A 72,089-nucleotide genomic window follows, 5' to 3' on the forward strand; every position below is an offset into this window, starting at 1 on the left:
AAAAAAACATGAAATAGACAAAACACAAATGGTAGGTAAACCCTTTTAAATAAACCAATTGGCCTAATGCCTTTTATTAAATCAAATGAACTCTACCTAATGTAAAGTTCCTTAATTACCTTCCCATAGAAAACACACATGACACGTGTCAAAAATCACAATGTCTGGCCACTGGGTGAAAAAATGGGTTACAAAGTCAAGGGATTAAAAAAACCCAAATGCTCAAATGCTTAGAATTCTTGTCAAAATCCCTATTACCTTACTTCAAACAAAAATAGGCTATCTATCACTATTCCTCAATAGCAAACACAGATAACCTTAATCAAAATTACAGTGGGCACACACACACACACACACACACACACACACACACACACACACACACACAAAACAAAAAGGTGCAGGCCTGATCGTGGTGATGGTGTGACGATGGATGACTGAATCCTCTGTCCTTTTTGAAGTGCAAACGCAAAAAGTACTCACAGTTCTTTGTCAGATCTGTAGTTTGTGAGGTGATGATGTATATTTAACATGTATAATATATATTTTTAAAACTCAAATCTTTGCTTCTGGGGATTCTACAAACAATTTTCTGAAAAGAAATATTATGTGCTATATCAGTGGCGCTTAAAACCTTTTTCATGTCAAGGACCACCCAAAATTATATGTATTTAACCGCCGACCCCATTTCAAAATATTTTGTTCCAGGGACCCCCCAGAAGCAAAGATTTGATTAAAAAATGTTCCCTTTAAAAATATATATATATTCAAATGTTTGCACAATGTTCAAGATTTTTCAAAAATAGCAGATCTACAAGTGCACTCGGTGCCACGCTATGAGCTTGTATATCTGCTATTTCTGAATAGCCAAAGTATAAAATATGGATAATGAAGTGGTTACACATATGCGTTCCCGGTCTGAATGGGTTAAAAGGTGCGTGTGGCTCTTTCTCATCCTCTCGTCCACTTGGTTTTGTCCTCAGGTGTCAGATACAGACCGTACAGCCTGCCACCTCACAGCTACCACATCACGCCTGCTTCCCAGGAAGGACGGAACGAACAATACCACTCCTCCTCCTATGTGACCAGGAACCGGCGAACCAAGAGACAACGATTCAAGATGCAAGATGGCATACCGTCTCTGTTGGGTGGAAATCTCAATATGTCCAAAACTTAGGGGTGTGCCGATACACTAATTTCACGAAACGATACGATACGATATTGGGCTCACAACTTCGATACGATTTCGATACGATACGATACGCACTTTTTTATTATGAAAATATATGGGGGAGAAAAAAAGCAAATGCAAACAAATAATTCCGTTTTTTGCATTATTCAGACATGCAAACTTGTAGCTTTACAGCTACAATAGCCGTTTTGAATCCAAATAGGGCAATAGTGTGACACCTGACCCGAAAAAAACCAACGTGTTGTCACCCTTTTCACCTCGGGGCTGTTTGCATATTTATTTTCAAAACGATACATATCGTCACGAAAACGTATCGCGATATATCGCGGGACGATATATCGGCACACCCCTACCAAAACTGTTCAAATTCAAAAGCATCAAAAGTAGCAGATCTACAAGCTCGAAACGCGTCGCTTCGCGCCGCGTTTCGAGCTTGTAGATCTGCTACTTTAGATGCTTTTCTGTGACACTGTAGTATAATGAAGTAGGGAAGTAATTTCCGAAAAAAACAACAACACATAGTTAAAATATGTTCTTAATTCTTACTTTGCCTTCCACTAGAGGTATCATTTCAGAAGAAACTTAATGAGATATTTCACTTTCAAACATGTTTGGGGACATTTTAACGTGTACTCTGGCTTTTGTGAACACCCCAGACAGACAAGTTGCTTGATTCAGTATTTAGTATTTTTTTCCCCAGACAAACACCCTTCCTATACAAACCTATTGTAACTTCAAACTTAATTTGAACCATGATAGCATCACAAAGACCTGTCTGTCCGTCTATTTACATTTTTACATTTTATTTAAAAATCATTAAAAATAAATGAAAAAAGTAGGCTAATTGAAAAGCCACGTCCCCTCAGGCATTAGAAGGCCAATGTCAGTCACCAGAAACAAGGACGGGTGTTTTTGATTATTCTACAACATAAAAGCTGTCTGGTCTGCTCACAAAAGCCAGAGTAGACGTTAAAATTACCCCAAACATGTTTGAAAGTAAAATATCCCTTCAAACCACATTTCCAGAATAGCAAAAATAGTGGACGTACAAGCTCTAACAATTTGAGTACTTTCATTTGTTACTGCAAGTACATTTAGATGCCAAGTACAATTAATACAGGACTTTTACTTCCTTACTTACTTTTTATATAGTGGTAATTGGTAGTTTTACTTAGGTAAAACAAAATCCTCCATTTGTGAAGGGTCATTTTGGTAAAACATTTCGTCAAATGACATATTAAAAAAAACACACACGCACACGCACACGCACACACACACACACACACACACACACACACACACACACACACACACACACACACACACACACATACACACACACACACACACACACAGTTACATTGAATTACATTACAATGAATAGAAACATCAGTATTAGCGTCTATAGCCGGTGTTTGTAGAACATTCTCCTTGCTATTAAATGGTTGATAATCATTAATTAATGAATAGTGGGGCATTCTGAAAACCTGTGCCTTTTCTCTTTATTAATTGTTTTACTTTAGAAAATCTACCTCTACTTCTATCAGGTGTATCATACTTGAGACAAGAATGTAATCATTGTCTTTGCAACAATTGTGTTTGTAATTAAGACACAGGCTGCTGTAATATTTTTTATACTGTTTGTCTTTTTGTCTCCTGAGCTCACACCAAACCAAATTCCAATTAAGGTCTCATCGAAATGCAGTGGGGAAAGTAACTAAATACAAGTACAATATTTAGGTACTTTTTTCCAACTGCTGTGCCACGCTGGGATTACTGTATCATCTCTTTTTTGGATGTTTTTATATATTTTATTGAAACATGTTTCTCAGTCTGTGAGCCTTTTCTGTTCTATTGTGGTCGCACTATCTTAAGTAAGCCATGAGTCTAGAGGGCAAACTTTTATATTTTATTGGATTTGTCTTTTTTTTTTACATTTCTTTCATTGTCTGAGGAAAAGGTTGCTTGGTTTTTTGATTGATTGATTGAATACTTTATTAGTCAGAAAGGTAAACAGCACATATAGGTTAAAAAACACATTGTGGTCTCTTAATAAAGAAAATAGAATAAAAAAGTTAAACTAAAACTTAGATAACTTACTGTATCGTATTGTCTCCTTTGTTATTATACATTCCTTATCACAGAATGTAAATAGATAATTTTTTAAATAGAATTCATATAAAAAAGGAGAACATTTGAGCGATTGGAAGGGTTTTCAATTGTGATGTTCATCTGTTACAGACTTCTAATGCGCTCTGTGAGGCTATTTCTTTGTATTGGGTGAAATGTACTCATCTGTCGAGTAAATAAGTAATTGTCTACAAAGTTACAGGCGTGCGGAGACCACTGGAGGTCCAGGTGCTCAAAGGTTACAAAAGGTCACATTAAGGGCCCGGTTTTTGGGGGGAACCTTCTTTTTTTTTGTAGTACAGGACAGTTGATCTCTCTGGTAAATGGTAAATGGTAAATGGTGCATTTATATAGCGCTTCTATCCGAAGCGCTTTACATTGATTGTGCCATTAACCCATTCACACACACATTCATACACAGATGGCGGCGGAAACCATGCAAGGCACCAACCTGCTCATCGGGAGCAATTAGGGGTTCAGCGTCTTGCTCAAGGACACTTCGACACTAACTCTAGGGGAGCGCCCCAGCCCGGGATCGAACTGGGAACCTTGCAGTTTTCCAGTTCACTCTACCCGGCCACTCTACCCCTGAGCCACTGCCGCCCCTCTGCACCGGGCAGGCGGGAGTCGGGCGGGAGTCGGGCGGGAGTCGGGCTCCTGACTGATGGGGATCTGATTTCCGCTTCCTGTCACTCTTTGCAAGTACAACCTCTTTTCAGAATCTACTAGAATTAGCCTCTCACAAAGCTTTTTATTTATTTATTTTATTTTTAGTGTAAAAAAATGTTCACCCAAACAATTGACTGTTTGTTAGTATTTTCTGGTTTTTAATATTATTAATTTTATTTTGGGCACTACTGTCACAAATATTATTGTTATCCTTTGCCTACTGGTGGAGTAGCAGGGAAGGGGGAGAGAGACTTTTTTTATGTATACAAAAAAAGATATGCAAATGTATTCCTAAATGTCTTTTTTGATGGGCATCCTCTGTAATGAAACTACACGTGCTCAATAAACTTAACATAAAAAAAGAAATGTTGTACATAATGGAATAATGTTCCACAATAACTTGGCCCATGCCATGTCATTCCTGCTATCACCCCCTTAATCTCCTCTGCCTCCTGTATCTCTACCACAAACAACCTAACATGTAAGTAAGATGAGGGCAAACCAATGCAAGGAGCCAGTTTACTTAATAATCACATTGATTGGAAATAGGGGAAAGCTATTAGCCTGACTCTGTACAAACCAAGCTAACAAAAGCTCATGGAATGAACACACCTCAGTTTTGTGGCTAATCTTATCTGCACAGAACGTGAAGTGTAAAAGCAACAATGTATTTATGAGGGAGTGAACTCACCATGCTTGCTGAGTGCCTGTCTCTCCTTGTTTGCAATGCAGCTGCAAGATTAATTATTATAGTGAATTTAATGTATTATTATTTGTCAAATGTTCTTCTTGATAAGGGCCATGTGTTGGGCAGGCCATTACAAACAAAATACAAAATAAAAATGCACTTTGGGCATCAGAGGCAAAGGGCCACCCAAAGAAACCTGTCAGTCTGTCTGTCTGTCTGTCTCTCTCTCTCTCTCTCCCCCTCTTTCTCTGCAGTTGAATGGTTTGTGATGCTTAATGAAGTATTAATGACTTAATTAACTTGGGAGACTAGTTTATTTAATTCTTTCAATTTCAGGTTACAGTTTAATCAGAAATTTAAAAAAAAAAGTTTTCACACGCAATAATTTTAACTGGGATATAACAATACAAGAATAGAATAAAAATATTTAATATTAAACATACAAGCTGAAAAAACATTAGGTGTTTATAGTTCAAGAGACACAGTACCAAGAGGATAATATATAGAGTCACACACTTTTAGAATGATCTAAGCCAGGGGTCTTCAACAGGGGGTCCGGAACCCCTAGGGGGTCCTCAGAGTTACTACAAGGGGGCAGACAAATCTTTGAGTGATAGGAACTTTAAAAAAAATGTATTAACCACTTCAACCATCAAGTATAGCATCCCTATTCTGAGGGGAACATTGCCCGAAAATAGCAGATCGGAAGAGATTGGTGTAGAGGGCCAAAAAGAGCATACCAAGTACAGAGCCAAAGGTCAAGTTTACAAAGCATTGAGGGTTTAAGTGGTTAAATGTCTGAAAATATGTAGTCGGAAGGTCCCTGCTTCATCTCCCTCTCAGCTAAGGGGTCCTTGGCCTGAAAAACGTTGATCTAAGACCCCTGATCTAAGCCATGGCAAACTATATTTCATAGCACATTTTATACACCGGAAACAAATCACAAGATACTGTACATCATTTCTTAACTGTTGGACGGAAACCTTGTACCTTATGTCCAGAACCGTTCTTTTTTAAATATTATTTAAAAAAAACTTTAGAAAATAGTGAAAATAATAATAATCATTAAGACCATTTACAATCTGGGTATTTACCAGACATTCTCTATCCAGAACGACTGCCAATAAGCAATTAATTTCCCCACATACAATTCTGTGTGTTGTCACTGCTGTTGTGTCCGACTGACTCACCTGCCAGTGAGGAGCCCCCAGCGGGAGGACGCAGCACCTCTGTCCCACCCAACACTCTCCGCCCCCAGCCTGTAGCAGTACACGCTTTGACAAAGATCACCTCCATCCCCACCCGCTTTCCCTCCCCCGAAACCACCTGTGTTCGTATAGACGCTCGACATACTCCATGGGGGTTTAAACGACGTCGCTGGAACATTGATGTGTGAGACCTGGATTTTAAATTCTTGTTTTATCTCTAAAGAGACGTTTTGAGTGGTATGGCTGATTAGTGGGTCTTGTAACATTGTAAAAACATCAGTAGCACTCCAGGTAATGTCTGTTATAACCAACGTTATGACATTTAAATGCACGATCGTGTGCTTATCATTATTGATATCTTTACAGGCACAGGTGATGCTAATAAGAACCCAGAAGTCCTTGCATGAAGTGGAATTGGAAATTTTTCCTCGTGTAAAGAAAAGAAAATATTGCAGACATGTGAGACACTCATGGTATTAGCCTTGGACCAAGACTGTCATAATAAGACTATTTGGCAAAAATGGATGAACATTCTTCAAAAAATAGCAGATGCACAAGCTCACAGCACTTTATACGAGGTGTTGTGAGCTTGTAGATTGGCTATTTTCATAAATGACACTCACCAAGGTATATAGCCTACTAAGCCTAGGGTTTAATAGATATACCGTACATTTGCACAGCTGACAGATGTCATTCAGATGCTGACTTCCACATCAGCTGCATAACTTAGCTTGCATCAAATATCCATATTAGCAATGTATAACATATTATACTACACTACATTATAAAGGATCATTATAATGCATCATGAATAATACCATAGCATACGTATATACTTTTATATATCAAATTCAAATTGCTACTGTATTACACTATAATTAATGGATCATTAAATGATATTCATTATCCCATAAATACCACATTCTATTATATTATTATTGTAAGTTATGACATAGCATGCCGTTTGCCATCTTAGCCCCAATAAAATGAATCATTATATTACATTGTATTGGGAGTATACAAAAATATACCGAGCAATGTTACAGCACCATTTAGACATATATATGTCTGTATATGTTTAGGTGCGTATATGTGGGTGTAGATTTGTGAAGGTATATGTGTATTTGTATATGTAGGTATATGTGTACATAATTATGTAAGTATAACTTTTCTTCAAATGGTAATGTAAGATCATAACCAGAGGTAGACTAGGGCCCAACACGCTCAATGCTTCTCCCTGTCCCTTTTTCGGACACTTGGACAATGCTGTAGTAGCAGCATGTGAATCACTGGCAAATGTATTACACTTTTATGTCCAAAATCTGAAAATAAAAACAAACTGAACTGAACTGACCATAGCTGCTGATGACGATGTTTTCGAAAAAGTCAAATAATGGCCGATATATCTGTATATATATATATATATATATCTAAACAGTGTAGCTCAGTGCACACTGAGGGACTTTGACTTTCTTTCTGTAGAAAACTGTTCAAAAAAATATATATACCAATAACAATAGCTGGGCTTCTCTCCAGTTTGAATTCTCTGGAGGTTCTTTAAAGTGTCAGATCAGTTCAAAACCATTCCACACTGTTCATTCAAGTGTGCATTCTTTGAATGTGTCTCTTTAAGGAACCGTGACGTCTGAAAAATGTCTTACACCGGTCACAGCAGTAGTAGTTTTCTGTATGGATTTTCTGGTGAGAAGCTCGACCATGTGAACTGCTAAACTTTTTCTCACACTGGTTACAGTGGTAGGGTTTTTCTCCTGTATGAATCCTCTGATGATCTTTGAGATCTGTTCTCCTAGCGAACTCTTTCCCACACAGGTCACAGTGGTAGGGCTTCTCTCCTGTATGAATTCTCTGGTGACTTTTGAGATGACCTCTATGGCTGAACTTCATCCCACACAGGTCACAGTGGTAGGGCTTCTCTCCTGTATGAATTCTCTGGTGACGTTTGAGATGACCACTATGGCCGAACTTCATCCCACACAGGTCACAGTGGTAGGGCTTCTCTCCTGTATGAATTCTCTGGTGACTTTTGAGATGACCTCTATGGCTGAACTTCATCCCACACAGGTCACAGTGGTAGGGCTTCTCTCCTGTATGAATTCTCTGGTGAATTTTGAGATGACCTCTTTGGCTGAACATTTTTCCACACAGGTCACAGTGGTAGGGCTTCTCTCCCGTATGAATTCTCTTGGGACGTTTGAGACGACTGCTTTTCCTGAACTTCTTCCCACCCGGGTCACAGTGGATATGTTTCTTCACATGTATTTGTGCAGGAAAGGCATCTGGGATAGAGAATGAGCGATAAAGAAACCATAAATGATTAGAAATAGTATGCAAGCTGTGTTGTAATACCAACTGAATAACAACTGATGAATTCTTCTGATTGATAGGGCTCCAGTCTATTTCATGCACTATTTAACCAGTTAATACAGCCTAGCGTCCCTGTTGGGCAGAAACCTCCATGTTTCAACGTAGTTTTTTTGTAAATTAATGCCCTACTTCGTCACTCTACAGTGTCACACGAAAGTAGCAAAAATTGCAGATCTACAAGCTCACAACGCATCATGATGATGTGACGTGTTTGAGCTTGTAGATCTGCTATTTTTGCTACTTTTGAACATTCTTAAGTAGGTTTAATTGAGGATTTTGACATGTGTTGTACTATAAATAAATCACAATAGATTACACATTTGCTCTTTTCTTTATGATGGCTACTGCCTGATGTCTGCATTGTGTTGCATTTTGTCTATTGTTTTTTCTGTTATAATTGTAAATATTATTTTGTTCCTGCATGTGTCAGCAGACACTTTGGGTTTTGTAGTACACTTAATTGTAGGACTTCAACTCCCATGAGCTTTGTCACTGAAATGTTTGTCACTGGTGTGACACATTCATCAATCAAGTGATGACGCCATGAACCTTTATATACTGTCATTATTCTCTGATTGCTTTATGCCTGAAGGACTATGACCGAAAGCTTGCTGTATGTATATGTATATATATATATATATATTATATATATATATTAGGTGTTTTTTCACTATTATGAAAATGTTTTAAGTGAAAGAGTGTGTCTTATCGGTTTCGTAAATATCTAATATCCAAGTAACAGTTTTGGACATACAAGGTTTCCACCCGGCAACAATTATATTATTTGTTATACACACAGCAACTGCCAGGCCCAGAATAGCCATTGGGCAATGATGCTGTTCTAACTAGTAATCTCTCTCTCTCTCTCTCTCTCTTTCTCACACACACACACACACACACACACAAATCTGCTAAAAACAAAGGGGAAAACCCTTTTTACAGAATGGGTTCCCAGATTGCGCGCGCGTGCACACACACCAATACTCCCTTCACATTCCTTCTCTCCTGTATGAATTCTCTGGTGAGAGGCCATTCTCACTGCAGTCACACTGGTGTGTTTTATCCTCGTTTCATTTGACTCGTGGCCACTGTAAATATTCATTTATTTCAGCTTTTTAAACTGCAATGCAAGTAAGAAACAACTCAATTCTGTGGTCTGCACGGCCAACCCTTGATGCGGAGTGCCAAGCAGGGAGGCATCGGGCACCATTTTGACAGTCTTTGGTATGACCCTGGCGGGGGGGATTGAACCCCAACCTCCCAGTCTCAGAGCAAACACTCTAACCACAAGGCAGCTGAGCTGGCTGCAGCTCTTATCTACAGTTATCTACAGATTTACTGCAGCCAGAAGGAAGCACCGTGACGGCCCACAAGGTTGGGAATTGCTGTTGTAGCCTATTGAAAATGAAAGAAAACTTGAAAGTGGCAAAAACAGCACATACCTGTTCTGTGTAACTTTATTTCGGGGTTCAGCATTGCTTCCAGCAGCCTGCGTCCATGACCATGGTACAGCAGACCGGTTCTTCTCCTGACACCACCGAGAAGCTTCTGGAGACCATCGCTTCTGGAGACCAGCTCATCTTCAGTCCATTTGGATAGTCGGTATTTGAGGCACGGTTCTACCAGTTGGGACCTGAATTTACTCGGCATTTTATCTAGTTCAGTACGGTAATGACGTGACAATTTTTTCGTACTACACTCACTCCCACTTGGCTAAGACCTTCTGGACGCCACAGAGAAGCAGACTGTCAACCTCTGCTCCAGCCTCGCCCCTCACCAGCCCACATGGTCACCTACAGCGCCACACGCACCCACATGATTGGCAGAGGAGACAGATAGACAGGCTTACCCACAAACCAGAGCGCACAACCCCCCCCCCCCCCCCCCCCCCACCTTCATGGATGAACAGTCTCATCACGAACAACAGTCCAACAGTTTGATTCATTCCAAGGCCAAACACAGCCTGATGTAGCGACATGAAGAATGTGAGTCAAAAGCCTCCCACCATTTCCACTTTTGTGGTGTGTCGATAAGAAATAGAAGTTTGATTCATCAAATTATATCTTTAACACAGGACAGGGATTAAATGTGTTGAACTCTTGGGCCCAGCTGGGGATATGTTCTTACAATCCTTTTGGTCATTTCAAAAAGGTATAGCAGTGGTTCTCAAATGTGTACATTTCAAGGCTCCCCATAACTCTGAGAGCTTACAAATGGAACCGAATGGACCTGTAAGGGTCCATTTGGTTCCATTTGTACCCTCTCCGAGTTACAGCCCTGTAAGTGTCTGATACCCCCTTCTTCCCACTCTACTAGTGTGAATAGAAGTATGTAGGGCAAAGTAAACACAAATACACACACACTGTAGCTGAGTTTTACATGAAACTTTATTCTTAACAGATTTGATACAACAACAGAATAGGAAAAAAAGCTAATCAACAAACACCGTACAGTTAGAAAATTCATCCATTAGAAACAAACATTTTGTCAGGATTTGTACAAATAACATGCATTCACGCGCGTACACACACACACACACACACACACATACACACGCACACACACACTAACAGGTCAGACATGGCAGGTATCCCAGGATGCACTGGGGTAAGGTCACCAGCCGAACATATAGGTCATGGCCTTGGAGACCACGCTGTCTTCTTTCCGTGGCGTCTGTCTGTCGGTCAGCACCTGGTGGCGGAAGGTAACCAAGTACATTTAGAAAATAGCAGATCGACAAGCTCAGAGCGCATCACGGCGCAACAAGTTCTGAGCTTGTAGATCACGTTTTGAAAGAATGTGTGAGAAATGGGATATTCTGAATAATGAGTACAGGCTTTTAATGTGAAACAGTTGTATTGCTACTTTTACTTCAGTTCAGTAAAAAAAAACGTTATAATATCTGAGTACTTCTTCCACCACTGGTGGTTGTGTGCGTGTGATGTGGTTCTCAAGGTGGGGTCCTTAGGGGGAGGTTCAGGGGGGTCCCCAGCCAAATTAATTAATAATATAGCATCACAATCAGTTTAACCACTTTAAACCCATTATACAAGGTCACAGCGCGTCACTTCATGCTGAGCTGCGAGCTTGTACATCTGTTATTTTTGAGAAAAACTTGAAAGTGTGAATAGTTTTCCCTTCTGGGGGACCCTCGCACGAAACATTTTCACATGGGGTTCCGCGGCCAAATACATATCATTTTGGGGCTCCTTGACACGAAAACGCTTGAGAACTACACTGCCCTGCCAAGGTAAAGTGCAGTAACTACGTTTTTGGACACACCGACTTATTTGTGTATCCCAAAGGTCAAATTAGCCTTTGTGATTTGGGGGGATAAACAATTACCTCAAGAACAGATGTAAAATTAGTGTAATATCACTTATATGCCTATATCTCATTTGGCTGACCAGTTGAATCACTTTTAAACCCATTTTTCAGTGATTTTTTTTTTCGTAGTTACTGCACTTTACCTTGGCAGGGCAGTACTGATTTCGAAGGCATTCGTAGAATCGGCCTCAGGTCAATATGGGGGGGAGGGGGGGGATGGCCGATGTGGATTACCTGGTAGTCATCGCTGGAGGCTTTGTAAGCAGCACTGAGCGGTCTCATGGAGGAGCGAGGAGTCGAGGGCAGAATGTGAGCAGGAGAGAGGAGAGCCGAGGGAGTGGGGCTGCAGATGGAGGAGTTCACTGCTTCTGAAGACTCCATCACACTCTAGAAATACACAAACACACACGTTTGTATTAATACACTTGTGCGGACTACAGCAATTCAAAACAGCGATGTTTATTATTTATTTAATATTTTCTAATATTCGATTTAATTATCTCAAGCCCGATTAATGCTCCGTCGTCGTGCGATGGTGTTGCACGCCGAGAATGGCAGAAAATAGCAGAACTACAATATCTGCTATTCTCTGCAGGCCAATCATTAACCTAAAACAACACAAACTAATAAACTAAACTAAAACTAAACCCTTGCAAAAAAATATATATATATAATAATCTAGTAAACCCACTTTAAAAAAATATTCAAACTAAACTTTAAATTGAAAACAGGTCTTGAGCTCATCCAGACACTGATTAAATGAATGTAGCATGGTGTCAAAAGCTATAGTAATTTCTTCTCTTACAATTTCACGCATTGCAATAGAATTTCAGCAGTAAAGGTTTTACACCAGCGCGAGTGTGAGCCATGCCGAGCAGGGGTATGATGGTGGTCAGGTGGAAGCAATTCAGATTGCCTCGTTTCAGGAAGAAAAAAAAGGCCTTAGTAGATTAGTGACTAAAGCCCATCTAAATACTTGAGGAATTAGATACGCGGGGAGCAGGAGAGAAGCAGCCAAGCGTGTCACAGCATGCTACCGGAAGTGGAAGAATGCACAGGTACAAATTCAATAAAAATGAAAAGGAATGGAAAAAAATGCTTAACTATAATAAGCTTGGACACTCACCTTGTCGATGCAGGGCTTCACTCCCACCATGAGCCAGTCTCCAAACACTTTCCCATCTTTAGACAGAGCCTTCCTGGCCTGCAGCACCGACTGGTACTGCAGATGCATCCAGTTACCTGGACTGGACATCTGCACACACACACATACAAGAGACATACACATACAGATTTTATGTTCAACATTTAACAAAAATACCAGATCTATAATCTCTAGATCTAATATCCTCTTTAAGGATTTTAACGATTTCGATTCGGTTCCTATGTTTAAAAAAAATAAAATTTTATGAACAAAAATGTAATCGTACTACATACAGTATTGCATACATATTATTGTAGTGGTTCTCAAAGTGGGGTCCAGGGACCATCTGGGTTACTTGAGGGGAGGTTCCAAATGGACCCTTATACAGCTCTGTAGCTCTGAGAGTGTACAAATGGAACCAAATGGACCCTTACGGGTCCATTTGGTTCCATTTGTACACTCTCACAGTTATGGTGGTGCTTGAAATTAAAAAGTTTGAGAAACACTGGTATAATTGTATAATTGTATAAGATAATTGTACAGCAGACGTGAAGTCCACATACCAGCTCTGACAGTGTGATAAAACCGGTTCCGGACACTAACCCTAATAATCTCACCACACTCACACAAGTGCTGATCTTGTAGATCTGCTGTTTTTCGATGAATGCTCTTCTGATTCTGATGTGCCCAGACTAGGGAGAACACCTAGGGTTGTTGTTGGGCCCCAGAATAGGGATGCTAGGGTTGATGTGGTAAAGGAATGCTGAACACATTAAGATAAGGACTGAGGCCCGTGGACCATAATTCTCTCTCATAACCTTGACTGTCTGGATGAAGTGTGAGTTCATGAGATCACAATGCAATGAACAAAGGTTCTGTTGTTGAACACGGTTTAAACTCCTTAAAAAAAAGGTCCTGCACGGGATTTTGTGTGTGTGTTAAAATAAGTGTTAAATGGCTCTATATTGTGATAGTAATCATTGCTATGGAGTGTTTTGTCAGTACCGGGTCTCTCCAGTTTATTTTAGACCTGAGGGCGATTCTAAAAACACCTTCTAAACCATGACCTAAGTTTTCATCAACTCTTTATTCCAAAAATGTAAATAAATGTTAGCCAACAGCTAATGTGACACAGACGCTGTACCGGATTGAAAAAAGGTAAAACAACGTATAGGTTTAATAGGTCTAAATGGGTTAATAGACAGAAAATACATTTTCAGGTCGGGATACCAGCTTCTTCCGACCAGGAGAGAGAACTCATACAGGATAAAAAAACCTGATTGGCCAACCCGACCCGTCGGCCTAACCCATTAAGACCTGGAACTGTGTCATTTTTAGATTTGAGCTAAAAAGCATTATTTTACACTTTGGGCTATTCAAAAATAGCAGATATACAAGCTCATAGCTACGAGCTTGTAGATCTGCTATTTTTGAAAAATCGTGAAAATGTGTGCAAATCTTTGAATATATATATATTTTTAAAGCGAACATTTTTAACTAAAATCTTTGCTTCTGGGGGGTCCCTGGAACAAAATATTTTGATGGGGGTCTGCGGCCAAATACATATCATTTTGCGGGTCCTTGACATGAAAAAGATTGAGCACCACTGATATAGAAACACACGTTTTTCAGAATACTGTTGAGATTTAGGAGACATGTAGAATTGGCTTCAGGTCTCAATGGCTTAACCGATTGGCCAAGGTTCGCGCCACGCAGCGTGTGCAACAATGGAACAGAAAGTACGAGAGCTGGGCGCTCGGGTGGTGCAATGGTTAAGTGCCAGCCCACCACCGCGGAGGTTGTGGGTTCCAAAATCCACCGTCTGCGCCGCGGTGCGTCCGGCTGTGTCGAGAGTCTATACGAACACAATTGGCTGGAGTTCGGGGGGAGGGATGCCGGGCAGGGAGGGTGATAATTGTCATTGCACGTACTCCTACGGGCTGGGGGCGGCGCCTGTCACCGGGGAGTGTTGGGGCGGGAGGAGTAGGACGAAGGCTCTACGTCTACGTCGTTACTTTACACCACTCGTTTCATGTGAAGAAAAGCGTGTTTGGTGTGTTTCTTACCGTGTGTTTGAGAACGTTTCCATACTGAGCAAACTGCAGCAAGATGTAGGAGGCAGACGCTGGCGGGAACCTAATGCACATGCACACGCACAATCATTTTAATTACATTGTTTCCAATTGAAAAGTTCCATAATTAAAACTTATTTGAAAGAGTACAATACTATAGCACTAGTAGTGGTAATAGTACAAAAAGCAGTGATATAGTAGCAGACTCAGAGAGTAATATATTATTATCATTATCTGTGGTAGTAGTATTTGTACCCAAACACAGTAACCCAGGTCTGGTCCAGATGGTCGTCGGACGACAGCGCCTCCCCCTGGCTGTAGAAGGGATCGACCTGAGCTGGAGACAGTATTGCCTGTCTGCATGAACTACTGGACACTACACACACACACACACACACACACACACACACACACAGGAGAAAAAAATAGCTGATTAACAAAGTTCACCCATTAGAAACAAACATTTTGTCATGACTGGTACAAATAGGGATATGTTTTGGGGGTTAAAATGAAAGGTTTTGTTAAAATGTTAAAGCTCTGTATTGTGAATGATAGTATTCATAGCTTCAGTTTATCAACTTGTATCAACATTTTATAGTGTTCCAATGTTGTCTGCTCATTTCTTTTGCTTTCATGACTTCTTATTCCACTTGTTTTTCACTTGTGTCCTGTAAGGGTTCCCCTTGTGTTTACTAAAGAGCTGGAGAGACAGGGAGACCCCTGTTACTGAGCAAATACTCTATAGCAATGAATACTATGGTAATATAGCAGCCTGAAATCCAGACGGTGGCGCTTGTTCGTTTTTTTCTTTTCACTTCTCCGTCTGGCTATTATCCTGCTTGAGCCTGTTTGTCACCCGCTTATTACACGGCTACGTAAAAAAATAATGTATAAATTGATCCAAAAGTAACAACAAAACAAAGGATTTCATTGTTTACGGTAATGAAAGCAGTCCATTAATTTATGCCAGGTGCCTCCAAATGCAACGTGTCGCCTATAGCTTCAAAAGTTTTCTAAAACATTCTTGAGAGTTATGTTTAGCTGTAAATGACATTGTGCATTTGTTTACATGTCTGCCATGTTGGATACGGCACAAAATCAGGCAGCGCCGGCAGGAGTCTTTTTGATTAGTCAGCGGTCTGTTATTGAGCTCAGTGACAGCGGTCATTACTCAAAAAAAGAACACACCGCTGAATTCAGTGATTGACCAATCAGAATCAAGCATTCAACCAAGCCGTGTAATAATCAGGGTTGAGTCAGCGCCCACACTGTTCATTACCCTAAGGGTTCCCAAACTTTTCTGTGCCGCGACCCCCCAAAATAATCATATTTGAACAAAATAATTTGGGAACCCCCCCCCCCCCTGAGGGTCCCGGCCCCCAGTTTGGGAAACACTGCATTGACCCCACTGTTTCTCAACGTCGGGTCTGGGGACCACCAGTGGTCCAAATAAGACACTTTGAGAGTTATAGACTCAAAAAGCTACAAAATGGAACCAAATAAACACTTGGGGAGTTTATAGTGCAGACTGAGGGTCCCATAGATTAAAAATAAATGGTATCAAATGGGGGCCCGTGGCCTAACGTACATCAAACTGAGGGTCCTTGAAATAAAAAAAAAGGTTGAGAATCACTGCTTTATGGTTATGTAGTGTTCAGTGGTGAAGCTACACTATACAGGCTGTCTGTTTATGGTCATGTCCTACTGTGGTGACGGCTGCACCAGGAGAAGTAGTACTATAATGTAGTGCCGGTATTATAAGTACTTCTACTAGTAGGATTAGTAATAGAGTAGTATTACCTGTTCCTGGAGTTGATCCCAACAAAGGAGACTGGAAGACTGAGAAAGGCTGGAGAGACAGATAAGACAGTTTAAAATGTTGGTCTACCTCCATGAAAAAAAAAAAAAAAAAAAAAAATGGAAACAAGGCCTCATCTCCCTCCCACCCCCTGTGATCTTTGGGGCCCCGGACCTCAGGTTGATAAATACTGCTCTAAACCATGTCTGTCTGTCTGCTGGTCTTACCTGTTTGTGTGAGCTGAGAGGTGTGGTCGGTGTGGCAGTAGAGGTCAGGTCGTCATAGATACTGCGGATGGGCGGTGCTCCACTCTTGTCTTTGGGGGTGTGGACAACAGGCTGAGGGCCTCCTGAAGAAGAAGAAAAAATCAATAATATAATAAATATAAACATAAAAACTATGACTTTCTTCTCTACATAAACAGACTCTATTACTACTACAACGGATTAAATATACTGTAGCTTGAGGAACCGAATGCCACTTCATGGCGCCACTTCTCCATTTAACTCAATGGACTTTCAATGGTGTCCTCAAGCACAGTCACATGAATATGAAATTCACATTCATGTGACCAGTATCAATATCGAAACCTGATGTATAGATTTATGTACAGGTTAACAGACTCTGTGAACAGCATCATTGTATCACTCTCTAATCCTGCCAAGAGCTCTGTTAGGCTGTCATCTAAGCTATGGACACACTGGCGCTCTAGCCTGTATGTGCAGAGGCTGAAAGTCCTGCCTTGTTTGTATATGCTTTGTTGATTTATTGTTTTGTTTTTGTTTTGTTTTTATATGTTTTATGTGTTCTTCACTATGGACCCCCCTGTGTGTGTCTTGAATAAAGTTTGAATTGAATTGAATATCAAAATAGATAATGTACAATCTATGGCTGAAACAGGGCGTGCATTTAATAATTTTAATCTTTCAAATTAAGAATAAATAGTGGAAAAATAGCTGATCTACAAGCTTAGTGTGCGTATAGATCAGCCATTTCTGCTATTTTTCACAGATTAATTCATACAGATTAATGGAAAACATTCTGACGATTATGCAAAATAATTGGGTTTATCTCAAATTATTAAGATCAGGGCGATTGTGTAACATAATAATAGTTACAGGCCTATCCTGTACTAGGCCTATACTATTCTTATTGTCATTATTGTCATAATGTAGATGTACAGTTGTTATGGTGGTTGTTACCAGTGTGCTGAAAGCTCCTGTGTTCTGTGGTGGGTGTGGACAGGTTGAATGCTCGTGGTTGGGGGCTGGCGGGGGCAGGCAGGTCCCCCATCAGAAAGCCCGGCAGGAACTGGGCTCCGGGGCCCGGTTTAGGGGAGGTGGGGGAGCCCAGGGTCATGGGTTCAGAAGACGCTGCGGAGACAAACACTTCCTGTTAGCAGTGAGTGGTTCCCATCCCAACCGCGATGCGACGCGTTGTGAGCTTGTAGATCGGCTATTTTCAAATAAAATCTTGCAGGGAAATTTTAATAAGTAGATCTGGCAACCCTGGCTGTCACTATTACACATTTAAGTTGACTATTAATTGTCAGTAAAATAATTGCGATTAACAATTTAATTGAGTGACTTTTAGGCCTTGTAAACACAAGTTGGGCAGATATGACAAAAAAACGTAAATACCCAAAGAAATGACTGACAATGACCGATAGAAATATCAGAATATAGCCTATATTTAATATTTTCTCACAATTTGTTACAAAATAGTGGAAATAGCCGATCTACAAGCTCACAACGCGTCGCGCATCGAGCTTGTAGATCTGCTATTTTCAAACATTTTAGTACTTTTAATTTAGGTACCACTTAGTATATTTTGATACCAATACTTTTGTACTTTTACTCAAGTACATTTTGAATACTGGACTTTTACTTGTAACAGAGTATTTTTTACATTAAAACATGAGTACTTCTTCCATCACTGTGTGAACAATATAAAACAATATAAAGGTAATAAAAAGATGAAGACACACCTATATCCATGGATGAGCCGTTAGCAGACTTGTGGCAGTCACAGTAGTTTGACAGTAAAACAATAATATCTGATGCTCGGTTATATCGGTTAAAACTTACAATAATCTAGTCTCACACTGTCTGTTTAGTTTGTCTGACAAACAGATGAAGTGTGTTTAAATCATAAAACATCAGGAGAGAGAGGACTAATAGAGGACTGCTAACTACTCGGCCAAAAAACAGATTTTTAAAACTAAACATGAGCGGCTTGGCGGCGCCGGAATATGACGTCACCTCCGTCGCCTCTAGGGTGCGTAGCGTTCTAAAGTGCGTTCAGGGAAGCTCGTAAATTCAGGAGAGAGACACAAATAATACATTAAAGTAAATGATTTCTATCACAATATGGTTTAACCTTTTAAACCTTTAAAAAAAAAAAACGGGTATCAATATGAATACGCACAATGTGGAAATACTCTGTTGCAAGCAAACGTCCTGTATTCAAAATGTACAAAAGTAGGATTAAAAGTGTTGGCATCAAAACATACTTAGCCTATAAGTACTAGAAGTAAAACAAGTAATCGTTATGCACAATGTCTCATGATCTGCAATTTTCAAATAGCCAAAGTATATATAGGACATGTTTTACAAAGAAACTAGTATTACTAAAGTTTACAAATATTTGTAATGAAGTAAAAGTGTATCATTTCCCGAGGGGTCGTGAACGTACCGTTGTCTTACGTCACCACTTGCGCATCGCGTGTACACGTCATCACGTGTGTATTGCGTGCATACGTCATCACGTGTGCATTGCGTGCATACGTCATGATGCCGGTGAGCCGGACACAGAGGCGGACACCAAGCAAGCCGCTGCAGCTGCTCTTGATTCCATCGTGATGCAACTTTACACCAACACAATGGTAATTATTATGCTTCTAATTAGCCCAATTAACTCAGCTGTACGTACGCGTGGTCTTTTGCCGTTCAGAGTTTGTACCATAGAGTTGGTTTGTGCGCTTTAAATGTACTATCTGCTGAATAAACAGTTGTAAAAGTAGTTTGTATTAGCTTCATTTTTTGCCAAAGTTCACTTTACATCTCTACTTACACTGTTCACTGTTTATTGTCAACTTTATTTTATTTCACCATTCAGACTGAAAGATTGCGTAGCTAATGAGCTCATTAGGCAAATGTTTTTCTTTTCTTTCCTCTTTTTTTTCTTAGTTATGCTACAATAAAACTGACTGTCTGTCTGTCTCTGTCTGTCTGTCTGTCTGTCTGTCTGTCTCCTTCTGTCTCTCTGTCTGTCTGTCTGTCTCTGTCTCCTTCTGTCTCTCTGTCTGTCTCTCTGACTCCTTCTGTCTGTCTGTCTGTCTGTCTGTCTGTCTGTCTCTGTCTCCTTCTATCTCTCTGTCTGTCTCTCTGACTCCTTCTGTCTGTCTGTCTGTCTCCCTCCTTCTGTCTTTCTCCCTGCCAGGTCTGTCACACCCACTTAACATACTGAACGCACCCATTGAATACACTGAACACAGTACATGACAGTGAATCATATCATAGACTGAATGTAGATTACAAGTAGTATTCAGCAGGCTTGCAGGGTTATAGTTATATATTTTTTTCTTAAACCAGGTTCAAGTATTCAATAGGTCCAGGTATTGCCAGGGTTAAGTATTCCCTACCGTTACCGGTGTCAGGTATTTTACCAGGGTTATGAGGGTATTTATTTACCAGGGCAAAGGTATTCACCAGGATCAGGTAAATACCATGATAGTCACAAGTGTTACCAGGGTTTGGTAGTTAGTATTTATAGTAAGTATTTACCTGGGTTAGTTAGTATTTACCAGGCTTAGGTAGTTAGTATTTACCAGGCTTAGGTAGTTAGTATTTGTGTTTGGTTGTTAGTAGTTACCAGGGTTAGCTAGTTAGTAGTTACCGGGGTTAGTACTAGTGATAATGCCCTCCGGCATGGCAGACAGTGGGCATTGTGTTGCCCATCTCCGAGTGCTGTTGCTGGGCTTGCTGTTGGTGGTGGTGGTGGTGTGGGCAGCGGACAGCCAGGATTACTACACCTTACTGGGAGTCAGCAGAGATGCGACCACCAGAGAGATCAGGAAAGCCTTCAAGAAGCTGGCTCTGAAGATTCACCCCGATAAAAACCCAGTGAGTGAACCGTAAACTGCGACTCCTTTCTGACGTGTGTTATGTTTGTTGTCTGTGTGCCCGGATTATGTGGACAGCCTGATGTCACAGCACTGTAAGTCAGTGATTCTCAACCTTTTTTCTCATTCTCAAAGTGTTTATATCTGTGGGACCTCAATCTACACTGGCCCCTTTTCCCTCCAAAATAACTTTGGTTCTAGAGCTGGTTCCGTTGCAGATTCTTGGAGGCTTTTGCCATTGTTTACATCCCATCTGCATCTTCCAACCTGTAGAATAGTACAAAAAAAAAAGGCATGGGTTTCCGAGGCTAGTAGAATAGTGACACGTCAAAGAAAATTGGGGGAAAAACCGGTTCAACCACTTTGGAAAAGGAATCACTGTAAATTCCTCAGTGTTCATTTAACTCTGAGAGTGTGCAAATGGACCATTACGGGTCCATTTGGTTGCATTTGTTCGCTGTCGGTGTTACAGACCTGTAACGGTACATTTGGACCCCTGGTGGTCCCCGGACCTCAGGTTGTGAACCATGAAGTTGTCTCACTGTGTGTGTCTGTGTGCTCGAATGTCGTAGCACTGAACTCACTGTGCTGATGTCACCTGATTGTCTGATAACCAGATGCTGATATTGTGGAGTTGTGCACTCAGTCTAATGTTTCTACCTCTGATTTATCATGGTGAGAGAATAGGAGAGCTGAATCATCAGCAAAAAGGAACAGGTTACGATCACAGGCCTGTAATTTAATGCATGTAATTTATATAGCGCTGTTATTGGTACTCAAAAGACAGAGCAAACAAAAAAACAACTTCATTAAGAGAATAACTATTTAAAAGGGATAAAAACGAAGCAAAAAAAAACATCAAATTGTATTTAGCATTTAACCTAGTTATGCCGACCATGCAGACTTACCTTGGTCATTTGTTCTCATGTTTTTGTTACTTAGGCTTGTTTTTTTCTTGACCACAATGTTTAAAAATAATAATTAGATTTTTTATAAGTTGTGTTTACCTTGCTTATTTGTGTAAGTCGCTCTGGATAAGAGCGTCTGCTAAATGCCTACATTGTAAATTGTCTTTCTGTCTGTCTATCTCTGTCTCAGAACGACCCATCCGCTCACGACGAGTTTGTGAAAATGAACCGAGTTTACGAGGTTCTGAAGGACGAAGATTTGAGGAAGAAATATGACAAATATGGAGAGAAGGGTCTGGACGAATCTGAGGGCCAGCGCTACGAAAGCTGGAACTATTACCGCTATGACTTTGGTACGTGATTGTGGTAGCGAATTACTACCCCCTTATGTCTGGTACATAACTATGGAGGAAGCACAATCTTTTGACCTTTTGACCTTTTGTCAAGAGTGCCTCATATTTGTCACTCAAAACTCGGTGCACTTGTCATCTTTAGCAGGCTATGAGCTAACGGCCACAAACTATTTATAACACTGTGACAAGACCCCGCACACTATAACACCGTGACAGCTATTTTCAGGTGGAGCGAACAAGACCCCTGTCAAAGGGAGGGAGGAGAGCTAATATAAGAGCGGCACTCTGAGTGAGCCCATGGATTAAAGTTGTCAGTCGCCACGACTGCTTTCAGTCATTTGGATTCCATAGAAGTGAGCGTGTCTTCCGTGGAAGCATTGTTGCGCAGTGAAAGTAGCCTATCTACAAGCTCTCGCATGTAGATAGGCTACTTTCAGTTATTATTCTAAGATTAGAGCAGGGGTCTTCAATGTTTTTCAGGCCAAGGACCCCTTAGCTAAGGGAAAGATGAATCAGGGACCCCCCACTACATATTGTATAAACTTATAGTTATATATAGATAGTTGGATTCTTGCTAATGTGTATTTTCAGACAGTTAACCTTTTAAACCCTCAATATTCAGTCAACTTGACCGTTGGCTCTGTACTTGGTCTGCTCTTTTTCCCTCTACGCCAACTCTCCGAAAATAGCAGATCTACAAGCTCACAACGCCTCGCAGTTGTGAACTTGTAGATCTGCTATTTTCGACTATGTTCCCTATCACTCAAAGATTTGGCGGACCCCCTGTAGTAACTCTGAGGACCCTTTTAGGGGTCACGGACCCCCTGTTAAAGACCCCTGGATTAGAGTATTTAAAGTGGTCAAACTAGCAAATTATGTTCAGAAGCATCTTCCACAAAACCCTAATGTCTCGGATAGTTCATAAAAACAAAGGTTAAGGTTAACAAAGGCCTTAATCTTATTTCTGGTTGGCATTATGTAGAACAGCAGGGACATTACTAAAACATCATAATTTGACATATATTCTATTAGGAAACAGCACTATAGTGGGGGGCTCCTTTTCACAGTGTTTTCACAAAGTGCATGTTAGGACGTGTTGGCCATACAAAAGGTTTCCGTCGTGACATTTTATGTAGCTTGAAGCCATGTGAGCGGAGGGGAGTAGTTAACTCCGCTCACTGTTGGAGGAGTTTTTAAAGGAGTAGTTCACCAGATGTTTGTAGCGCCACGTGGCACGGCAACAAGTGGCAAATATTGAGCGGATTCATCTCGTATTAAATGTTGTTTTTATCCCACAAAATCGTGGGATAAAAAGAATTTTAAAAAAAAGTGTTGTGCTCTTCTGGACGTGATATCCAAAGCACTCCACTGCTCAAATGATACTTTCTAGGCCAGTGGTTCTCAAACATTTTCATGTCAAGAACCCCCAAATTATTTGCCACAGACCCCCATCTCAAAAATGTTTTGTGCCAAGGACCTCCAGAAGCAAAGATTTGCACAAATGTTCACGATTTTATCTACAAGCTCATAGCGCGGCATGAAATAGTTTTCCTTTTGATGTGTGGACACGCCACCAACACACCTACCAGCTTATGATGTCAAGATTCTCTACTGATCTTTTAGCTCTTGTGCCTGATACTCTACAAGCTCATTGTGATCTGTGCTTAGCTGTTATAGCTATATATAAGTATTTTGATTCTTTTAATATGATGACAATGATGGATTACGTCTGTGGTACACTGTCCTTCTAAACATGATGACTGAGTGTCTATCTGTCTGTCTGTCTAGGTATATATGATGATGACGAGGACATCATCACTTTGGACAGAGGCGACTTTGGTAAGGAGAGAGAGAGAGAATGACGTTCTGATAATGTAATGATGATTATGTTGATATTTGAGATGTGCATGAGTCTTATATTATATTATGTAGTTGTGGACATGGGTTCTGATAGATAGATAATGAAAGTATGATGATATTGTTTTGTTTCAGATGCGGCAGTAAACTCCGGGGAGATCTGGTTCATCAACTTCTATTACCCACGATGCTCTCACTGCCATGAACTGGCACCCACGGTACTACACACACACACGCACACACGCACACACACACGCGCACACACACACACACACACACACACACATATGCTTCACACAAACACATGACGTTTTTGTGTGTGTGTGTGTGTGTGTGTAGTGGAGGGACTTTTCTAAGGATATGGCCGGAGTCATCAGGATTGGAGCAGTGAACTGTGGAGACAACAATCGATTGTGTCGCAGTAAAGGAATCAACAGCTACCCCAGTCTGTACATCTACACCTCTGGACAGGTAACTAACTCGGTGCTTCTCAAACCTTTTCATGCCAAGTACCCCCCCAAATTGATACGTATTTGGCCGCAACATTATTCAACATTTTTCTAACACTTTCAAGATTTTTTCAAAAATGTTTAAAAATAGCAGATGTAGGGGGCACAGTGGCGCAGTCGGTAGCGCTGTCGCCTCACAGCTAGAAGGTCCTGGGTTCGATTCCCGCAGTGGACGCTGTGGGCGCTGGGGGCGTGTTCTCTCCTCCGCGTCATCAGTGCCCATACCCTAGGTGGGGTTGGCGAAAGGGCCTTTCTGTGTGGAGTTTGCATGTTCTCCCCGTGTCTCCTAGGGTAGGTACCCTCACAAAAAACATGTAGTAATCCTGGTCACTATACTGCCTCCCCCTGGCCAGCCGGGGCGCCTGATGGAGGGGAAGGGAACTGGTTGGAATAACGTGTTCCTTCCACGCGCTACGTCCAACCAGGGAAACTCCCCTGTCAGGTGATAAGAAGGTCAGACGGCTCTCATGCATTGAAGGAGGCATGAGCTCGGCCCTGGCCTCCCTAGGTTGCCAGAGGGAAGGTAGTGCCCAGGATTACACGCTTAGGCATTGGCACTAGGGTGAAAAAATAGGGGTTACAAAATCGTGGGATAAAAACTTAATTAAAAAAAAAAAAAAAAAAAAAGCAGATGTACAAGCTTGCTGTGGGGCACGAAGTAACCCGCTGTGAGCTTGTATATCTGCTATTTTTTGAATAGCCAACATATGAAATAATGGATAAAGTGGTTAAAATGATTGTGATGCTATATTAACAAATGTTGCTGGGGACCCCCTGGAACCCTCTCCAGGAGCCCTTGGGGGGTCCCTGGACCCCACTTTATGAACCACTGAACTAAAATAACTACTGTAACCCAGACTGTACGTTTACCCTGACTAGTCTTACTAATTGATTCTGTTCAGTCACTCATATTGTGAACCAATCAAAGAGATGCTAACGTTATCATATAATTGTGATGGAGTCGAATGTACAATATTTGCTTCAGAGATCTACTGGGGAAGAAGTTAAAACTACCGGTATATCATTTTTTGAAATTCTCAAGTAAAGTAAATATGACCACAGAATTGTACTTGGGTACAGTACTTGAGTAAATGCACTTTGTTACTTTTGGTAACAGGAAGAGTGGGCACTAAGGAAGAGTGGGCAGTGGGCACCTCAATGTAAAATTGGCTATTTGGTCCAAAATTAAAAAAAATCTAATTTTGGAAAACGGTCTTAAAGGAGAATTTTGGACTAAGTTTTTCTTACCTTTTCTATGACGTTATGATATCTTAGGATGAATGGTACAGTAGAAAAATGTCATAACTCCATCCCGGGTCCGCCACAGCTTAAAACGTGCGCGGATAGGCCTTGCGCTAGATCGCATATTTTAATGTCTTTTTTTTAATTTATTTTTTTAGATCTGACGTTCATAGTGACAGAACACTATCCAACCCAACTGTAAGTCTCGCTAGACGAGATTGAAATCTCGAGATTGAAATCTCGTCTAGCGAGACTTCTGTTTTTTGTTTTTTTCCCCTTTTTTTTTGGACAGTGTTCTGTCACTATGAACGTCAGATCCCAAAATTCTCCTTTAAGTAAGTATACATGATTAGAACATGATGGAACATTTGACAATTAAGGCCTAATATTTCTGAAATTGCTACAAATTGCTACAAAACCTATCCAGTCATTTGGGGGCATAAACAAGAAGGGTACATTTAAGTCTGATAATGATGTATTGTACCGTGCATGTTCAAATCATGCATACTTTGCATATACGGTATATATATATATATTTTTTTTACAAAATAGCCAATTTGACATCTCTTCCACTTCCGCTCTTCCTTAGTGCACACTCTCCTTGTATCCGTTACTTTCCACCACTGGTTTTAATTGGTGTTCCTCTTGTCTTGGGGTGATGTCACAGAAATCAGAGAAGTACTTTGGGGACAGATCCATGAAAAGCCTGGTCCAGTTCTCCATGCAGTTTGTTAAAACTACTGTCACGGAACTGTGGCAAGGTAAGGTCTGCAATACTACTATACGGTATTACACACACACACACACAATTTAGGCATTTAGCAGATGCTCTTATCTAGAGCGACTTACATTAAGCAAGTTAAAGGTAGGGTAAGTGATATTTTTTGGTTAAAACAAAAAGTATTTTGTTAAAAGGTTAAAGCACTATATTGTGATAGTAATCATTTCTATAGAGTGTTTGTTCAGTAACAGGAGTCTCCTCGTCTCTCCAGCTCTTTAATAAACAGAAAAAACTTTTTCCGGTAGGTGTCAAAATCTCAGCCAATCAGGAGAAAGTACCCATTTTTAAGCTTCATTTTTATAGTGTTCCAGTTCCAATTTTGCCTGCTCATTTCTTAGTGTCATCACTTCCAATTTCACTTGTTTAATCTATATCCTGATTGAGTTCTCTATCCTGATTGGATAAAATTGAAAATGAAACTGAAACTGAAACGAAAATGCATTTTCTGTTTTATAAAGAGCTGGAGAGACAAGGAGACTCCTTTTACTGAACAAACACTCTATAGCAATGAGTACTATCAGAATATAGAGCTATTTAACACTTATTTTAACCAAAGAAAATCACTTACCCTACCTTTTAAACACATCAAATGCAGAGAAACAGTGTAGTGCCTCAAGAAACTAGGATCACAGGTAGAACCTAGCATTAGTCTAAAACAATATACTGTCCAAATAATGTTTGTACATTCAAACTATAGGATACCAGGTAAACAATAAACTTAGCATATGTCTAAATAACATGCTAATGTATCTAAAATGCATTCTTAACATTGTGGTGAAGAAAAACAAGCTTATGTAACAAAAACATGAGAACGAATCACCAAGATGGTAGCACGCACATCCACGTAAAGTTTTATGCTGTGCCAAGTAAATGCTGCTCCTTCTATTATAGTGTTCATTTGGTTCTGTTTTGTTGTATTGTTTATGTTGTTTATGTTTCTAGGCAACGTGTTCACTGAGATAGAACGAGCGTTTTCATCAGGAATTGGCTGGGTCATTACCTTCTGCTCTGACTCTGGAGGTAACACACACACGCACGCACGCGCACATACACACACACACACACACACACACGCACATGCGCGCGCAAAATATTAGTGGATGGAAACGTGCATAAATACATTTAGTTTTGCCAACTTTTTGAAAATGTGCTTCATATTTGCGACGCATTTGAATGGAAACCCTGTTACTGAGTGAGTAGACAGAAATGGGGTCATCTTTTTTGGTCTACCTAAGGCCATCAAGTGCTTCTTTAAGAGAATAAAAAGAGTGTAAAATGTCCTTTCAATACAAGTGCGTTTTAAACCATTTAGAACTGGAATACGTTGTTGTTATACCTTTCAACCGGGGAATACCTCTGTGTGTAGTTGTTGCTATATCATCTCTGTCGGGTGGAAACCTCATATCTCAAACATTTTTACTTTTCAGGATTCAAATAAAAAAAATAGCAGATCTACAAGCTCAAAACGCATCACTTTGCGCCACTTTTCGAGCTTGTAGATCTGGTACCTTTTGAGGCTTTTGTGTGACGCTGTAGTATGATCAAGTAGGCCATTAATTTACGAAAAAAACAAAATGTTAAAATATGGAGATAAGAGGTTTCTGCCTGACGGCAACCATACTTAGTATATAGCAACATTGCCATTGCGAACATTGACAGCCAAGGCACTTTCACCTTTTGTCTTCCACCTCCACTCAGACTGTTCACAGGCTCATACGGGGTTAATAAGTCTAACATTGAATAGGATTCTTACTTGTAACAAGTATTACAAGTATTTCCACATTGTGGTATTGCTAATATTTGTTTCTGAACCCATTTAGACCAGAGGCCGATTCTACAAATGCCTTCTAAATCAGCAGTTCTCAAACTATTTCCCAATTTCAAAATGTATTCCAAATTTTTCAAACACTTTCAAAATGTTTCAAATTTGACGCGCTGTGAGCTTGTAGATCTTCTATTTTTTAATAGCCAACGCTAAAATATAAATTCACACAGATGTTTTCCCGGTTTTATTAAGTAAAAATTTTTAGTACTTCTTAAACCACTGATTAAAGGTAATTGATACAAAGAACCTATAATGTGTGCAATATGATTTAGAATATTTAGAAAGAATAATTATGATCAATGTTGTCAAATGCTACACACACACATTCACACACCACACTGTCTATAATGTTTCATTCATGTCTGTCTGTCAGATTGTCTGGAGTCTTCAACCAGACAGAAGCTGGCTGGCATGTTGGTAAGGGTACATTTTAATTCATGTAGGTCAGTGGTTCTCAACCAGTGGTCCGGGGACCACCAGTGGTCCTTGAGAGAGTACCAGGGGGTCCCCAGCGACATTAGTTAACATAGCGTCACAATCATTTTAACCACTTAGCTTTGGCTATTAAAAAATAGCAGATATATAAGCTCATAGCGTGGCACAGAGTGCCGCGCTATGAGCTTGTAGATCTGCTATTTTTTTTAAATCATGAAAATCTGTGCATAGCCTTGAATATATATATATATTTTTTAAAGCGAACATTTTTAACTCAAATCTTTGCTTCTGGGGGTCCCTGGCACAATATTTTCAGATGGGGGTCCGCGGCCAAATTTATATCAATTTAGGGGTCCCTGGCATGAAAAAAGTTTAAAACCACTGATATAGGTCATTATAAAAAGTAAACAGTAAGTAAATGATATGTAATAAATAAACTCTGTGTGTGTGTGTGTGTGTGTGTGTGTGTGTGTGTGTGTGTGTGTGTGTGTGTGTGTGTGTGTGTGTGTGTGTGTGTGTGTGTGTGTGTGTGTGTGTGTGTGTGTGTGTGTGTGTGTGTGTGTGTGTGTGTGTGTGTGTGTGTGTGTGTGTGTGCACGTGCAGGACGGTCTTGTTAAAGTTGGCTGGATAGATTGCGGTACTCAAGCAAACCTTTGTGACAGTTTCCAGGTAAGCATAAACCAGCAAGAACCTTGGTAAATAGATAGTCTTCACCATTATTATTATTATGTACAAGTAATTGCAATTACAGAACAGGACAATAATGTCTTATTTTGATCAGCTGTTATTGCGATATCTATAGTTGCATAGATGGATAGTAAAGGAATCACATCACATCAGACTAAATCATGTCTTATGTTCTTAGAATGGGGTCCCAGAGATGAAAATGGTATCAAATAGGTGTCCGGTTGTCTAATACATATCGTAGTTGTCCTTGTATGTACAGTATGAAACCTTGCATGTCCAAAACTGGGATTTTTCAGGAAATTGGAAAAATAACCTGTGTTCCAATGAATCCAATGTAGTTATTACTTAATCATAAGCTCTTGTAATAATAATTACTGCAGCTGAGACAATGTGAACAGTGGGTATGTTATATCGTCGCTGTCGGGTGGAAAGTGGAAACCTCATGTGTAAAAAACTGTTACTTTTTAGGATTCAAATAAAATAATTGCAAAAGTAGCAGATCGACAAGCTCAAAACGCGCCGCGTTTCGAGCTTGTAGATCTGCTACTTTTCATGCTTTTGTGTGACGCTTTAGTGTGATCAAGTAGGGTGTTAATTTACGAAGAAAACACAAAAAGTTAGAATATGGAGATGAGATGTTTTTGCCAGACAGCTGCAACGATATATAATGTAACATGTATTTCCATGTACTATTATGTTTACAAGGTAACCGGTGGCTCTACAGCATTCTTCCCCCCTGGAAGCTCCATGGAGAAACAAGGCAGTGTACTGGTAAGACACACACACACACGCACACACACACACACACACACACACACACACACACACACACACACACACACACACACACACACACACACACACACACATGTTTCCATGTGTAATGTATTGTGTATTATTGTTGTGTGTTCAAGTGGCTCCAAAGTCTGGACAGCAAAGAAATATACAGCCAGGTCATAGATCACCTGCCTGACCTGGAACTGCTGACCGCAGACAACTTCAAGGTACTACTATTGTACCATTGTATTGCATCTTACTGTACTGCACTAATGCATTCTGATTCAGCTTCAAGGTACTACTTCATTACCACGTGATTTATCATCTTAAATAATTATACTGTATTATATTGGCACTGGGTGAAAAATGGGTTACAAAATTGTGGGATAAAAATGTTTTATACTGTACAAAGTTTATACTGTATAATAATTTAATGAAATAACTAAACTAATTGGACGATATTATGACACTATTCTACTCTTCATTATGCTATACTACATATGTGGTGGATGTGTGGTATAATGTGTTGATGTGTGTGTGCTTGCATTGCAGAACAAGCTCACTGGTCATCGCTGGCTGGTCAGTTTCACGTTTGGACAGAAGAGTCTGGCTTCTAACGAGTACAAGAAACTACAGGCTCTACTCAGAAATGACCACATACAGGTATCTGTCTGTCTGTCTGACTAACTCAGTGGTTCTCAAACTTTTTCATGTCAAGGACCCCCAAATGGACACTTATTAGCCCGCGGACCCCCATTTGAAAAGATATGCCAGATATGACCCCATAAGAGAAGATTTTTACGGCTCTAGCAGTGATTCTCAACCATTTTAATTTCAAGGACCCCCAGTTTGACATGCATTAGGTTAAGGAGCCCCATTGAATGGCATTTCTATCTCTGGGACCCCAATTTATATTGTAAAATCAATGTTAATTTAACTCTGAGAGTGTACAAATGGAATCAAATGGACCCATTAGGGTCCATTTGATTCCATTTGTACACTCTCTGAGTTACAGACCCATAAGGGTCCATATGGTTAACTATCCATCATTTAGCTGGGGACCCTCAAGTACCCCTGGGGGTCCCCGGACCCCACTTTGAGAACCAATGGTCTAACTGACTGACTGACTGACTGGTTGTCTGTCTGACTGTCTGTCTGTCTGACTGTCTGACTGACTGTCTGAATGTCTGTCTGTCTGTCTGTCTGTCTGACTGTCTGACTGTCTGACTGTCTGACTGACTGTCTGACTGTCTGTCTGTCTGACTGTCTGACTGTCTGACTGTCTGTCTGTCTGTCTTTCTAGGTTGGCAGAGTGGACTGTATGGCTGATGCAGAGCTGTGTCAGTCTCTATACATCTACACTGCTTGTGTTGCAGTCTTCAAAGGCCTGGGCATTCACCACTTTGAAATACATCACGGTCAGTTTACCTTTACTATTACTAAACCAGTGGTTCTCAACCTGTGGGCCGTAGGTAGTGTTACAGTGCTGCTGCACTCACACTGACTGGCAGCTCCAACGCTACAGCTATACCATTCATTTTCAATGGAAACCAGCGACATGAAGATACAAAGCGATGCCCGACGTTTGTACAGTAGCCGCTACAAAATCTTCAATCCAAGTTGAGCTTGGCTTCAACTGCAGCTGCATTACAAAGATATACAAAGTGTTCTCTGACCTTCTCTCTTCACACAATTCCTGCTTGTAATGGCTGGGGGGGAAAACTAATTATTTAGGTCAGGCAGTTCCGTGTTCTTTTTAACCTTTTACCTCGTTGGCAGTGGTGTAGTGGCAATTTCTTTAACCCATTAACACTTTACCTGCCAATCACGAGTATAACCGTTGATGAAAAATACACCCGTTTACTGCCAAAATCTGCCATCCACGAGTATAACCGTTTTTTTTTTTTTTTTTGGTCTTTTTTTTTTCAATTTATCCACACAGAACCAGAGATATCACGATCCAAAGATTTCTAGCTCCATTCACTCCTTGGTTAACTTATTACTTTAAAATCCTGTATCTCGGCTCCTGTGTAAAAAAAAATTAAACACTGGCACTGGGGGAAGTAAAATTAAAAAAACCCTCTGGCAGGGAATGTGTTAAGACCGGGAACGCATCTGTGTCATTTTAAGATTTCTTTGGCTATTCAAAAATAGCAGATATACAAGCTCATAGCGCGGCACCGAGTGCCGCGCTATGAGCTTGTAGATCTGCTATTTTTGAAAAATCTAGATTTATTTTTTTCCCCCAAAAACAGTTTATAAAACATTTTTAAGAATCGCCTCAGGTCTTAATGGGTTAATGACGTGCACGCCGGTTCATGTGCGTGCGGCCGGGTGCTCCTGCTCAAAAGACTGGTGGGACGCTGTGGTGGCGCGTGAAGCGAGCACTACACACACCTTCTCCTCGGACACATGATACATGTCGGGTGTGTCAACACTTCAAGCATTGTGATCTTGTCGATCAACATTTTTTTTGCTACTTTCACTCGACACTCTTGTACGAGGAAGTAGGGCATTAATTTACCAAAAAAATACCCATACATGAGTTAAAGAGTTAATAATGACTAATATGAAGATAGCAACAATATACTATACCATATTATACTGATATGTCTGTCTCTGTCTGTCCATCCAGGTAAAGATGTGTTGTACAACATTGTGGGCTTCGCCAGAGACAGTGTCAAAGGTCACGTGACCACTCTGCTTCCTGACAACTTCCCGTCTGACAGGAAGGAGCCCTGGCTGGTGGACTTCTTTGCACCGGTCAGTCAACTACAGTATATCTGCATCTGTCATTTTACTCTGTACATATTTCTGTTTTTATTTTGTATTTACTTTTTAGCCACTTGAACCTCAGCGTCCATATTCTGAAGGCGAACATTAGCATTTTTTTTTTTTAGCTTAGATAGATCGTAGATCTGTTATTTTTGGCCACTAGTGTCAAAAGTAGCAGATCTGCAAGCTGTAGATCTGCTACTTTTGCTGTTTTTGAATTTGAATCCGGTTTTGGACATATGAGGTTTCCACCCGACAGAGACGACGTTCCTCTTATTTGAATGTATTTTATTTATAGTGCTGTTTCTACAGGTTGGTTATTAAATTCTTAACATGTTATTATTTGAAATGTGTTTTTATCTACAGTGGTGCCCGCCGTGTCGAGCGTTGCTCCCTGAGCTGAGAAAAGCTTCCATCGTATTGGCCGGCCAGATGAAGTTTGGCACGCTGGACTGTACCATTCACCAGGACCTCTGTAGCACGGTACCTGTCTTTACTGTAGTGCTGCACGATTCTTGCTCAAATGTGAATCACGATTTTCCTCCATAAGAATTGAGATCACGATTCTCACACGATTCTCTTGTAAATATAAAAATATTAAGTAAAAAAGTTTAAAAAAAAAAAATTAATTGAAAAAAATTCTGAGGCCGATTCTAAAGATGTTTTCTAAATCCTAACAGTTTTTTGAAAAAAATCTAAAAAATATATTTTCAAGATTTTTCAAAAATAGCAGATCTACAAGCTCATAGCGCGGCACTCGGTGCCGTGCTATGAGCTTGTATATCTGCTATTTTTGAATAGCCAAAGAAATCTAAAGTGACACAGATGCGTTCCAGGTCTTAATGGGTTAAAATCGAGATTGCATAGGTGTCTGAATCGAGATCACGATCTTTTTTCGATTAATTGTGCAGCACTACTGTCTACACTCAGGGGTCTTCAACGTTTTTCCAGGCCAAGGACCCCCTAGCTGAGAGAGAGAGATGAAGCAGGGACCCCCATGTCATATTGTATAAAATTGTGTTGCAGACTAAAACATTTTTCATAGATTTCATAGATAGCTCAATTCATGTTAATGTGTATTTTCAGACGGTTAACCTTTAAACCCTCAATATTTAGTCAACTTGACCGTTGGCTCTGTACTTGGTCTGCTCTTTTTCCCTCTACGCCAACTCTCTGAAAATACAATCGGCTATTTTCGGGACCCCTGTAGTAACTCGGTGGACCCCCTAGGGGTCCCGGACCCCCTGTTGAAGACCCCTGGTCTACATGTCTGCCTTTACCGTCTACATGTCTGTTTACCTGTCTGTATGCCTGTCTGTCTGTCTACATGTCTGTTTACCTGTCTGTCTGTATGCCTGTCTGTCTGTATGCCTGTCTGTCTGTCTTTACTGTCTACATGTCTGTTTACCTGTCTGTATGCCTGTCTGTCTGTATGCCTGTCTGTCTGTCTTTACTGTCTACATGTCTGTTTACCTGTCTGTATGCCTGTCTGTCTGTCTGTCTGTCTGTCTGTCTGTCTGTCTACATGTCTGTTTACCTGTCTGTCTGTCTGTATGCCTGTCTGTCTGTATGCCTGTCTGTCTGTCTTTACTGTCTACATGTCTGTTTACCTGTCTGTATGCCTGTCTGTCTGTATGCCTGTCTGTCTGTCTTTACTGTCTACATGTCTGTTTACCTGTCTGTATGCCTGTCTGTCTGTATGCCTGTCTGTCTGTCTTTACTGTCTACATGTCTGTTTACCTGTCTGTATGCCTGTCTGTCTGTGATAGGTTCTTGATCGTTATCTTAAACCCCCTTGCTGTTGATCACACACAGATAAAGAAGACACGTGACACACGAGATCTCTTTTACTCGTACGAGGATTGTAAACGACCATGTACCTCACTGGACACGATCCCAACTTACAATGGCGCATCCTCCCCTCTACCAAGCACTTTATTATCACAAGACAGGGGAGAGGAGGAGACAGTGGAGTGGAATTCTACTAGCTGATAAGGACTGTCAGACATATTACACATTGGATTAATACATTGCAGGAATTCCATTAAATGAATACAAATCAAAGAAAGAACTTATATACACACATTATAATATATATCTCTGTACACAGATATTATAAACTGGTCCTAACATTCCCTCCTGTTGTTCATTTAATTAATACTTCTGAACATCACATTTCAAAATGAACATCATAACAGGATTTTTATTAATCAACCCAACAACTCAAACATTTGCCTCTTCGCTTCCAGTGGCCTTGGGACTAACTTTCTATGTCCCTCTCAAATAGGGCTTGAAAGGAATACACACTCTCGTGTGGAGTGGAGCACTTGGGACAAATATCGTCATCAGTCTAAGACAACGCCGCATGTCTGCACGACCTTCTCATTGACCATACACTAATGGTCTTGCTTTGCGTCACTAACATTCTTGGAATTAATGTCATCTGAAATAAAAAAACACCACATGTCCTTTTTATCAGAAACGCAGACCCCTCCACTCGCAGCAGTCAAAAGGTCAAGAGTCCATCTATTCTGGACGGCCATTAACGACGCTGACTCAAACTCACGGTTTTGGGCCTCTGGTCATTGTAGCATTGAGGAACAGGCTACGTCTATAGTTAATTGTCTCTACACGTAACATAAGCTTTCCCACTCCAAGATGGGGAAAGAGAGACAAACCAACCTTATTGGCACGGGATTACCAGTGAGATTGTATTTTTCTTACAACCTCCAATTCTTAGTTGATCTAAACAAACACGGGGGAGTCAGCATTAATGTCTGTTGACAATTTTGTTCGTTGATCTGACCCTTCTTCACAGAGCCAGCGTGGACATAACAAAGGTTAGGCTTCCGAGTGACATACAGGCTTAACAGTGCTATTTAGGGCGTATTTCAACTGATGGTACGGTTTCATGGCAAATAGCTGCTGTTAGTTCAAAGTCATTTTCTCCCAAGGCTCACCAGCGATATTGGATTTCGAGGCATGTCACTTCTCATGACCAGTTGTGTGAAACAGATATATTTATATGTGTGCAACCATAAACATTCACATTTTAGTCTTAGCGATTTGATTAGCGTAAAAATATACCCAGCATTTAGATTTAGACGGTGAGAAACATTTTCGTCAACACTCCTCGATTTACGAGTAACTTTAATAATACAAATATATAATACACTCATAGAAATTATAAAACTCACAAAAATACCAGGGGTGCTATTCTAGGTGTAATAGGAATGGGGAAGGGGATTATTTTAATGGGAGTCTTCTCCAGGTTTGGGTCTGACCGTAGCGCTATCAGCTCGGCCCCACCCGCTGCTGGCTTTAGCACTCCTATTACTTAAATGTCTGATAATGTTCGAACCAATTTACAGTGGCCTTTTGTGGATCCAAATAACACGTTTCACAGCAATTGTGTTGGTGACCAGGACTCGGAACGGACCCTCTCAGCGCAGAGTTGGTCCTGGTCCTTTGGCTTGATGATCTTTATCACGGCATGCAGATCACCAGTGCTTCAGTCCCTGTAGGGAGAGAGAAAAGACTAGACAGATAATTTGCACTTTGGACTTTATTCGCTTTTAAATAAAGTAAACCTCCAGTTTCCAGTCACTATTTTCATGTATGGCTCCACTAATGTGATGCATTATGGCTATGGCCGTTTTCACACATCTGTACTTCAATCTAGTTTTACAGTAACATCACTTTTCAAGAAGTGGAAATAATAGTCTTACATATGGCCTTTCGTTACCTTTTCATTGTCTAAAAACATGTACAAAACTGTTTAGCATAATTTTGAAAATTATAAGTGTGAAAATGCTGCTTAATTATATATTATATGTGTACCATCCCTCCTGTTTGAGATATGACCTATGGTCATGACTCAACTTCAGATCCTAAGTGTGAAATGGTCTGTGTCACTGGTGGCAGACATAACAAATAAAAACTCCCAATGTGAAGCGCGACTAGGTTCCTTTTTATCTTATCTACATAAGCGTTTCCCAGGCGTAAAAGTGCCTCTGCTAGTCTACTGTGCAGCAAAAAATAAACAAAGTAGAAAATGCATCTTGGCTATTATTGTAGAGTCAGACATTTAACATCGATGCCCTTAGCGGCCTTGGGGTTCAAAAATACCACAACGAACTTTAGTGAGATGAGGTTGAGTACATATCAAAAATTTACACAGGTTCCAGGTCTTAATGGGTTAAGAGACATTTGGAGTAAAAACCTAGAGGCCTTAATATCTTTCAGTTTGGACAAAGGACTTAGTATAATCAGGAAGGGCCAACACAGAGACCAAAATGTGTATCATCTGTCTTAACTTAACAAAAACGTCTTCTACCAACGCAATTCAAACTATATGGGGCATACTGCAGGGAGCTCTCTCTTATTCTTGGGTTTTGGTGCTTGTATCTAAGCTGCTCTTCTATCTGAATGTAAACAGTGGCCTGCTACTCTTCCCCCATACTTTCACATGTGGGAGATTCTACTACTAAATCAACACACGAGATAACGTGAGACGAAACCTGACAACGTGGCCTTAACATTTAGCTATTTCCCTTGAGAAACTGGCTGGACTATTCACAAACTCTTGCTGATACTTAAATGACTAGAAATACTTAAACAATGAGTACAGATACTTTAAAGTTCCCAAACTGAGTAAAAATACTTTAAATTTTCGTTTGGGTCAGTCCCTCCTTTTCTCTTTCTTGGCTGGACTTCACACGCACACGCACACACACACACACACGCACACGCACACAGAGCCAGGCTCACTGAATTGCTCTCACTCTCTTATTCTCTCTCTCTCTCTCTCACTCATGCATGCGAGCACACACACATACTCACACGCGCGCACACACTCACTCTCCAGTACTCAGTCTCTGTCTCTCTGTCTCTCTCTCTCTCACGCACACATGTGAACACACACACACATGCAGACAGTCAGACAGACACACCCACTCCTCTCACACACACAGTACCTGACACTCTCCAACGTAAGTGACGTCATTCCACATGCTTCAAACACACACAGTCTTTTCGGTACATGAACCTACACACATGCACGTATACAAGCACACACGCACGTCATAACCCATTTTTTCACACTACTGTTGCTACCCTACACACTTTACATATAGTACATATGTATTACACCCAAACACCACATTCACTCACATTCATGTGCACTAACGCCTGAACACACACGCACACTCTCTCTCCTTTCATGCAGGACATAATTTAATCATGTAGGTGGACTGTACTTCCATGTACTGTATTCTCATGTTCTTACTAAATAAAAGTACATTCCTCCACACACACCCATACACATACAAATTCACTCTTTCTTCCTCTTCTCTCTCACCCATTTAAACATCACTCCTTTACATGTCGTTGTGCACCACGACATGGAAATTTGAAATGTTTAAATGATTACTGCATCTATTTGGGGCATTCATACAGATCACAAAAAATGCACATTCCACTCTCTCATTTACACATCTTTTAGACAAAACAAAACATGTTCTTCTTACTACAATACTCTCTAGCTTTCGCTCTAATGCGCACAGCCTCCTAGCTTCTTCTCTTTCTCTCTTCTCTAATCATCCCAGCCTGACATATTGCATGACTCGCAAAGAGCCAGTCCGAAGAGAAGATGGCCCTTACGACCACATATACAACATGAGTTGGGGGCCCTTGTTTGGCCTTTCTCTTTCCTCGTATCATCCCATCCATGTACTGTTGTGCTTGATATACAATCAGCCACAAAATGGCCTAAACGACCACACCTAAAACATGAGTTGGGGGCCCTTGGCTGGCCTCTCTTCTTGCCCTGCTTTGGCTTATTTCCTTCGTTGGTAACATCGACTACAATCACTTGTTTCACAGGAGCACCTGTATCTTCTTTTTCCTTCTCCATATTAGCAGTCAATTACTATTATGTGGGTGAAAACTTAAATATGTGTGGTTATTATAATGTTCTGTTCAATGTGTAGAAATTATTTTAATCACTGTAAATATCTTGTTCTTATCCTAACTAAGTGTATTTCAACGTTTCTAGGCACTGCTGTATACTGGTCAAAAACTGTATCACACCCAAATATTCACCAGTTCACCACGTGTGGACTAGCCCAGGGGATCAGCTAACTTATCACATTCAAACCACACACCGTACACCCCTGAGAATGATATGGGGGTTATAAGATATATAGACTAAACATAGACAAAAGGATCTGCCCTGGAGGGTCCACTACGTGTCGACTTGCCCCAGAGGATAAATCACTAAATCCTCCGGAGGGAGCTATCAGACTCTTTATCTTTTAACTACCGTGACTCTCTCTTGAACTCACAAAACTCGTTCTCAGTATAACTCTTGCAGCTAATAAAATGCAGTGGCCCCCGCCACTACAACACAACTATAACTGTAGTTGCTTATCTATGCACAACTACAACACACTTGTCAATATTACACCTTAGTAATAACAACAATATGTCCACACAAGGACCACACTTACATGTTTCTTATAGGCGTGTGATCACGTTCAGATTTCGGCAGTCGTTCGTCGAAGAGAAGATTTCGGACTGGTGAACACCGGCCTGGTTTACACCCCAGGGCTTGCAGGACCCTCTTAGATCTCTGGCTATCGATAGACTTGCGATGCGTCCTCTTCTCCTCTTCCAAAAACGACGTAGAAATCCGACACGAAGGACCAGTGAAATGATAGGTTCTTGATCGTTATCTTAAACCCCCTTGCTGTTGATCACACACAGATAAAGAAGACACGTGACACACGAGATCTCTTTTACTCGTACGAGGATTGTAAACGACCATGTACCTCACTGGACACGATCCCAACTTACAATGGCGCATCCTCCCCTCTACCAAGCACTTTATTATCACAAGACAGGGGAGAGGAGGAGACAGTGGAGTGGAATTCTACTAGCTGATAAGGACTGTCAGACATATTACACATTGGATTAATACATTGCAGGAATTCCATTAAATGAATACAAATCAAAGAAAGAACTTATATACACACATTATAATATATATCTCTGTACACAGATATTATAAACTGGTCCTAACAGTCTGTCTGTCTGTCTGTCTGTCTGTCTGTCTGTCTGTCTGTCTGTCTGTCTGTCTACATGTCTGTTTACCTGTCTGTCTGTATGCCTGTCTGTCTGTATGCCTGTCTGTCTGTCTTTACTGTCTACATGTCTGTTTACCTGTCTGTATGCCTGTCTGTCTGTATGCCTGTCTGTCTGTCTTTACTGTCTGCATGTCTGTTTACCTGTCTGTATGCCTGTCTGTCTGTATGCCTGTCTGTCTGTCTTTACTGTCTACATGTCTGTTTACCTGTCTGTATGCCTGTCTGTATGCCTGTCTGTCTGTCTGTCTGTCTGTCTGTCTGTCTGTCTTTACTGTCTACATGTCTGTTTACCTGTCTGTATGCCTGTCTGTCTGTCTGTCTGTCTTTACTGTCTACATGTCTGTTTACCTGTCTGTATGCCTGTCTGTCTGTCTGTCTGTCTGTCTTTACTGTCTACATGTCTGTTTACCTGTCTGTATGCCTGTCTGTCTGTCTGTCTGTCTGTCTTTACTGTCTACATGTCTGTTTACCTGTCTGTATGCCTGTCTGTCTGTATGCCTGTCTGCCTGTCTGTCTTTACTGTCTACATGTTTGTTTACCTGTCTGTATGCCTGTCTGTCTGTATGCCTGTCTGTCTGTCTTTACTGTCTACATGTCTGTTTACCTGTCTGTATGCCTGTCTGTCTGTATGCCTGTCTGTCTGTCTTTACTGTCTACATGTCTGTTTACCTGTCTGTATGCCTGTCTGTCTGTATGCCTGTCTGTCTGTCTTTACTGTCTACATGTCTGTTTACCTGTCTGTCTGTATGCCTGTCTGTCTGTCTGTCTGTCTGCTTTTACTGTCTACATGTCTGTTTACCTGTCTGTCTGTCTGTCTGTCTGTCTGTCTGTCTGTCTTTACTGTCTACATGTCTGTTTACCTCTCCACATACCTGTCTGTCTCTCTTAACTGTCTACATCAGTCGTTCTCAAACTTTTGTGTCCCAAATTGATATTTATTTGGCCGCGGACTCCCATCTGAAAATGTTTTGTGCCAGGGAGTAGGACCCCCAGAAGAGAAGATTTATGTTAATATCAATACAAAACGATTCAAAAAATGTCAAACATTTTCAAAAAACTCAAAAGTAGCAGATCATATGTACAAGCTTTCACAGCTCTGTCTGTCTGTCTGTCTGTCTGTCTACTTCTGTGCCCGTGGGAGCACGCCTTGATAAATGCTGGAACACCACTAATGCTGTGTGTGTGTGTGTGTGTGTGTGTGTGTGTGTGTGTGTGTGTGTGTGTGTGTGTGTGTGTGTGTGTGTGTGTGTGTGTGTGTGTGTGTGTGTGTGTGTGTGTGTGTGTGTGTGTGTGTGTGTGTGTGTGTGTGCAGTACAATATTCAGGCCTACCCGACAACTGTCATCTTCAATCGTTCCTCCATCTATGAGTATGAAGGCCATCATTCTGCTGACGCAATACTGGAATTTATACAGGTAACACACATGCACACGCACACACACCCTTACAGTTGATAACTGATAACGGTTGATAGCAGGCTGGATTGAATTGAAACCACACATACTGTATGCATATCAATATACATCATAGTCTCTCTGTCTGTCCTTTTGTCTCTCTCTGTCTCTCTCTCTCTGTGTCTGTCTGTCTGTCTGTCTGTCTGTCTGTCTGTCTGTCTGTCTGTCTGTCTGTCTGTCTGTCTGTCTGTCTCTCTCTGTCTCTCTGTCTGTCCTTTTATCTCTCTGTCTCTCTCTCTCTCTCTCTCTCTCTCTGTCTCTCTGTCTCTCTGTCTCTCTGTCTGTCCTTTTATCTCTCTCTGTCTCTCTCTCTCTCTGTGTGTGTGTCTGTCTGTCTGTCTCTCTGTCTCTCTGTCTCTCTGTCTGTCTGTCTGTCTGTCTGTCTGTCTGTCTGTCTGTCTGTCTGTCTGTCTGTCTGTCTGTCTGTCTGTCTGTCTGTGTCTAGGATCTGGTCAGTCCAACGGTGGTGGTGTTGGATGCTGATAGCTTCAGAGACAGAGTTAAAGGTAAGACTATTACTTCTACAGTAGTTCAGTGTAAAGTGATGGAGAATACTAGGGGTCGTGTCCACAGAAAGCATATTTAGGGCGACAGAGAACACTTTGGATATGATTTCGAGAGCGTTACACGTGCGCTGAGCGACACTCAAAGGTTCCTCGATGCTTGAGGGCGTAGTAATAATATTAATAATAAACTTTATTTGTATAGCGCCTTTCATGGCATGAAATAGCCCAAAGCATAAAATCTAAAATGACACAATATGCGTTCCCGGATTGAACGGGTTAGGTGTAATGTTCCAAGCAGGAAGCTAACATAGTAAAGTGACATTGATGAGCGGCACTCCTCTCCCAAAAATGTAAGTATTTTCAGCTTGAGGCGACCACAGTGCTCCACCAAAAAGCCCTGAAACGGCCATAGAGCGCAATTCCAATTGCTTGTCAGGGTGGGGGTTGGTGGGGGGGAGGGGGTTCAAATACGATTAGTTCAAATATGATTATTTTGAGGGGTCATAGCCTAAAAAGTTTCTAGAGAGAAAAGTAAAAAAATTATAATTTAACACATTGGGTGCCAGAGGTTTATTAAAATATTATACGTTGAGTGCCTGCATTTCTTCCATCCACTTGCGTTATACGTTTCGTGCTGTGGAAGCCCCGACGTGGAAGTGCATGTAAACAAAGCGTGCGTGCGAGACGGCGGAGGGTCCCGACTAACGCCTGGAACAATAATATTTCCAACGCGACCCTCCATTGCAGCGTGATCGCCGATCGAAAACGGCTCGTTTCCACCACGTTAAAAAGAAATGGAGATATTAAGCTTTTAGTCAAGGAGATAACATTGAAAACGCCGACCGGAAGGATTTTTGACATGGAGCCACATCCAACCTCTTCTTCTCAGAAATGCCTTGGGTGATGTCAAAGTTTCGTTTTAGCGCCCCACGTGGGCCACTCGTATAAAAATAGAATTGGGTCAAAAACGGTCCGGACCGTTTCCGGCACTTCTCGTTTGGATCCTCAAAAACGGTCCGGACCGTTTATGGCACTCGATGTGTTAATACCACTTCTTGTGTGAACAAATACAATTTAAAAAAAAAAATCTTAAAACTTATTGTATTACTTTCTGACATGGCCCCTTAAACTATACAATCTCTGTCTGGTGGAAACCTCATTATGTCCAAAACGGTTACTTTTCAGGATTCAAATTCAAAAATAGCAAAAGTAGCTGAACTACAAGCTTGAAAATGTTGTGCTTTCGTGTGACGCTTGTAGTACGATCAAGTAGGGCGTTCATTTACACATTTTCTACCCCGACAGCAACAATATTGTGTTTGTTGTGTTTGCAGGTGGATCTGGAGGTGAGCTGTGGATGGTTGATTTCTACGCTCCATGGTGTGGACCCTGTCAGGCCCTGAAGCCTGAATGGAGACGGATGGCCAGGGTATTGAATATATTCTCATTATTACACACATACGTCATGCTATACTAAGTTTGAATTTATAATCCATACATTGTGCATTTGTAACGAAAGGCATCATGAAGGGGTTAGGTGGAAGAAGTGATGGGGTTTAGGGGTGCAATGGTTTAACAAAAAAATAGATTTTTTTTTATCAATTGTGAAGAATAATAGATAATTTAATCAAATGATCGATTAATAATCAACCCCTATTTTGATACTAGGTGGTGTAGATATTAGAGTAGGTGGTGGTTCAGTGAGTTCTGCTCATAATTTGATTTACGAAACAACTTATTTGGCACTCAGTAAGCCACTGACTAGTTAGTTACCTTCGCCGATGGAGTTGGATGGGATGTTTTTGCCCCATTCCGTTTGGCTGGCTGGCAGGCACGTTTGTCACGGGGTAAGGACAAACTGATTTAAAGGAGTGAGTGATATGTTTTCATTAAAATAAATGTTAAATAGCTCTAAATTTGTATAGTACTCATTGCTATATACTAGTGTTTGTTCAGTAACAGGGGTTTCCCCATCTCTCCAGCTCTTTATTGAACAGAAAATACATTTTCAGCTCAATTTTGCCAATTTTATCAGGAGAGAGAACTCAGTCAGGATACAGATTAAACAAGTACAATTGGAAGTGATGACACAAAGAAATGAGCAGACAGAATTGGAACTGGAACACTATAACATTTTAAGCCGATAACTGGGTACTCTCTCCTGATTGGCTGACACTTTGAAAATGTATGTCTTGAGCTAAAAAGTAGCTATGAGTTACTCTCTTTTTGGCCACAAGGTGGCAGGCTTTTATAACAAATGACTATGTCCAACACATCACAGTTTCTACCTGTCCCTTCAACATACAATATAACAGTGGTTCTCAAAGTGGGGTCTGGGGACCTCCAGGGGTCCTTGGGGGGGGGGGGGTTCCAGGGGGTCTTCATCCGTATTTTATACGTAGGCTATTCAAAAATAGCAGATGCAATAGCAGAAAAATCTTGAACGTGTTCTCTTCTGGGGGTCCCTGGCACAAAACATTTTCAGATGGGGGGGGGGGACATTTGTCCCCCCTATATCATTATGGGGGTCCTTGGCATGAAAAAGTTTTATTAAGTATGTTGAACTTACTGCAATATAATTTTGAGGTTGTTCAGCTGAAATGCTATGTTATGCACAGTTCCTGCATTTGTAGGATATTCTTGCTTTATTTGCAATAATCGAAGCAACATTGAAGAGCTAATGTGCTCACACAGACGTGTGTGTGTGTGTGTGTGTGTGTGTGTGTGTGTGTGTGTGTGTGTGTGTGTGTGTGTGTGTGTGTGTGTGTGTGTGTGTGTGTGTGTGTGTGTGTGTGTAGCTGCTGACAGATTTGGTGTCGGTGGGCTCGGTGGACTGTCAGCTGCATCAGTCTCTGTGTCGCTCTGAGGGAGTGAGGGCGTACCCCGAGATCAGACTGTACCCCAACAAACGCTCACCTGAACACTACCTGTAAGCACACACACACACACACACACACACACACACACACACACACACACACACACCTGTAACTGTCTCACTGTACATGATCTCGTATATTACATCAGTCATTAGCAGTGGTGGAAAGAAACTAAGTACATTTACTTAAGTACTGTACTTAAGTAAAATGTTGAGGTATTTGTACTGTACTTCAGTATTTCCAATTTCCAATACTTTTACTTCTACTCCACTACATCTCAGAGGCAAATATTGTACTTTTACTCCACTACAATTATTTGAAAACTAGTTACTAGTTACTTTGCAGATATAAATTATTACACTATAAAACATATACATTAACCACTTTAGCCCTATTTTATGCCTAGGCTATTTTAAAATAGCCGATCTACAAGCTCACAACGCGTCGCATCGCGACGCGTTGTGAGCTTGTAGATCTACTATTTTCAAATATTTAGTACTTTTACTTTTGGTACTTTAAGTACATTTTGATGCCAATACTTTTGTACTTTTACTTAAGTAAATTTTGAATTCTGGACTTTTACTTGTAACAGAGTATTTTTATATTGCAGTATTGATACTTTCACTTAAGTACTGGTACATGATCTGGTATATTACATCAGTCATTAGTATGTAATACTAATGACGTATTACATAGTGTCTTATTATTATACAGAAATAGAATCCATGGTGTTTGTTTAAAATGAGAATCCCTACTTGGTTCTGGTGACTGATATTGTCCTTCTAATGAGTGAAGGGGCCGGGTTACTTTCTTACTCTCTTTTTTGTTTTAAAACAGTTAAATCAAATAAATGAAAAGACTCTCTCTATGTCTGTGTCTCGCTCTCTCTCTGTGTGTGTGTGTGTGTGTGTGTGTGTGTGTGTGTGTGTGTGTAGGAGTTATAACGGTTGGCATCGAGATGCACAGTCACTGAGGATGTGGGCTTTGGGGTAAGTGTTGTACCTAACGTTCACACAGTCCATGTCTAATCAGAATATTTTATGATCAACTATCATTTAATTTGATGTAATCTACTTCCATAGTATCCAGACTAATTTAATGTAGTCTAATCTAATGTTATGTTATATTCCCCGCCTGGCCAATTGTGTTCGTATAGAGTGTATCCGGCTTTGTCGAGCGTCTATACTATAGAGACGCTCGACAAAGCCGGACGCACCACGGTGGATTCGAACCCACAACCTCCGTGGTGGCGGGCAGGGACTTTACCACTGCTCCACCCGAGCACCCTATATATTATCTTTTTTCTTTAACTGTTTTCTATTTTCTTTTTTCAAATCATGGGGATAACATCACATTGTTTTGTCCCCAATCCAAAAAACCCTCATCCCACCCGCCCACCAAGGCATAGCACATACATACAAACGCACACGATTATTATTATTATTATTGATATTATCATTATACATAAATGGCACAGTCCAGTCCACCCAGCATGACCGTTGGCACAAGACTCATGTGCACTCATCACCGTGGTCACACAGAGTCATGGTTTTAACAGCACGTAAACCATCCACATCCAGCCTCACCTCATAGTATCAGACATAATACATAAATAATACACAATACTGTACCCAATACATAAACATCCATGTCTGTGAGAGAGCTCAGCGCCGAGCCACTACATGAGTCAATCTGTCACTTGTTTTCATTTTAACCCATTAAGACTGGGAACGCATCTGCGTCATTTACAGATTTCTTTGGCTATTCAAAAAATAGCAGATATACAAGCTCATATGAGCTTGTAGATTTTTTTGAAAAATGGTGAAAATTTGTGCAAATCTTTGAACATATATACATTTTTCATACTCAAATCTTTGAATATATATACATTTTTCATACTCAAATCTTTGAATATATATACATTTTTCATACTCAAATCTTTGCCTCTGGGGGGTCCCTGGAACAAAATATTTTGAGATGGGGTTCCGCGACCAACTACATGAAAAAAAAAGTTTTCTAAATCCTAACAGTATGTTGCTATATTAGTGGTGCTCCAACTTTTCCATGTCAAGGACCCCCAAAATGATATGTGTTTGGCCGCGGAGATTTGAGTTAAAAATGTTTAAAAATATATATATATTAATACGATTTAAGATTTGCAAAAAAAGTCGCGATTTTTTAAAAGATAGCAGATCTACAAGCTCACAGATCTACAAGCACTCGGTGCCGCGCTATGAACTTGTATATCTGCTATTTTTGAATAGCCAAAGTATACAATTTTAAGTTTAAGTGGTTACACAGATGTGCTCCCGGTTTTAATGGGTTAATATATTCTCTCTCTCTCTCTCTCTCTCTCTCTCTCTCTCTCTCTCTCTCTCTCTCTCTCTCAAAACAAATGAAAGTATCTGAACCCGGTTCCATAAATATCAGGTTGTTTACATATTTTATGAACGGGGGGGAACCACGTGAGATCACATTTCTTTCACGTCCCAAGTGCAGTGTACAGTATCTGATCTTCTCAAGTGGCAGTAATCTCATCATCCCCCTCAACACACTAGAGAAAAGGAAGGAAGGGGAAGAGGTGGGGGGGTGTTGCCCAATTTCCATTTAGAGAGGATGAGACTGTTGGGGCGAGGCCAAATGACAATCAGTACAGAATCGACTAATCGCAATTATTTGAGATAATCGCTATCATTTTGCATAATCGTTTCCATGTTGAGAAATGTTCATAAATGTTCATACATTTTCAAATTCAGAAATAGCAGAAGTGACGCGTTGTGAACTTGTAGATCTGCTATTTGTACTTTTGTTAAGTATAGAATTATTAAATATGTCATGTCAGTAATTTATTTGATATATTTAAGTTATTTCTCATATCTGTGCAATTTTTTAATACGAAGCCTAAAAATATATATTTTTATTCATATGTTCCAATGTTCAATGGCCAAAAACACAATTAAATCGTTAATTGCAATTATTTGTGTGACAATTAATAGTCAACTTAATTGTTTTAAATCGTGACAGCCCTAGATATGACTTCAAATCAATATCACCATTGTTTGAAACTATTGCCTCGATTACGACTAATGAACGATTATAACATTGTGAGCTTGTACAGTAGATCGTCTGTTTTTGTACGCCACCGTTGTACAACGAAGTATAGCGTCGCAGAAACCTCCATATTCTAACTTTTTCTTTTCATGGATAAAATGTAATTTTGTCCAATCTGCATGGTGGAGTACTGTATGTTAATACAATATGAAATCCACCCTGCCATGCCTGTAGGACTTTACATAGCACGTCATGATAGAATAGTTGACCTCCATAACAAAGGACATATCATCCAAACATTTTCCTGCGGTCAGTGAGAATGTGTAACCATTCCTGTGTCAATGAATAATCCTGAAATCTTTGCACGTCTTTCTGTGACTACACCAGATGTTGTTGTTGTTGTTGTCAATGAAGGCTCAAAAATCAGTTTCTCTCAACTCTTGCTTAGAGGGAGCTTTTATGACTAAAGGCATTAAATAACCAGCCGCTCCTTGATACCATCACAGAGCTAGGTTCTACCTGCTTTTGTTTTTGGCAGTTCGGGACATGTTCATACTGTAGGTTGGTCGTAAGAGGCTTCCAACAACTTGGAATGCCCCCCCCCCCCCCAAAAAAAAAGCAGCCAAACGGCTTGTAAACAAATTCTGTGCTGTTGTCTCTTCTATTATTGGTAGCCGCCAAATGTGGTGAAGACATTGTTACCTCTATACCCCTGAGGGGCGTTGTGCACTTGTTCCTTGATTTGCTGACTGTACACTTTTAACAGCACCTTATAATATGTAGGGTTGTCACGATACGCCTAATCCACGATTCGATTCGACTTTCAATTTTAAGGTCACGATTCGATTCGATTTTCGATACGATATATGTTTTTAAAGCGTCCTTTTTTTCAGCTTTGAGGGCTATATGATTTATTTATTTTTTACCTTAACCCCATCCCTTTTCTGAGGGGAACTTTAGCCAAAAATAGCAGATCTACAAGCTCACAACGCCTCGCGCTGCGAGGCGTTGTGAGCTTGTAGATCGGCTATTTTTGGCCGAGAGGTATAGGTGTAGAGGGGAAAAAGAGAAGGCGGAGCAACTATCAATGTGGAGTATAATCGACAAACGGTAGCCGTTTTGTCAACAACGCGTAGGGTGCCCTCATAATTCACTGGGAAGCCAAAATATTGCCAGACTTTTGACTTAAAGGAAGCGGGAGGGTTTTTCCAATTCTTCCGTTTGTGTATCATCATTACCATCGCTGGCTTCAGCAGTGGCCATGGTGAAATGTAAAGTAGTAGTACAGACGCAATGCTACAGCGGTCTCTCTCTCTGTCTCCTCCAAACTCCTCTGTGGTGCGTGTGGGTTTGTCCTGTCGTCTTTTTTTTCTCCCCCGTCGTAAGCACGCATGCGCGATGCACGGAAAAACACAGCGGCTCAAGCATGGCTTCACCCGGAAGCTAAATTAAATTAACCCTTGAATCGCGATATGGCTTTTGATTTCGATACACTGTATCGGACGTCATTTTCGGTTCGATTTCGATACGTATCGAGTATCGTGACACCCTTAATAATATGTGTGTGTGTGTGTGTGTGTGTGTGTGTGTGTGTGTGTGTGTAGTTCTTTACCCAGGCAGTCAGTGGATTTGACTCCGGACACATTCAAGTCTTTGGTTATGTCGGGTTCAGACCACTGGGTCATCGACTTCTACGCCCCCTGGTGTCAGCCCTGTCAACACTTCAGCCCCGAGTTTGAACTCCTGGCCAGGGTAACTACTACTTAACCCATTACATCCGGGAAAGCATCTGTCATTTTAGATTTTTAGCTATATATATTATATATATATATAGATCTTTTATAGATCTTAATCCTTTTTAACTAGTCAATTCTAATAAAGTTGTTATTTTTCTGCTATGTAAAGCGACTTTGAGTATTTAGAAAAGCGCTATATAAATCGTATGTATTATTATTATTATTATTATTATATAGCACATTGTTTCTCAAAGCCCCCCCAAGGGGGTCCTTGGGGGGGGGCGGTTCCAGGGGGTACCCAGAAAAAGTAGTTAATACAGCATCGCAATCTTTTTAACCATTATTACATTTATACATTGGCTATTCAAAAATAGCAGATACACAAGCTCATAGCATGTCACTTCGTGCCACGCTATGAGCTTGTAGATTTGCTATTTTTAAAACATTTTGAAATATATATTTTTAACTCAAATATTTGCTTCTGGGGGTCCCTGGAAGCAAATATTTTGAGATGGCCAAATACATATAATTTTTGGGGATCTTGACATGAAAAGGTTTGAGCACCACTGATATAGAAACATACGTTTTTCAGAAAACTGTTAGGATTTAGAACTTAGAAGACATTTTTTGAATCAGCCTCAGATCTTAATGGGTTAAAATGTATGACAATTAAAGTGGAGGTTGTCTGTTGCCAGATCATTAAAGGCACAGTGTATGTTGTTGTATGATATATTTTTTTATAGTGTTCCAGTTCCAATTTTATCTGCTCATTTCTTTGTGTCATCACTTCCAATTTCACTTGTGTATCCTGCATCCCGTATGAATCCTCTCCCCTGATTGGGTAAAATTGGTATTGCACCCTGAAAATGCATTTATCATGCATAAAACCGCTACATATCAAATATCATCATATATATAGTATTTTGATGCATTTAAAGCTGCACTATCTAACTTTCCTCTTCTACCTCGGATTTGAACTCTTGTTTCCTGAGTAAGTCTTGAAATTTGGACCATTGAGCTAATAGAGCCTGCCTGCTTGCTCAGGGGATAAATTGGATCGTGACCATCAGGTCAAAATTCTTGTCAGATCCTGTGTCTAGGGTTAGGGTTAGATGACACAAAATACAACCACCCCAATTGTATAAGTCATATTGTATTAACATACAGTACTCCACCATGCAGATTGGACAAAATTACATTTTATCCATGAAAAGAAAGTTACATGGTGAGGCTTTAACACATTAACCGCCAAGAACGTAGTCCTACGGTCCGTTAAATCCAACTGTTAAGCGCCGAGACCGTAGCCCTACGGTCCACGGTCTTTTCGCGCTGACATTTTCCAGGTGCACTTTCGGAATTTTTTGATCCATTTCCGCTTCCGGTTTGATGACCGGAAACAGAATTATTTGGGATCCGGTTTTGACGATCACGTCCGCCCTCGTTCTGCAGACGAAACTGAAACTCCATTTTCTCCTTGTAGTTTTTTCTCCTCGCATATCACTGTTTAACGTAAACCGTTCTAACTACAACATGGAGGCACCGTTTGACACGTGGTCTTCACTGGTAGAAGCAGTGAGATGTCGGCGATGTTTACAAACAGTGCACAGCTCAATCTTAAGGATTTTAACAAGATCTATGGCGACATGAAAAAAAACTAAAAAACAACAATAACACGTTGGCACTGGTGAGTACATTATGAGATTAACCTCTGGCGGTCAATGTGTTAAGGGCGAGTTTGTGTGATAAATCAGAAGTTTTGTGCTGTATAATACTTAAAAGTTACGGTGCCTGTGGTCAGATAATTAAAGGGGAGGTGCGTGCGGGGAAGGTGGACTGTCAGGCTCATCACCAGATCTGCCAATCAGCGAGCGTCACGGCCTACCCCACTGTCAGGTTCTACCCCTACCTGCCCACCAGGACGGTGAGACACACACACACACGCACACGCACACGCACACGCACACGCACACACACACACACACATGTATCGTCTCAATCGGGTGGAAACCTCAAATGTCAGGATTCAAATTTAAAAGCATCAAAAGTGGCAGATCAACAAGCTCAAAGAGGTTTCTGCCCGACAGCAACAATATATTTAAATTATTATACTGCAGATTATGTCTTGTTTCTTCCTTGTTAACTGATCAATCTGGGAACCCATCGCCAACTGAAAATGAAAAACAGCGCCCTCTGCTGTTTGTTCTATGTCTGTTGGCTCTGGGCGGAAGAAAACGTAACGCTAGTGCTCAGGGAAACCGGGGTTTAGAGGTCTGCCTTCAGCTTTCTCTTCCGGTGGGTGCCACTATGTTTTCATTCCCACTAACAATATTTCTACACGGAACACTAACACCACTTCTCCCAGAGAACATGGATCGTTTTGGTTATAAGCCCACTTGTTTCTATGATGAAAGAGTAAGTTAAAATGTGAATATCTTTCCGTGGTTTTGTCTGCTCCGCGGACGCTATTGTTAAATTAGTTTGGGTTTGTTTCGAGGGGGAAAGATCGACGGACATGTGAATCCCGCCCACTACATTTGATTGGTTAAAGCGCGGCCTACTTCCTGATCTGAATGCGCACAAGTTATGACGAACCTCCCCGACAGATTCCAACGCAGCGCAGAATCTGTTCTTGAGAGATTATTAACTGATAGACACTGATAAACACCCAATCCACCAAACGACACCAAGAAACAGCAGAATAGGCTGTTTGCTATTGGCCGAGAACATTTGGCAAAATTTTTCATGGGCGCAACCGACATGCTCGACAAATGCATGTCCCTTACAAATGGTGTGTGTGTGTGTGTGTGTGTGTGTGTGTGTGTGTGTGTGTTACTGTACTTGTGAGGACCAAATATACCCACAAGTATAGTAGAATATGAGAAATAAGACGTGAGGACAATTCTCCTGGTCCTCCCAAGGATATTTTTTGTTTTATCTTTCAAAAAAGATTTTTACATTTACAATTAGGAAAAGATTCAGGCTGAGATTAGGATTAGACATTTAGAGGTTAGGTTTTGGGCCTTGGAATGAGAGTTAAACATGGCTTATACTTGGCTGCGCACTGGTGTCATGCATCGAAAAATTGCCGATACTACTGTGGGCTTGTAGATCTGCTATTTTTCGGCTTGAGGCGTACGGTTAAAAATGGCCAAAAGTTGAAAAAATAGCATACATAAATTGTTGATGTCCTCACAAGTAATACAAACCTGTGTGTGTGTGTGTGTGTGTGTGTGTGTTCTGACAGCGTGATCGTACCGGTGAACACGTAAACAGCCGTGAGGCCAACACCATCGCTGACCTCCTCAGACAGAGACTGAAACAAATGGCGCCATGGTTACAAAACACATCCAAGGTAGGACAACCGTTGTGTTTTACCACTTCTACTACACAAGAGATCTTAACCCATTTAATCCTGGAAATGCATCTCTGTCATTTTAGATTTCTCCGGGCTATTCAAAAATAGCAGATATACAAGCTCATAGGGCAGCTTGTAGATCTGCTATTTATTGAAAATGTGTGCAAATCTTTGAATATACAGTATATGTTTTTTAAAGCGAGCATTTTTTAACTAAAATCTTTGCGTCTGGGTTTTCTACAAATGTCTTCTAAATCCAAACAGTTATTATTGTTTTCTTAGTTTTTTACTTATGTTGCTATAATATCAGTGGTTCTCACACTTTTTTCATGTCAAGGACCACCCACAATGATTGTCCGCGGATCCCCCCATCACAAAATATTCAATTTGCGCACAATTTCACGATTTTTGTGCCAAGGACCACCCAAATTGATATATATTTTGCCGCGGACCCCCATCGGAAAATGTTCTGTGCCAGGGGCCTCCAGAAGCAATGATTTGAGTTAAAAAATGTTCGCTTTATATTAAAAGATTTGCAAAAATGTACACAAATAGCAGATCTACAAGCTCATAGCGCGACGCGAAGTGTCTCGCTATGAGCTTGTATATCTGCTATTTTTTAATAGCCAAAGTATAAAATATGGATTAAGTGGTTAAAAGGATTGTGACGCTATATTAACTCATGTTGCTGGGGACCCCCTGGTACCCCCCAAACCCCCCCCCAGGGACCCCCCCTGGTCCTATTCTTTGAGAACCATTGCTTTTTTGAATGTTCACTTTACTGTCAGCACGGCCAGCCGTTTATCTGATTTATCTATTATCTATTTATATACACGGCTATTTATATATCTATATATTACAGAGTTTACAGGACTGTTGATAGTAGGATATAAACTGTATATAGTGATGTAACCAGAGACCGTGAGCTGTGCTATTACTGGCACTTAACCCATTCAGACCGGGAAAGCATCTCGTGTTATTTTAGATTTCTTTGACTATCTTTGAATATATATTAGTTTTAAAGCAAACATATGGAACAACATATTTTGAGATGGGGGTCCGTGGCCAAATACGTTATCATTTTGGGGGTCCTTGACATGAAAAAGTTGGAGCACCACTGACATAGCAACATACTGTTAGGATTTAGAAAAGAAACATATTTTAGATCTGTATTCGGCCGCGGACCCAGAAGCAAAGATTTGAGTTAAAAATGTTCGCTTGAAAAATACATGTATTCAAAGATTTGCACCGACTTTCACGATTAAAAAAAAATGGCAGATCTACAAGTTCATAACTTGTATATCTGCTATTTTTTGTATAGCCAAAGTATGAAATATGGATAAAGTGGTTACACAGATGCGTTCCCGGGTTTGAATGGGTTAACTGGTTGTATGGTGTGGGTGCGAGGAGAAGAGGACAGCCCAGGCATTTCAGGCTGGTGTTTGTTTGGGGTCCCCATCTAGCAGAGTAACACAAGTTTACAGAAAACAAAACTTAAGATGGCTACACAAACATAATGAGTTGTTTGGAAAGATAATTTACGACCCTAGTTTTCCCATCTCATGCTCTCTCTTTTTCTTTCTCCTCTGGTCCTCCCTCTTTGTAGAGCAATGTCCGCTCTATGAGTGAGTGGTGGACAAAATATATAGTAAATACTCAAGTGTTCAAAAAGTACAAATTACAAATTATGTTTTTAACTCTTTAGCTGCCAGAGTAATAGTGTAAAGGTGCGATTTCTCGCACAGAAAAAACTGACAATATAATTTTTTAAATGAACACATGGTTCTCAATGACCTCATGCACACCGGCTCCGAATTTACCGTGCGGCGATGCGTTGCGGCGATGCGTTTTTTTCAAATCGAACCCAGTTCGATTCGTGCGTCTTTCCGCATGCGGTAAAAGCTGATTGACTAATCGCACCCTGTCTGCAAATAAAGGCCTTAATAGTGGGACGCTACTGCCAGCGAAAATGAGCGATTTTACTGACCTTTGAAAAAATCATGGAATATTATCCGTGATCGCCGTCCTCGCAGAGATCGCCTCATTATGCGCACGGGGGTCTCGGGAGTCTCTAAAAAAAAAGTATCCGCTCGCGGTAATCCATTGTATGTTAAAAGATTGTAGATCTACAAGCTCATGGTGCGGCACTCGCTATGAGCTTGTAGATCTGCATTTTTTTTTTTTTTATCGTGATTAAATTTTTTTTATCTTTGAATATATATATATATATATATATATATGTTTTAAAGCAAAAAAAATTAACTCCGATCTGCTTCTGGGGGTCCCTGAAACAACATATTTTTAGATTGGGGTCAAATACACATCATTTTGGGGGTCCTTGACATGGAAAAGTTGGAGCACCACTGATAACATGGCAACATACTGTTAGGAATTATAATTTCTTTTTAGATATGTATTTGGCCGCGGACCCCCATCTCAAAAAAAATTGTTCCAGGCCCCCCCCCCCCCAATAAGCAAAGATTTGAGTTACAAATGTTCACTTTAAAAAATATATACATATTCAAAGATTTGCACACATTTTCACGATTTTTCAAAAATAGCAGATCTACAAGCTTGTATATCTGCTATTTTTTGAATAGCCAAAGAAATCTAAAAATGTGGCACAGCTGCGTTCCCGTATTGAATGGCCTTAATGGAGCCACTTGGGAGGGGACACTCCACAGCCCCCTAAGGTCACGGTGACCTAACCCTACCCCGTGGTTAGGGGGGATTTGCCCTTCTTGGTGGTGTTGCTGTTTTGCAGCAAAGCTTTTCTCTCCAAAACAACTGAAGTCAACGTGGGCCCAGCCCGTTCCGAAAAAGACCATAAAACGCTTCTAACCACTTGAGCAGCATAATCTCCTGTCTTGTGAAGCCAAAGGATCAGTAAAAAGCAGTTGTTTTCACAGACGCTCATGCGTGCACACACCCTGGCCTCGCGCGGCGTTTCCCATCAAGCCGAGCGTGAACGCCTGATCGTTTTGGCCTTGGAAAATGTCGATTATGCTGCATAAGCTGTATGCAGTCATTACAGGGCGCTGGTCATCACCGGTGATGGAAGAAGTGCTTCGGTTTCTGTACTTAACCCATTAAGAACGGGAACGCATCGGTGTAATTTTTTGATTTGAGCTAAAAAAGCATTATTTTACACTTTGGCTATTCAAAAATAGCAGATATACAAGCTTGTAGATCTGCTATTTTTGAAAAATCGTGAAAATGTGTTCAAATCTTTGAATCTATATTTTTTAAAGCGAACATTTGTAACTAAAATCTTTGCTTCTGGGGGGTCCCTGGAACATATTTTGAGATGTGGTCCGCGGCCAAATACATAAAACCTTTGGGGGTCCTTGACATGAAAAAGTTTGAGAACCACTGACATAGTAACATACTGTAAGTTTTTTTTTTAAACTGTTAGGATTTAGAAGACATTTTGTAGAATCGGTCTCAGGTCTTAATGGGTTAAGTACAAGTATCCACAATGTAGAAACACCGTTACAAGCAAAAGGCCTGAATTCAACATTTTTACTAGAGTAAAAATGGTCTCTTGTCGGGACAGAACCCTCCTATCTCCATATTGTAACTTTGTGTGTTTTTTTCGTAAATTAACGCCCTACTTGATCATACTACAGCGTCACACAAAAGCATCAAAAGTAGTAGATCTACAAGCTCGAAATGCTGCGTGATTTTTTAAAAAATTGAATCCTGAAAAGTAATAGTTTTGGACATATGAGGTTTCCACCCGACAGAGACGAAGTATTGGCTTAAAAAAAATGCTTTAAAGTACTAAAAGTAAAAGTACTCAATTATGTGGAATGTCCCATTAAACTTGCCTTTTTCAAAACTTTTCAAAAATCCTTGGGAAATAGACGATTTACGAGCTCACAGTTCTGAGCTTGTAGATCAGCTATTTTCGAATAGAGAATAGAGCTCAATTGGTTAACATAAGTTTTGTTATAACAAATCTAAATCTACAAAGTAACTTTAGGTAAAAAAAAGTACAATATTTGCCTCTGGGATGTGGTGGAGTATAAAAGTATTGACAAATGGACGTACTCGGGTAAAGAAAAAAGGTACCTTAAAGTTGTACTTAAATACAGTACTTGAGTAAATGTACTTAGCTACTTTCCACCACTGGTCATCACTGAGTCAGTTGTTTTAGGGAAAGCAGTTTGAGGTTTTGCTGGGAAACCCCTCTTGTCAGTCGAGCGAACAAAGAAACTTTATTCATGTTTGAACTGGCACGAGGCTGAGTGGATGTTGGCCCAACGTTTTTTGGGTGAACTAATCCTTTAATTAATTAATTGGAAAAACTGATTTAATAAATGGTTGGACTGACCTGGAGACTATCTGTCTGTCTCTCTGTCCGCCTGTCTGTCTCTCTAGGCCTGTCACAATTATTACATAACCGTGTAATCCAGGGGTCTTCAACCTTTTCAGACCAGGGACCCCCAAACTGATGGGGTGATGGAGCAGGGACCCCCTACCTCGTAGGGTAGGGGGTAGGCCACCACATATATCGTATATTTATGTATAAAATTGTGTTTTATATATAAACATGAACAAATGGTTGCCTGGAGCCTGCTCCTACCCACAGGTTGTCCCAGTAGGTGTGCAAAAGACCCTTTCTTTCTCTACAAAATATGTATAAACATACCATGTTATTGTGCATTCAATACTAAGCTATTCAAATATGTCATGTTATGTTTAAAGACATATTGACATTTTTGAAAAAATTCGCGGACCCCCTCCCCTGCAGTACCTCCGTGGACCCCCTAGGGGTCGCGGACCCCCTGTTGAAGACCTCTGGTGTAATCGCAATTATTTGAGATAATCGCAATTATTTTTGCATAATCGTCATAATCGTTTCCATGTTGAAATTTTTTTTGTGACGCGTTGTAAGCTTAAAGATCAGCCTTTTCAGCTTTTTTTTTACATGTATAAAATTATTTAAAAAAAAAAATCTTTCTTTGTCGTCTGCCCTGTGCAATTTTTGATTGCGAAACATAAGGCAAACAGAAATTATTTGTATTCATGTGTTGACAATTAATGGTCAACTTAAATGTGTAATCGTGACGACCCTATCTGTCTCTCTTTCTCAAGGATGAGCTGTGAGGACAGAGGGGGGAGGAGCCATGATGCCGGGAGCCTGTCCTGATTGGGCGAGGAGAGGCGCAAAAGAGTTGATCTGTGATTCGTTGACACTGACGGATGGAATGAACTGCATACATATACATATACATTTACTGTACATAGTGTACATGCACACTGACATCATGTAGTGATGTTTCGCTAACACTTTACTTAAAGGTCAGGTCTATAATGCATTATAATGCACTCATAATGCTTAAAGGGATAGTTCACCCCCAAAATGACTTTTTTTCTATCGATTAGTCACCCCATGGAGACTTGAATTCGTAGATATTTCTTTGTTTTTGTCGCATTCCTAAGCCAATAATTTGATGACCGGCAGCGGTTCCGGTAGGAGACACAAAGAGTCTCTTTTGTGTCTCCTACCGAACCCGCTGCCTACCGGTCCGCTGGTCATCAAATTATTGCCTTAGGAATGCGACAAAAACAAAACAATATCCATGAATTCAAGTCTCCATGGGTCATTTTGGGGGGGTCTGCGGTCAAATATATATATATCAATTTGGGGGTCCTTGGCATGAAAAGGTTTGAGAGCTACTGCCATAAACCTCGTGTTATGCATAATTATAAACAGTGTTATGAAGCCTTATGAATAAGATTATGATGCATTACAGAACCGACCTTTAAGTCAAGTGTTACCAATGTTTCCATCCCATAATAGTCCTCTAGTCCAGCTCATGTTGGCTGGACGACTGCAGTACTACTGTAAGTTAATGATTTATACATCTATTGTCTGTTACTGGTTGTGAACTGGTGGTGGTGCATTTTAACACACACACGCACACACACACACACACACACACACGCACACGCACACCACACAGCTGTCATATGGTTTTTAAACTGTTGTGAATAAACAAGTTCTTTTTTTTAATTGACTGTTTCACTGTTTGTTTCTCAGATATTTAACCACTTATAACCCAGCTTGGTGACTCATATTTTTGGCGAAAACATTTGGTGTAGAGGGGGAAAAAAGCGGTCCAAGTACAGTTGCAACTCGGGTCAGTTTTTTTTTTAACTAAAAGTTAAAGCTCTATATTCCCATAGTATTCATTGTTTGTTCAGTAACTGGGGTCTCCCTGTCTCTCCAGCTCTGACAAGTGCTTGGAATTGTAGCCATTACATTTATTTTAACTCGGTTCCACAGATAAATATTGTGAAAATAGCTGATCTACAAGCTCTGAGGTTGTAGATCGGCTAATTTTCAATTAATTAATATTTGACAATTTGGCTAATGTTTGACATTTTCGAGCTTGTGGATCTGCTAAGTAGGAGGCGTTAATTTTTACCCCAAAAAACTTGGAGGTAAGAGGATTCTGCCCGACTGCAACGAATTCTAAATTGCAGGGCGGATCACGTCATGGTGTTTTGAATTGGATGCGGGCAGCGACCGGGAAGCCAGTGAAGAGAGCACACAAGTTGGGGATGTGAAAATGTAGGGAGGGGGAACAGTTCAGTTCAGTTTTATTCTCAGATCCTTTGGACAAGTATACAAATACAAAAAAATATATGTACATACAATTCATTCATATGGTTTATATATTCACAATAATATTCATAATAATAATCATAGTATCAATCATAATAATTGTCCAAGTCCCCGAAAAAGGGTTTGGGAGAAGCATTAAGCTTGTCGCGCCTTACCCTGGTAATATTTTCAAAAAAATAAACGTAACAATAATAATAACAAAAATAAATAATAATTTTTTTTTTTTTTCCTTCTTCATGAATCATTAATTTACACGCCTCGCATCCATCATCAAGACTGCACATAGTCTCTCTCTCTCTCTCTCTCTCTCTCCACACACATAACTACAGAAAAAAAAAATATATACACACACACATATATACATACATATACAGTGAACACCAGGCGTGCCGTTTTCATTCTGGATCAGTGCATGCTGGGCTGGGCTGGCAGACCAGGAAGGAGATACAGCAGTTTGCATTAGTCAAGCCTGGAGAGATGACTGTGGCCTGTATAAGGAGCCGAGCAGACTCACTTATGTGAGGAAAGTCTAATCCTCTGGATCCAAGTGTTCTGGACTTTAAATGACCCATCCGAATGGATCAGATATGGACCCATTAAGGCCTGAGGCCGATTTTACAAAATGTCTTCTAAATCCTAACAGTTTTTTGAAAAAACCCATGTTGCTACATCAGTGGTTCTCAAACTTTTTCATGTCAAGGACTCCCAAAATGATATGTTTTTAGCAGATCTAGCAGATCTACAAGCTTGTGAGCTATGAGCTTGTAGATCTGCTATTTTTGAATAGCCAAGGAAATCAAAAAATGACACGGATGCGTCCCCAGTCTTAATGGGTTAAAGATATTCTTCGATCGATCAAACCTTATATTTTTGACTTAGTGTTTGCTTTTGCCAATTAATTATAAGGTTGGTGATCGGGTGGCGCAGTGGTAAAGTCCCTGCCCACCACTGCGGAGGTTGTGGGTTCAAATCCACCGTGGTGCATCCGGCTTTGTCGAGCGGGCATAGCAGTGGCGGCCATTTTCTGGTTCCACTTCAAAATAATCAATGCATTTTTCCCATTGACATTTCCAAAAATATCAATTCATTTAAGCCTAGAATCAAGCCATCCAGGGTCCTGGTGAATCATGACCATTAAACATTTTTTTCTGTGATTTTATTTTATTTTATATTTAATTATATGATATACTATATTCAATAAATACCCTTTGTTTTGCCGTTTTCAAAAAAGTTTTTTCACAGAATCAAACGTTTTATGGTCATGATTCACCAGGACCCTGGATGGCTTGACTCTAGGCTTAAATTAATTTATATAAATATTTTTGGAAATGTCAATGGGAAAAATGCATTGACTATTTTGAAGTGGAACCAGAAAATGGCCGCCACTGAAAAGCGTTGGCGGGAGGGACCTGTTAGCAAGGAGTGTTGGGCGGGATGAGTAGCACGAAGGCTCCACAGTACGTCCTCCCGGTGGGGGCTCCTCACTGGCAGGTGAGTGAGTAGGATACAACAGCAGTGACGACACACAGATGTGTGAGGGGTTGGCGTACTGACTAAATTGGGGAGAAAAAGTGGTAAAACAAAAAAGGCAAAACAAAAAAATAATTTTGAAATGGTATACCTGGTTATGTTTTTTTGTGTCTGCAACACTAAGGAGCCTCCAGTTGGAGGCAGCACACTGATGAACACAAGCATCTGTTCATTTGGACTTTAATGAAGAAAAGAGGAGAAAGGAGGTGAAACACACACACACACACACACACACACACATAGGCCTACGCACACACATACACAGACACACACACACACAAAGTATGTTTTACGAGGAGCAGCAGAGGTCAGAACACTGACGTACTACAGTTCCATAAAACAAAGATGTGTGTGTGTGTGTGCGCGCGTGCGTGCGTGCAAGTGTGTGTGTGTGTGTGTTTTGGTAACTTTTCCACTAACTTTTCCATAATATGATGTTAAATGATGCAGAAACAGAAGTTGTGCAATCTCACACACACACGCACACACACACACACACACACACACACACACACACACACACACACACACACACACACACACACTGTGCAACTTGGTTCCCAGGCTGACGGACGGACAGTTTGAGTCATAAAGTTGTCTGACATCATCACATCAGTGACCAATCACATTGAGAGTCCTGCCTAACCCTTTTTAATTTCAAGGACCCCCAGTTTGATATATATATATATTTTTTTAAAGACTGTATATTATGGTCGGGTCTATAATGCATAATCACATATAATGCATTATAATGTGCTTCTAAGTCATTATAACACTCCTTATAAATATTTATAATTATGCATAACAACTTATAACAAGGTTTATGAGGTATATTATAAGTGCTGGTCATAATGCAATATAAGCTGAGTGGAACAGCACATTAACCACCATAACTTAGTCCGTTTTGAAGTGTCTTTGTTATAAGTTGTTATGCATAATTATAAACATTTTTAACGAGTGTTATGAAGCATTATCAGTGTGTTATAATTAGTGCTGTAAAGTAACTAAGTACATTTACTCAAGTACTGTACTTAAGTATAATTATGAGGTATTTTTTACTTTACTTGAGTATTTGCAATTTTCAGTACTTTTACTTCTACTCCACTACATCTCTGAGGCAAGTATTGTACTTTTAATTTGACTATTGTAATTGTTAGAAAACTTTAGCTACTAATTACTCAATATTTTGATTATTATTACAAAACATATATTAACCACTTCAGCCCTATTTACATTTTGGCCTTTTGAAAATAGCCGATCTACAAGATCTGCTATTTTCAAAAGGTTTTTTATACTTTTTATACATTTGAAAACGTGTGAAATGGGACTTGTGGGAATTGTACTTTTTCCACCACTGAAACTCCCGTAAGGGTCCATTTGGACCCCTGGTGGGCCCGGACCCAATGTTGAGAAACAGTGCTGTCGTTTGTCTTGTTGTACCTGTCAGCTCTCAGTGACCATTTAAGAGACGTGTGTGTGTGTGTGTGTGTGTGTGTGTGTGTGTGTGTGTGTGTGTGTGTGTGTGTGTGTGTGTGTGTGTGTGTGTGTGTGTGTGTGTGTGTGTGTGTGTGTGTGTGTGTGTGTGTGTGTGTGTGTGTGTGTGTGTGTGTGTGTGTGTGTGTCTGTCTCAGTGGCAATATGAATAGAGCCACTCAGCCACAGGAAATAGACAACACCTTCTACCAACACCAGGTGTGTTTACACACATAGTGTGTGTGTGTGTGTGTGTGTGTGTGTGTGTGTGTGTGTGTGTGTGTGTGTGTGTGTGTGTGTGTGTGTGTGTGTGTGTGTGGCTGTGTGTGCGTGTGTGTGTGTGTGTGCGTGCGTGCATGTGTGTGTGCATGTGTGTGTGCATGCGTGTGTGTGTAATTATAGATGGAGTGTTAAGCACTTAAACTCTATACTTGACCGGGATCCTCCAGAGCTCTGTACTAGGCCTGCTCCTTTCCCCCCCTATACAGCTAATCTCTTTTATTTTGGCTGGAAATAGACAATCTATGTGAGCTTGTAGATCTGCTATTTTTGCAATTAAGAGGTAAAGAGAGGAGAGGACAGGAGAGGGTTCAGTAATAAAATAGATTTATTGTAGATTAGAATCACTCCTCTAAGAACTCTCTGGACTGTGTGTGTGTGTGTGTGTGTGTGTGTGTGTGTGTGTGTGTGTGTGTGTGTGTGTGTGTGTGTGTGTGTGTGTGTGTGTGTGTGTGTGTGTGTGTGTGTGTGTGTGTGTGTGTGTGTGTGTGTGTGTGTGCAGCTGGAGTCTTGTTTATCTTGGAATAGATTCTTGCCGTTTCCAAGAATATTTCCACCAGAGAGAGAGAGACAGACAGAGGCAGTGAGACAGAGAGAGAGAGAGACAGACAGAGAGACAGGTTATGAAGGGAGGTAAAGTGAGAGACACACACGCACACGCACACACACACGCACACACACGGGCACACACACACACACACACACACACACACACACACACACACACACACACACACACACACACACACACACACACACACACACACACACACACACACACACACACACAGTTTGGCTAAAGACGTGAGAACAGAGAGAGTTTGGACGCTTGGTGTGTGTGAAAAAAGAGCAGAGATGAAAACATTACTACTGACTCAGCAGTTTATTATTGTTGTTAAACAGATGGAAAACCCCTGAGAGAGAGAGAGAGAGAGAGAGAGGGGGGGGAGAGGGGGGAGGGAGGGAAGGAGGTAAAGAGAGAGGTAGACAGAGAGAGGCTGAGAGGAAGAGAGAGCGAGAGAGGGGGGTGAGAGTGTGGGAGGCAGATAGAGATAGAGAGACACACGCAGACAGACCTACACACAAAGAGAGAGAGAGAGAGAGAGAGAGAGACCAAGAGCAAAGGGATGATGTTGCGAAAGGAAGGAATGTTCAAACCTCTAGATTCAAGTGTGGTTTGACGTGTGTGTGTGCGTGCGTTTGGGGCGCTTGCACGTGTGTGTTGGCAATCTCTGACATGCAACGCTGCTCCTCGACATCTGACAACCATTACAGCTATATCTGACCTGAAATCAGCTGACTGACACACACACACACACACACACACACACACACACACACACACACACACACACACACACACACACACACACACACACACACACACACACACACACACACACACACACACACACACACACACAGTTTGGCTAGTGACATGACACAGGTTCGAGACCCTGTGAGTACTATTATTGAAATACATTAGTACTACTTCTCCAATATTGTCTGTAATGATAAGGTCATCCAGTTGATTGATGCAATTCGATACAATTGTCTGTGAACTCCAGTTGATACTTATTTTTTTCTTTCTTTTTTTGTATCTCTGGGGCCCCAAACTACACTGTAAAATGTTACTTTCAAAGTGTACAAATGGACCCGCATTCGTTTCCATTTGTACACTCTCAGAGTTACAGACCATTTTGGTTCTCTTAGAGTTACCAGACCCGTAAGGGTCCATTTGGTTCTCTCAGAGTTACAGACCTGTAAGGGTCCATTTGGTTCTCTCAGAGTTACAGACCCGTAAGGGTCCATTTGGTTCTCTCGGAGTTACAGACCCGTAAGGGTCCATTTTGGTTCTCTCAGAGTTACAGACCCGTAAGGGTCCATTTGGTTCTCTCAGAGTTACAGACCCGTAAGGGTCCATTTTGGTTCTCTCAGAGTTACCAGACCCACCAGGGGTTTCCATTTGGACCCCTGGTGGTCCACGGACCCGATGTTGAGAAACCCTGGCCAAGCCCAGACCCGTATACAGTGACTTTGCTAACCCAGTGTACTTTGTACTCCGCCTCCGTGACACATGTGAGGCAGCAGCCCACGCAGCTACACACTGGCAAACAATAGGAGCACATTGTTGTTTGTGTGTAGTCAGTGTGCTATAGTGACGCCTGCCTTCCAGGCATCACCGAGGGAAAAGAGGACCTTGTGTGTGAGCCGAGCGCTACAAGCCAGCCTTCACCTCAGACATCCTGCTCCATTTCTTATGTTGTCAGTGATGATGGACGGTAACAAAGTGCATTTACTTGAGTGTACTGAACTGTAAAGCAGTGGTTCCCAAACTTTTTTTTTAGCTCGAGGCCCAGAAGAGAAATGTTATGTCTCCCCCGTCCCGGGACCAAAACAAGTGAAAATAGCTGATCTACAAGCTCACAATGTGTCCCAATGCAACGTATTGTGAGCTTGTAGATCTCCAATTTGTATTTTATTTTATTGTATGATTTTTTTTTCTTTTGCTAGAATCAATATTTAGATATTGGTCAGGCAAGCCCCCCTCCTATATAAAGCCATTGAACTTTAAACTCAACCATGTTAGATTAATTGAAAACACACCTCCCTGCTTCTGGTGACTGATATTGTCCCTCTAATGCGTGAGTGGGTCGTTTGTTTTATCCAATTTGTTCATTTTCAAAAACAATAATACAAAAATGTCACCAGAACTAACCAGGGACATGTGTTTTCAACGAGTCTAACATGGTTAGAAGGGAGATTTAAATTAATTGGGTTTACTGTATATAGGAGGGGGCTTGTCTGATAAAATGAATATCTAATGTCTAAATTCCGAAGTGAGGAAAATAAGAGTAGCCGTTATGCAGAATGTTGGTTGATGTATGTTTTATATTATATTTAATAATCTAAATCTACAAAGTAACTTGTAACAAAAGTTTTCTGATAATTGTATAGTGGAGTAAAAAGTACAATATTTTCCTTTGAGATGTAATGGAATAGAAGTATACAATATTGGAAATGGTAAGTAAAAGTACCTCAAAATTGACACTTCAATACAGTACTTGAGTAAATTACCAGTGAGTAAATTACTTTACTCACTGGTGGGGGCCACCCGGGCCAGGCTAGGAAGTGTGTTAAAAGTAAAATGTAAAATCTTAAAATCAGTCCTAAAACTATCAACCGGTGAAGGGAAGTTAAAATTAAAACAAGAACGCTCGCCCCAAAACACACTCGCCCCGGGTCAAACCCGGCGACCTCGGAAAAGTCGCCACCAGGTATTCCTAAATGTAACCTCAGTAAAACTATGTCTAAACCTAACCTTATTCCTAAACGTAACCTCAGTAAAACTATGCCTAAACCTAACCTTATTCCTAAACGTAACCTCAGTAAAACTATGTCTAAACCTAACCTTATTCCTAAACGTAACCTCAGTAAAACTATGCCTAAACCTAACCTTATTCCTATACGTAACCTCAGTAAAACTATGTCTAAACCTAACCTTATTCCTAAACGTAACCTCAGTAAAACTATGTCTAAACCTAACCTTATTCCTAAATGTAACCTCAGTAAAACTATGTCTAAACCTAACCTTATTCCTATACGTAACCTCAGTAAAACTATGCCTAAACCTAACCTTATTCCTAACTTTAACCTCAGTAAAACAAATACAAGAATACAAGAACTGTCTGCTGGGGACGAGCGTTCCGCAAAAACAAATGAGTGTGTTTTGCGGCAAGCGTTCCGGTCACCGTTAAAACAGGACTCATATGTTCTCTTCTCCTGGTTTTAGTTAAGACTCTAGCAGTCTGCTGCTTATTTAGTGCTTTTTGCTTCAGGCATGCTAACGACATGAACCCTAGCATCCCTATTCTGGGTCATGACAGGCCGACATTCAGTGAAAACAGGCAAACATTTGCCCGAAAACAGCAGCTCTACAAGCAGACCTACAAGCCAGCGATGGGACTGGCTTAATTAGGCCTACATCTTATCCAAGATTAAATATATATTTTAATCATGCATTATTTTCCTATATATTATTGATTGATTGATTTCATTTGGTAGTGAATATCGTCTTTCGGGTGAAGAAAAAAAAAGAAAGAGCAAAAGTAGCAGATCTACAAGCTCAAAACTTTCAAGGTTGCAGTTGTGCTACTTTTGATGCTTTTGTGAGACGCTGTACTGTAGTATGATCAAGTAGGGCATTAATTTACGAAAAAAACACAAAAAGTACAAATAAGGAGACAACAACCATATACAAGTACAAACACAAGACCCAGGACCACACATGAAACAGTTATTTCCACTCTGGTCCTGTCAGTCCGACCATGGTGAAGCACCATTAAAATTTAAATAGTCACAATTTACATGACACAAGTTAGAGCCAAAACTCTAAAACATACGAAACGTATCCTAAAAACTAAAGTAAATAAAATAAGATATCCACTCCACAACCATTAAAACTTCAAGTTAAATTGCCTCCCTAGCCTCTGAGCCTTTGAATGAAAAAATAAACATGTCCATATTAAGCGTTTTACTGCTAATTCAAAAACAGCCATCTATCTATGAGATCTATCTTCTTCTTTGCTGTAAAACACACATCAATAACCTGTGTAATATAGACTGCAGCATGCAGAGACTTAACTTTTTTTAGGTGGTTATGGCCAGTGGTTCTCAAAGTGGGGTCCAGGGACCCCCGGGCGTCCTTGAGGGGGTTCCAGGGGGTCCCCAGCAAAATATAGCATCTAAATCTGTTTAACCACTGTCACCCTATATACATAGGCTATTTGAAAATAACCGATCTACAAGCTCACGACACTTTGTGAGTGTCAGGTTCCATGTCATGTTCTGTCTTATGTTGTGTTCCTTGTTTCTTAGTTAGTGTTTTACTTTACAGTTGTGTTCCTCTCATTTTAAAAAATTGTCTCCCTTGTTTCTTAGTTTTAGTCATGGTTTTATTTTACACGTGTGCACCTTTATTTTGTAGTGGTGTCCTAGTGTTTCCTGTCTTCCTTATTTAACCTACCAGTCCTTTCATTAGCAAATGCTGTTCACCTGTATCCTGTTAGTCTTTTAGCCAATCCCAGTTTTAATTACCTATTGTCTTCACCTGTCACCAGTTATCTTGTGTGTATTTATTCCCCCATTTCCCAGTGATTGTTTGCCATCATTGTCACAGTGTTCAGTTGTATCGCCCCAGGGATGTTCCTTGTAGTAGATTCTCTCAGTGTGTCCCTGGTGTTTGAAGGTTCCTTTTATAGTTCCTTGCAGTGTTGCCAGATGTACGATAATCTTACCCTCCGTACAATGTACAGTACGATCAATAATGCCAAAAAATACTTTACAGATACTTTCGCCATATCACAAAAAAAAAGTGAATTTATTTAATTCCCTGGCTGCTGATTTGGGATCCGGTTTGGCGTTTCAAAATAAGTCAGTAAATCTGACCCTAGATCTGTACTTGGAGGCATTAAAAAACACTGGTTGCGTCTTTCCAGTTTGTGTAAGGTCTGATCCTCGCAACATATGTGATGCGTCTTTGTCACATAGGAGTTTCAAACAAGGTTGTTTCTTACAATAATAAGCAATGTTTTGCTCCGGTTGTTTGATCATTTTAAGCCCCCAGTATGATAATTTAACATTTCCCATCTGGCAACACTGGTTCTTAGTGTTTTGTTCCTGGTTTCCTCATGTTGGGTTTTTCTAATGAACCTCCTGCATTTGAACTGCTCTGCCTTGGCCTGTCTGTCACGCACTTGGGTCCTATATGCCTCGCACTGTGACAGAGAGTGTAGAATGGAACCACATGGTTTGGTTCTATTTGAACACTCTTGAGTTGAAATTAAAAAGTTTGAGAACCAGTGCTTTAAGGCAGTGGTTCCCAACCCTTTTAGCTCAAGGCCCAAAAGAGAAATCAGATGTTTGCCCGGGACCCAAACTAGTAGCCTTGGATCGAGACTGTCAAAGATATATTTTCTCCAGTCTGACTTTTACTTTCGCATCTATGATGTCAAAATCGATAAAATACATCTATGATAGTCTTGATCCAAGGCTATGAAAATAGCAGATCTACAAGTAAGCGAGCAGATCTGCTATTTTCACTACTTCTTAAAGTTTGTTTTCTAATTTAGGGAATTTGTTTGATAATTTTTATTGTATTCATGAAATTATTTTTGAAAAATGTTTGAATTTGTTTCGCACATTGTGAAAAACTCATGACAATTTGTGATTTTATTTTTTGGAAATCTTGAGAAAATCTTTAAAAAGATAATGACAACAAAAAATAAACGGATATTCAATCGCGACCCACAAAAAATTGATCCACGACCCACAAATGGGTCCCGACCCAACGTTTGAGAACCAGTGTTTTAAGGTAATGGCAAGAAACACTGCGAGCCCACATAGAGCCAGTATGAGCAGGCGGTCTTGAAACGAGCAGCAGAAATCATTGCACACTCGCAGCATTCCCTCTTCCCTGAATCTGAACCTCTGTCATCAGTTAGAGGACTCCGTGTGCGTGCCAAAGTGCAAATCAAACCGCTTGAAGCTATCATTTGTTCCAGCCCCCCCCCCCCCCCAACCCCTTCCATCAAGCTGCTCAAATCTAATGCTGGCAATGTGCAATAAAAGAAACACTTAGCACTTTTTGCACTTTAACTACTGCAGTTTGTTTCTTTTTTTTAAAACCCACCGTGTCAATGTTAAATGTTTCTAAGATGTTTTTGTCAGACACTTCTCATGGTTTTATTTATTTGTGAAGCAATAGAGTGTAGCAATAAGTTTCCCCATCAGCGACAAAGTTTACCCTTAAAGGTGCAGTAAGTGAAATACATCTGTTTTTAGTCTGTTTGTTAAAACACGTGTTAAATAGCTATATATCGTGATAGTAGAGTGTTTGATCAGTGACACTGGTCTCCCTGTTTCTCCAGCTTTTTAGTAAACAGAAAATACATGTTCAGGTCAGGGTGGCAATTTAATCCAAACAGGAGAGACAACTCATTACAGTTTATAGGATAAACAAGTGAAATTGGAAATGATGAACCTAAATAATTGAGTAGACAAAATTGTTGTAGTTGAATACCCGACCCAACTGAAAATATTGTTTTACAGGGATACTCCTGTTAACACTTTTTTGTTGCTGTCGGGCAGAAACCTCATATTTCTATATTTTAACTTGTGTTTTTTTGTAAATTAACGCACTACTTGATCATACTACAGCATCACACAACAGCATCAAAAGTAGCAGATCTACAAGCTGAAAAAAGTAACAGTTTTGGACATTTCAGATATAGCAATGCTTATCAGAATAACAAAAATTTACTTTTGTTTTCAACCAAAAATAATATCACTAAGAGCACCATTAACCCTTATATCAGATGGGAAATGGAATTATGATGTCAACAAGTCCAATTTGAAATCAAATCCTAAACCTCAAGAATCAAAATCAATTTGTGAGACTAGACTACTGATGATTCCCACCCCTATTGGTAGTGTTTTATTGATATGTTCTGTAGAACTATGACTACTAGCACTACTGTAGTAGTACACTTGCCCTACATACTGACTGTATACAAAGTAATATGTAGTGCTGTGTCTTCTATTAATACACACGTAATACGTAGTATGATGGCTACTATACACTACTGAATATAGCAGCTACTATGACTACAATTAATATGTAGTATTATGTGTAGGCTACTATGACTTCTACTAGTATGTGTTGCTCGTTGGCTACTACTGTATAGGCTAATGTACTGTAGCACAGAGGACTGTTTGCAGCTTTTACTCGCTGGATTTAGGCTGTTTTAACTGAACAAATATTTGGAGGGAAGCACACACACACACACACACACACACACACACACACACACACACACACACACACACACACACACACACACACACACACACACACACACACACACACACACACACACACACACGTGCGCTTGTATTACTATTTTTGTGAGGACATCAACATCTTGTACAGTAATAATGAATGACATACATACAATGTTATGAAGCCTCACCCGGAAGGCGAAAATGGCAGATCTACAATCTCACAATCTGTGAGCTTGTAGATCGTCTATTTCCGGTGCACGACACCAGTGTGTTAACTAAGTATAAATCAGGCATCACTCTAACGTCTAACCCTAATCTCTCAACACATATTCAGCAGCCAGCAGCAAATAAATAAAAAAGTCTATTTATCAAATTCTAGTTGATTTTTTGGGACATTTGGCCCTGCAAGTATAGTAATACATGTGTGTGTACACACACACACACACACACACACACACACACACACACACACACACACACACACACACACACACACACACACACACACACACACACACACACACACACACACATACACACACACACACACACACACACACACACTTTGTGAAGATGGAGACATGGTAAGAGTGAGTTGTGTAAATGGATTGTCTGCTGTTGACTTTTCATTTAAATGGAATCAAAAAAAGAAGAGGGGAGATAACAGAAGAGAGAGGAGAGGAGAGGAAACTGAGGATAGAAGGAGCTAGGGGGGATGGAAGGAGAGGAGAGGGAAGTGAGGAAAGCAGTGGTGAAAAGTAACTTAAGGCCTACGTATCGTTGCTGTCGGGCAGAAACTTCTTATCTCCATAATTATTTTAACTTTTTGTGTTTTTTTCGTAAGTTAACGCCCTACTTGATCATACTACAGCGTCACACAAAAGTATCAAAAGTATTAGATCTACAAGCTCACAACACAGCGCATTTTGAGCTTTAGATTGGCAACTTTTGAATTTGAATCCTGAAAAGTAACATTTTTGGACACATGGTTTCCACCTGTCCGAGACAATTTACTCAAGTACTGTACTTACTTGAGTATTTTATTTATTTATTTTTTACTTCTATTCCACTACATCTCAGAGAATATTGTACGTTTTACTCCATTTGACAGCCTTTAATTAGTTACTCTGTCTGTATATTTAGATTATTAATACATAGGCTAATATATATTAACCATTTTAGGCCCTTTATCCTTGGGCTATTTTATAAATATTTGGTTACTTTTACTTTGATGCTGCAAGTAGCCTATATGCCTATTTTGATGCCAATATTGTTTACTCAGGTAAAAAAAATGCTATACAGAACTTTTGTGACAGAG

The 72,089-nt window shown here is 40.4% G+C and overlaps 2 protein-coding genes across 2 annotated transcripts; one reads left to right on the top strand and one right to left on the bottom strand.

Moving 5' to 3' along the window:
- Positions 1–10,641: 10,641 nt before the first annotated feature.
- Positions 10,642–18,848, bottom strand: nup35 (nucleoporin 35). Its single transcript, XM_080457021.1, has 9 exons — positions 18,601–18,848; positions 17,816–17,986; positions 16,841–16,962; positions 16,616–16,664; positions 15,071–15,191; positions 14,810–14,879; positions 12,726–12,854; positions 11,834–11,986; positions 10,642–10,963 (listed from the first exon to the last, which is right to left on the bottom strand). Exons 1-9 carry the CDS (start codon positions 18,608–18,610, stop codon positions 10,886–10,888), a joined length of 903 nt encoding a protein of 300 aa, XP_080313147.1. The 5' UTR covers positions 18,611–18,848; the 3' UTR covers positions 10,642–10,885.
- A 570-nt stretch (positions 18,849–19,418) lies between these two features.
- dnajc10 (DnaJ (Hsp40) homolog, subfamily C, member 10) lies at positions 19,419–58,969 on the top strand. The gene is made up of 25 exons (XM_080412929.1): positions 19,419–19,497; positions 20,055–20,737; positions 21,835–21,997; positions 23,786–23,836; positions 23,990–24,072; positions 24,194–24,325; positions 26,273–26,366; positions 27,329–27,406; positions 28,585–28,628; positions 29,250–29,315; positions 30,039–30,104; positions 30,248–30,337; positions 30,663–30,773; positions 31,414–31,528; positions 32,746–32,873; positions 33,252–33,368; positions 41,343–41,444; positions 41,929–41,989; positions 43,324–43,418; positions 44,788–44,918; positions 45,804–45,857; positions 49,524–49,671; positions 51,454–51,576; positions 52,900–53,007; positions 58,111–58,969. The coding sequence occupies exons 2-25, from the start codon at positions 20,531–20,533 to the stop codon at positions 58,120–58,122; spliced, it is 2,379 nt and encodes a 792-aa protein (XP_080269055.1). The 5' UTR covers positions 19,419–19,497; positions 20,055–20,530; the 3' UTR covers positions 58,123–58,969.
- Positions 58,970–72,089: the final 13,120 nt, after the last annotated feature.

The sequence above is a fragment of the Gymnoscopelus braueri genome, assembly GCF_963280865.1.
Source record: "Gymnoscopelus braueri genome assembly, chromosome: 18".
Lineage (NCBI taxonomy): Eukaryota > Metazoa > Chordata > Actinopteri > Myctophiformes > Myctophidae > Gymnoscopelus > Gymnoscopelus braueri.

Coding starts and splice junctions, on each gene's coding strand:
- dnajc10 (XM_080412929.1), top strand. CDS start 20,531: ATGCCCTCCGGCATGGCAGACAGTGGGCATTGTGTTGCCCATCTCCGA. Junction 21,998..23,785: donor CTATTACCGCTATGACTTTG/GTACGTGATTGT, acceptor CTGTCTGTCTAG/GTATATATGATGATGACGAG. Junction 32,874..33,251: donor TGGTGGACTTCTTTGCACCG/GTCAGTCAACTA, acceptor TTTTATCTACAG/TGGTGCCCGCCGTGTCGAGC.
- nup35 (XM_080457021.1), bottom strand. Junction 16,963..17,815: donor CAGGAGCTTTCAGCACACTG/GTAACAACCACC, acceptor CTTCTTCTTCAG/GAGGCCCTCAGCCTGTTGTC. Junction 11,987..12,725: donor TGAAGCCCTGCATCGACAAG/GTGAGTGTCCAA, acceptor GTGTATTTCTAG/AGTGTGATGGAGTCTTCAGA.